This window comes from Saccostrea echinata, unplaced genomic scaffold, assembly GCF_033153115.1.
Source record: "Saccostrea echinata isolate AGI-Se365-2 ecotype Australia unplaced genomic scaffold, CSIRO_AGI_Sech_v1 ptg000009l, whole genome shotgun sequence".
NCBI lineage: Eukaryota > Metazoa > Mollusca > Bivalvia > Ostreida > Ostreidae > Saccostrea > Saccostrea echinata.
The window spans coordinates 987,537-1,059,625 of record NW_026889758.1 but is presented as its reverse complement, the minus strand read 5'-3'; the positions used below and the strand labels follow the sequence as shown (position 1 = coordinate 1,059,625).

Sequence of the window (72,089 nt, the reverse complement as noted above, 5' to 3'; positions counted from 1 at the left end):
GATCAAGGGCGCTCTTGATGTCAGTAGCATTTGATCTCAGTCTTTGGTTTCACGGAAATATTAAATATGAGAATCGAGGATTAATCAACGACTAAGCATCTTGCAAAACAGTCAACATCTGCCACCGGAGGAGAAAATATAAAATAGACATGATTATTTTGTTCTAATTGTCTTTTTTCAAGCATCCACGGAGGTTACACCGCTGTTTGGGATTGTTGGAAAATTTACTTGTATGCATGTTTATATTGTTACTATAAGAAAGTTGTTAGATAAGGTTTTCTTAAAGCTTACTACTTGACAAGCATAGTTGCACCAAGGAAAATTGTAGCTACTCACAAATAAGTTGATGTTACGTGGTTTCAAATAATATCGATTTAAGTCAGTATTTCGTAAATTCTATGGCACTGATTGCAAATGAAACATACCATTGGGACTTATTTTGACTGATGTGTTTCATAGCAATTGTTAAGCTTTTGCTTTTAATTAATTTATTTATGAATTTATTCATATTTTAAACTACAGATTTATAAATCGTGTTTGATTGGTATGTGCTTTATATTTTCACATCATATATCACATTTGATAATTGAACAAAATTATGTTTCCTACAGACTGAGATAAAAAAAATATATTTTACAAACCGACCCCCCCCTTCCCCAAAAAAATCATTTGGAAAATAACCTGACAGATATAATGTTATATACACAATATATATATATATATATATATATATATATATATATATATATATATATATATATATATATATATATATATATATATAACATACATACATACATACATACATACATACATACATACATACATATTTTTAAATTATATGTTTACATTTACCATGCTATCATGTGTGTGTGTTTTAAAGATTTTGTCTTCTATTTCAGAAAAACAGGAACAAGACAACGTGACATTTGTCGCAATGACTTACTACTGAACAATTAAAGCATCAGTTATTAGTTATTACACTGACTATAATGAATACTAACGACTCCAAACACGAAATAGATGGTAATGTGATTTATGCGGAAAAAGAAGTAAAATCCCTTGGTGTTACATGTACTATAGATTTTGAACTTAAGTTCAGCTCTCATATTTCAAATATTTGTAACAACAACTGTATGTTCTTGAAAGAATAGGGATACACCTGACCAAATTAGGAAAACTTACAATTTATCATACAATCTTTATGTCGATCAAACTGCAACTACTACCCATTAGTTTGGCATTTCTGTGGTGAACGAAAAAAAAAAATTACAACAAAGAGCATTGCGTTTCGTCTATTACGACTATAACAGTTCATGTAGTTATCATCTGGAACAATCCAAATTATCATGTCTCAAACTCAGGCGTATCAGAACAATGGTTATAGAGTGGTTTAAGATTTTAAACAAACAAAGCCCATCTTGCACGATTTTATCCATATTCAGGAAACGCCATATTCTTTTAGATATGCAAAAACTGTTGTTTTACCAGAAACAAGATCAACAACATTTGGTTTGAAGTCTTTGAGATATGCATCTGCAAAGCTCTGGAATTCTCTACCAGAAATTTTACGTTTAAACCAATTCAAATCGAACATAAGTAGTTGGTATGGAAATTGTTGTAATTGCTGCGCTTGTCGCTAATTTTTGTTTTTAGATACTATAGTAAACAGGTTTTATTTTGGTATGTCGGTATTATTGTGATAAATAATGTGTCATGTCATTTGATATGCATCATTGAGGTATATTGATATTTTAGTAGTGTGATATTTAAAAGTACTGTTTCTTGTTTATTTGATTGTTGTGTTTATAAGTAATATTATAAATGACAAAGGTGTTGTAATCCTTTCTATTTCCATTTGAAGACTACACCCTGTATTTCTTATAAATATACATCGACTATTGCTTCCAAACTTTTTAATTACAAGAAAACTTTACAGAGCCTGGATATAGAGCATCTGAAACATAATCCTTCATCGTGTTCATGTTCTTCTTCACCCTTTCTGTAGTCCTGCTGACACGTTATTACTGGTGACATAAATATTGTTAATAATGAGGACCTTAAATCACTTATTTTAATATGGCCAAAATGTAGGGAATCCCGATTTTTCAACTGGAATCCTCATTTCATAAATATTATGAATTCTGTGGAAGATTACGCCAGGCGATGGGTCAGACATGATAAAGAAGACCTTGACACTTTGTCAGAATGGATTAAATGCATCAGTTGTATGTTAAAATCTCGCATTAAGCGATTGAGGGGCAATATGAAAACCATCTATCCTTCTGTGTTCAATGATTCAGAAGTGAAAAAAAGAATCGCCTTGATCGTTTCTAAAAATTCATTTGAGAATATTAATATAAAAATTACAGTATTGTAATATACATTTAAGTTTGATCATTGTGCGTTTTCTTCACCTTTTCCATTATAGAAAGATAGAACATAAAAGACAAACATAAAATAAAAACCGTTTAATTGCAAAATGACCAAAAAGAGTTATCTTAACATTCTTATTAATGTTATTATATCCTCAAGTCGTCCTTGCCATGGTTGGAAACAAGCACTCTGGAAAAATAACATTTAGCCAAGGGTTCGTACAAGGATAGGCAGTATATATAAACAAAACACTACAGAATAGGTATAAGAGATTCAAGTCATAGAATATTTGTAAACAATAAAATAAAAGATACCGGGTCCCCAAACAGGAAGAACTTTCATTAAGAATTTTTTTTTCAGATAGAAGTGTAAGTGTCATAAGATGTCAAGTGTTTGGAAGACAATTGAACCTTTTCAATCAAAAATATGAACCTAATTGCTAAATCTACCATATGCCTCGGATGGAATCATGCGTGATGGCCGCAATCGATCACGATAGATAAATCTATTGCTTTTAATAATGTCACAGGTGGTGAAAAATGAAGTCTCAACCGGTACTTGAACCCAGGCCTCTGGCGTACCGTGTCAGCGCTCTAACCACTGAGCTACTGAGACCCAATATATTGACTGACTTTCACACACCTGTGAACCCGGTGACATATTCCCCTTCTTCGTATGATTCGTCCTCGAATTCTATGAGTTAAAGAAATACGTGAAGCATGTTCCAAGGGAATAGTTGGTTTTGTACGTTGGGCGCCAAATGTCACAGGTGTGAGAAATCAAGTCTCAGCCGGGACTCGAACCAAGGGCCTCTGGTGTGCAGTGCCAGCGCTCTTACCACTGAGCTATTGAGACCCGATATATTGACTGACTTTAACACACATGAGAACCCGGTGACAATAATGCTTGAGTTTTTTTTTTTTTTTTGTCAAACATTCACATTCCACATGTATTTTCCTTATATAGTGTATGAAAAGCTTCGACATAATTAACCATTAACTTCTCATTTTTTGAATGTCGTCGGTCTTATAACAGCACCTGGCCGTGCCGACAAATTGAATATCGCGCGTCAGCGGTGTGATAATTTGTGAGTACGACCGACAACATAAAAAATAAGATATTTAAACCGAGACAGGCTACTGACGATAATATGATGTTACAGGGATGTCAACAACATTGTTAAAGGCAGCGTTTCGTAAATTCTATTATCATTTTAATGACCTTGTTAGCAAATATAATCTAATGTTGGGTCGTAGTGTGGCTGATGTGTTTCATACCACTTGCTAAGCCCTTCTTTTATACTGAATTGAACTACAGAATGTTCCATCTACCTCATCAATACATAGGGCTCTCGGCAAGTGTGACCGGAAACAGGGGATGCTTTCCCCTCCTCGGCACCTAATTCCAGCTGTGGAATTTCCAAGGGTCCGTGATTTATGCCCTCTTCGCAGTTTTGCATTGTTTATAGATGTTTTTAAGATCAATCACTGTTCGTTATCTTAATCTTTTTTCATCAAAATACACGGCCCTATTTCAGAAAAAGGATATATGTGGAGTTTTCTTTTTAAGAAATGAGAAAAATTATTTATGCATTTTGAAAATTTTAACTTTTGAAAACCTTTACATATTAAGGATTTCATCATCAATCTTAAAATAAATTGTTCCTGTGCAGCACAGATAAGGGTACAAACTGGAGGCGGAGCCTTTTTTTTTTTTACTGGAAATACTAACTATGACATCATGTAAAACTAACACTTCTTAACAATACTGCAAAATTAAACGATAATATAGTATTTATTTTAAGTCGGGTAAGACAACAAGAAACATTAACTCTGAAGAGCTATTTCCCCACTACATAATATTATTAAATATATTGTTGCACAGTACTCCTGAAGTTTCTCTTTCACTGCTATTAAATTTTATTGAGGAGTAAAGAAAGAGGCTTGGTAGAACATTTACTGGAACTTGCTGTGTATCTTTGTTTGTAAGGATTTTTATGAAGTTTCTGAATCCAGTATAAATATGGTAATTCAAATTCATTTTGGTTGTTGGGAATATTAGATATATTCAAAAGTGACATATGATTTTGAAGCATTTCCTCCTTAGAAAGGGAGCAATGGGTATACGTTGAATTGCCACTTGTAGAATTAAATCCCAGTTCTTCTAGAATACAATTAAAATAATGAGCCTTACAAACAAAGACAATGTTGTTACCTGCCTTGTCAGCTGGGACCAATGCATACTGATCGTGTAGAAAAAGTTTAAATTTCCGTGCGTGGATGTTCGAATTTCAGGGTTCACCTCTCTCTCTCTCTCTCTCTCTCTCTCTCTCTCTCTCTCTCTCACACACACACACACACACACACACACACACACACACTCAAATAAAAAATTTCCACTTAAGGAGGAATTCTTGTGTGGTTTCTGACTACATGAAATATTCGAAGTATATTTGCTTATTTGTTTTATATATTTAGATGTAAGGGATTTAAACGATCGCATTTTTTTTCTTTCCTCGTCATAAATGTACAACTTTAAATAGATAAGGTAAACTGAGTTTAAAATCTAGCAGGAACTATATTTTTGGCGGAACGACGGCGTATGAAAATATCCCCTTTTCTGCGTCTCAAAATCACTATAGAGGAATGAATTTAGTTAAAATTTTAAACAATTAAAGACTTGAAAAATTTTTCAAATGTAAGTAAATTTAATGATAATGAACTAAAGTTTTAAAATATTTAAAATAAATGTACTTTTCCAAGCAAACTACAATTTTGTTAGTTGTTAATAGCTACAGATTTAACAAAAAATTCTTTAAAAGTGTTTTTCTCTCTCAGTAAATGGTCAAAACTTTTTGTTTTTGTATCACTTTGTATCTTTATATGACTACTTTAGCATATGTGAAAATAAGAAAAAATTGAATATATAAGTATGTAAAAATAACTAATGTATCCTAAACATGTAAGAAAAATAAAGGAAAATCGGATAAGCTAATATCTATTTTAATTAAATATATTTATGTCAATTTGGTAGTATCGTCTGATAGACCCTATGTGGTAATATCTTTTTATGCAAAAAGAAAAAAAAAGATCTTTTGATATAGAATAGGCATTGCATGAGTGGCAACAGTAATTGTTTATTCTTAATGTCATGGAAAAAGAATAATGACTTTGACCTGACCTTGTCTCAAAATAAAACGGTCAAATTTAGTCTAATTGATACCATCACTTAGTGAAAATGTCTTCTTGAATCTATGAAAATTTCATTAATTTTTAAATACAAGAAATATGAGAAGAATCCCTCCTTAAATGTTTTGACACAGAAAAGAAAATATTAAACAACCCGAAATCCTATTTTGTGGGAGGGGGTTGCCGCTTTCTGTCATGTTTATGATTCTTGTTACAAATTAAGAAGTGTCTATGTTTGGTTGGGGGCCATAAACTCCGTGTATCAGTCTGTGTGAACCATGAAACAGAATTTCTATGATAATTTCACTTCAATATTTGCTAATTATTTAAAACATCGGAAAAAACCATCTTAGCTTTCACAGGTCACCTGTCCAGGTAGCTGCAGAACTGTAGCTCTCTGCTTGAGAAAATTCGGACAGACAAATCAGAGAGCTACAGATCAAAGCGTTGTAAAAACCTTCGATTTACGCCGCCGCTTTTTTGTCGCTCGCTTCGGGTATTATTTCTTGTATTTAATGCTTTCCCCCACTTTAAATACAGTATCCGATAATTAACCATATATTTTACTACTATTCCTGATACCTTATTTACCTTTCAACGGTTCCAAACGGTCGTATGTGGTTTTTGAATATTAGTAAAAAAAAATGCATTCCGACGTCGACGTTTCTGTCATCCTTAAATAACATGCCCGAGTTTTATTTATTTCATTTCTTTTTTACAAACGTATTGTATTCTTTGTAGACATTATACATGATACCTGAACCTCCTGAATTTTTATATTTACATTTTCTCGTCAATTATATGTTTTTTGAAAGACATTTTTTTCGCACGACCCCCAACATGGACGTCGGAATGGGATTTTTTTTTTAAACCGACATTCCAAAACCATTAGGGGCTTATTGGGACCGTTGAAAGGTATCGAGAATAGAAGTAAAATATATGGTTAATTATCGGATACTATTTTTAAAGCGGGGGAAAGTATAATATACAAGAGATAATACCCGAAGCGAGCGACAAAAAAGCGGCGGCGTAAATCGAAGGTTTTTACAACGCTTGGATCTGTAGCTCTCTGTTTTGTCTGTCCGAATTTTCTCAAGCAGAGAGCTACAGTTCTGCAGCTACTGTCCAGAATATGTGAACGGAATATAGATCAAGGGCACTATTGACGTCAGTAGCATTTGATCTCAGTCTTTGGTTTCACGGAAATATTAAATATGAGAATCAAAAATTAATCAACGACTAAGCATCTTGCAAAACAGCTAACATCTGCCACCGGAGGAGAAGATATTAAATACATATGATTATCCTGTTCTAATTGTCTTTTTCAAGCATTCACAGAGGTTACACCGCTGTTTGGGACTATTGAAAAATTTACTGGTAAGTGTATTTATACACTAAGAGGTTTTTAGATAAGGTTTGTCTTAGAGATTTTTAATCGCAATTACTGCTTGACAAGCATAATTGCACCAAGGAAATTGTAAATACCCACAAATAAGTGGATGTAACATGGTTTAAAATAATCTCGATGAAAGGCAGCATTTCGCAAATTCGATGACATTGAATGCAAATGCAGCGTATCGTTGCATTGTATTTTGACTGATGTGTTTCATACAATTAGTTACATTAGGTCCTTGCTTTAATACTAAATTTAACCTTGAATTCATTCATGTTTTCACCTACAGATTTAAATCTAAAACTTGAAGATGAAATCCCTCTTTCTGATCGTGTTGTGTGTGTGTTTGATTGGTATGTACTTTATATTTTCACATCATATATCACATTCCATAATTGAAAGAACTTATGTTTCCTACAGACTGAGATAGAAAAAAATATTTTACAATTGAAAAAAAAAAAGGAAAATAACCTGATAGATGTAACGTTATATACACAATATATGTATAATTCTTGAAATAACCCATAATGTGATACATAAGGCATGACATATTAAAAACCAATGCACGAATATGGATATTTTCTAGCCTCTGCACAAGTTGTCATGGCAGGACATGGTTGTTATTGTGTGTATCACAACGACCAAACGTGTAGTAATTATTGCCAGAGCGAACTCAGCTGTAGAGGAGGATACTGCGGCTCGGGCTGGTGTGTTTGCAAGTGTGTTGGTTGCAAAAAGTAACTGGAAAGGTAAAACACTCATAATAAAAAGAGAATGAATATTGTCTTTCCTTATGATCCATATCAAATTAAATTGAAATAAGCTTAGAATGCTCCGTATATTATTTAGATATGTGAACTGAATTTAGAAGATTATTTCAAAGTATATTTCAAGTAACGTTATTTCTGATAATTTGGCTTCTAAGAAAAGTTTTTGAATTTTTTTTTTTTTTTACATTATCGATGGTAGCATGTTTCTCTCTCTCATTTTTTAAGTTTATCTTCTTTTCAGGAAGAAGAGGAACAAGACTACGTGATAATTGTCGCAATGAATTAATAAACCATAAAAACATTGCTGTGATGTCATTCCTTTGTTTTTGCCTTCTAAAAATTTACCTGTGGCAATCCGATATTAGTGAGCAGTCTGATATTAGTTGTAATATCAGAATCTCTCAGTACTGATATCCTTCAAAATTGGACAGTTACTGAACAAAGGAAATTCAATTGTGATTAGTAAGAAAATACCAATGTTTGATCTTAATTGTGTATATAATTTTTTAAAAAAAAAAGAATATTATTTAGTGATCATACAGAATTGGAAAATTAAAAAAAACTGAATCTGAAATAGGAAGGGGAAAATAAAAGATTCATACACGATCTCCCTGAACTTGTAATAAACATGTTTGACTTAAGTGATGTTTTCATCCAGTGTTAAGAATTCAGAAATTCTCTTATTCTGGGTTGAAACCAATGAATATTTATACAGCAGAGTTGACTGGTAAATCTCACATTTTAATCATAGAAGCGTTCTACTTCAGGTTATATAAAAAAAATATCCATTAGAAATGTAATCCTTTCTAACACAGGCACGTATAGATTTTTCCAAAGTAAATCTTTCGAAAATTCTGCCCCACCCCCTTTACGCAAACATACACATATACACACTTTTTCTTTTTAGAAAAGTGTATCCAAAAGTAGAAAAAGGTTCAACCCCCCCCCCTTTCTTATATAAGATTTTCGGGGGGGGGGGGGTTGTTGTTGTTGTTTGTCGATTTATTTTTGGAGGCCCATTTAAAAAAGCGTTGCTTCGGGCCTGTAAAGTTATTTGCAATGCCATTAAATAAAAAATGATATACCTTCAGCATCAGCTTCATTTTCTCTTTTTTCATTTCAAATCAAAGTTCTAATCTGTATTTTCCTTTCCTTGCACTAGACGTTCTGTATCATAATCCAAATGCGCTGCTTCAAGCTCTATGCATACAACTGGGGAAATTTCAGTCCTCTCTCCATTACCAAACAAATTATATTACTTCAAATACCCATAATTGTGCAACTGATTCAAAAATACTGAATACTTTTCATTCAAGCATGCGTTCTTGAAAGAAACTCTATTCGGCATATATATTTATTACTTAAAGCATTTGTTAGTTATTATCCTGACTTTAATGAATATTAAAGACTCACAACACGAATTATGAAGCATACCTATCTGCTTATATCATGTTATGTGGTTTACATGTCAATTCAAAAATGATAGCACTGATAGTTGGGGTCAATTACTGTAAAATAAAATGTATCATTATCTTAGAAAATATCACACCTCTACTAATGCTCTTGTTATTTAAATGCAAGACACGTGGTCTTCGTTGACCCATTTAAAGGGTATAGGATAGAATCAAATCAATCTACGATGCGTTATTAAATGGACCGCCAATAAAAATGGTTTATAAGGCTTTTTACAATAAGTAATCAGTGTTTCGAGACGTCCGGTGCATAAAAATCGGTAGGTGCAGCGTTATTTTCAAAGAACAAGCCATGTAAACAAGCGAGTTGAGCAGACGCCATTACGGAGCCTGCATACCTTTACTTTTTTTTTTACATATCAATAAGGTACATACATATTTATAAACCAAGACCCAAGTACCTGTGATAGTTACGCTAGTTTAAGAAAGTAAGACAGTGTACGATTTACTACATGGTCCTAATTAATTAGCGATAATTAATCCGTTGAATTACATAAATGTTCATTACACCAGACTACATGCGACAGACCGGTCGTATTTCATAGCGGTCCGGATTTCTTTCTTTACAGCTGGTTATAAATTTCAAATTAAGGACCCTCTCTACACTAAACGAAAATGTTTTTTGGACATCGAGAAAATTATATTGTATAAAGGTGTAAATATTGAGCTTATTTATATCATTTTCAACATAGGGTGCCTGGCTTTTACTCTCAGGAAAAATGTTCAAAGTCAACAATGTTTTGATGAACAGAAATCACTGTTGTTAACCTAAGTGGAGAAAAGGCATTCAGATGAGGTGTTCAATTAATTTATTTTGGCCTATCAGAATGTAAAGAATGCTTGAATTGATTAGAAATTGATTGATAAACGGTAGATTTCAATTTATTTTATTTCAGATCTAAGGGCAGATTACTCTAACTACATAAAAATACCACAAAATCAGAACCCTTTAGTGTGTAGTGCATAGAGGGTTCTTAAACATGTAACATTGTAAATATATAGTGTTTGGTAGTTTAGTAGTAGTGCTACATATAGTTTGGTTTTTTTGTTTCTCTATTTCCTTTATTTTTATGACTTCTAAGCTTTTTTCTTTGTCCTGAGGAAGGGGTAGGGCGTCCCGAAAATTTGACAATTTTTAATTGTTCGTGTCATTGGTCATTTTGAGCACGGCGAGTAAAACAGGTGCACGTATTCATCTATCCATTCCCAAATGACATTTTTAGTACCACATATGCACCAATAATGTGCTTAAACAGATTAACAAGTTCTTTTTATTTCTATTATTTTCTGGAGGGTTAGTGTTAGGGTAGAAGTTATATTAGGGTCATTAATTCTACTTATTGATTGTATATATGATATTTATGGAGCAATTGAAGTTTTACCTTTGAAATATGACATTTAAAATATCCATTATCTGAATTAGATTTGAGAACGCTTTTTATTTTCTTTAACAAGAGACAAGTTGAAGAAAGCTCTTTGTCATTATTTCAAATAGTGTATACATACTTTAGAAGATATGTTGGAAAAATGATAACTTTCCGAGGTCTGTAAATTGAGGTTCTTAAAATATCTTTCATACACTTCTTATATTTATTGACTTCCTATGTTTGACAAGGAAAACTAACTGCATACAGCGTAGAGGAAAACATACTGAAATCCATTATCGAGATTTTAAACAATTCAATGAAAAAAGTTTCTAAGAGATTTAGAAAATGCAAATTTTAACACTATTCTTGAACTAAAAAACCCAAAGGAAATATAGAATAAATTTTATGAAATGATGAAATTATTTAATGATATTCTTAACAAGCATGCCATAGTAAAAACTAAAAGAGTCAAGACTGAAATTCGACCTAAATGGCTTACACAGGAAATAAATGATGTTAGACTTTTACGTGATACATACCATCTACAAAGAAATTCAGAAAATTACAAATTTTGGAGAAATAAAATCACACAATTAATAGATCAAGCCAAATCAAAGTATTACAAATCAGCAATTGAGGATAGCTCAAGTTCTAAAGAAATGTGGAATTATTTAAACCATTTGGAATCCGATTCCAAAAATTTTACACCTAACCATATTACACAAAATGGTTTGGATTTTGAAAATTTACAGGATATTGTTGATATCTTTAACAAACACTTTACGGAAATCTCCTGTAAGTTATTAGCAAATATATCAGTACAAAGTTATGATTTAGAATTATTAAGTCAATTTACAGAAACTAAACTAGGGGAAAAAAATTTCAGTATAAATCAAAGAAGTGAATTTGAAGTATGTTGAATACACTTGATGTAAACAAGTCAGAGGCATTGACTTTATTGGACCTCGTCTACTAAAACTTTCTGCAAATGTTATATGCAAATCTATTACACATCTTTTAAAACATGATTGTGACGGAAACCTTTTGTTTGTGTTGTTCATTCTATAGCATAATGTTGAGCTAACTCCCCAAACAATCCATTAAGTCACCTGTAAGTGTCCATTCTTTTTGGAAAATTGTCTATTCTTTTTAAGAATGGACAGTTTTTAAAAAAGAATGGACAGTTAAAACAAACAGAATGGAGAGTTACAGGTAAACTTTGGAATGTGCCCAAGAGGAAACAAAAACAAATACATTAAATACGATTTAATTTACAGGTAAATAACAAAAAGAACACGGAGATCCAGGTTAATCCAGAACACAATGTCTGCACAGCATCTGCTCGATTTTATACTTTTGAATCCATGAATAATACCCATTATTTCAATACATGTATTCGAAACTGAATTTTCACAAAACTTGAATTTAAATGACATAATTTCACATTTGATTTAAATTTCGAAAACATCATTCCCTTGAGAAGAATCCATTTTAAGAATAATGAAGTACGGTTAATATTAAATCCACCACAAAGAAAACAGTTTGCACCATGAGCACTATACTGCTTCCCTAGAAAATAATTAGAATTGAAACATTTCCAGATTTGAATTGAAATACATTTTCAGGTCGAAGTTTGGCTCATGGCTAATCCAAGACTCAGAACACAATTTGCATATCACCATTACTCTGCTGCAGTCAACATCTCCTCAAAAATTGAATTCAAATAAACCATTTCCAGATTTGATTCTGTATCTGTATCTGTCGAAGAAGAAATTCATTTTTAGGTCAAAGTTTGACTACTATTTTCTTTTACTATTCCCTGTTCCCAGGTCCAACTTTCACTGATTTTGTGCATCTTTTAGTTCAATAGATTTTGCTTCTGTCATATACTCTCTCCATCGGAGGAAAACATGCGTACCTTTTCAACGTAAACTATAAACTGATTTTGAAGCAACGCATCCTTGTATAAATATTAGTATCCCCCAAAATCCACCTGTGACTGTCCATTCTTTTGACAAAAACCTTTAATTTGTTATTTGCATTTGAAAACACAATGACTATTCAACAAATTGCTGTTCATCCCAGCTTACCTGTGACTGTCCATTCTGTAAACAATGAACTTGTCATTGTATGTCTGCTACCTGTAATATCTGATACCAGAATTGTACATTTTTTATTTAATTCTTAGAACAAAGGAAATCATGTTTTAAGTAGGAGAAAGGCCTCAAACTGTCCATTCTGTGAGAGAAAGAACTAATCTCGGGCCTACGGCCCTCGATTAGTTCTTTCTCTCACAGAATGGACAGTTTTCGGCCTTTCTCCTTTACATAAATGCTAGCATCACTAATGATGTATTTCCATCCCATTTAAAACAAGCAAAAGTCACTCCTATTTTCAAAAATGGCGACCACGCAGATCCAGGAAACTACATACCCATTTCCATTCTTCCAACATTATCAAAATAAGTTGAAATACACATAGCCAATCAAATACGTAACTTTACCTCTAGCTCGATTTTTTATTTAAATCACAATCTGGATTTCGAGAATTTCATTCATGTCAAACGGCTCTAACAAAACTAACAGACAATTGGTTACAAGCTATGGACCAAGGAAATCTAGTAGGCATAACTTTCCTTGATTTTAGCAAGGCATTTGATTTGGTTAATCATGATATCCTTATAAATAAACTTCAATCATATCACTTTGACGAAATGGCTATTAAATGGTTTCATTCTTATTTAACCTCAAGGTCTCAGTATGTAAAAATAGGTACATATTCCTTTGATTTCTTGCCCGTCACAGTAGGAGTGCCCTAGGGATCTATCTTAGGTCCCCTATTATTTTCATTGTATATAAATGATCTCCCTTTACATGTAAATAGAACAGATATTAATATGTTTGCTGATGATGCAACCGGACATACATATCATAAAAATGTAGAAGGTATTGAGAATGCCCTTAACTTTGATTTGTGTGAGATTGAAAATTGGTGTTCCAAAAATCAAATGGTGTTGGATACCAATAAGACAAAATGTATGCTTAAGGGAACTCAACATAGAAAATCAAAGATAAATTCTCTTGAACTAAATTTATATGCTTCAAACAAATTAATTGAAAATGTTGAATCTGAAAAAAAAACTTTTGGGAGTACATATTTATCATTCATTGCGCTATAATTACCATATTGACTCACTTTGTAAATCTTGACGTGTAAATTATATACCTTACGCAGAATTAAAAAAATTCTCCCATTGCACACAAGAAAACTATTCCATAATGCATACATTCTGCCTTCTTTAAATTATTGTCTAACTATTTGGGGTAATGCGCTAGGCGCTGGCATAGAGTTTATAAATTGCAAAAAAGGGCAGCCCGGGCTATATTAGATGTGGCTTATGATGCCTCTTCACTACCATTATTTGAAAAACTTGGCTGACCATATATGAGTTAATTGATTTTCATAAATATGTATTACTGTACAAAACACTTCATTGTATGGCACCTGATTATTTAAGAGACTCTTTCGAATTTATTTCTTCTAATAATTATGTTTTACGATCTGAAACCAACTATGACCTTCGACTACCGAAATATCGAACAAATCAATTTAAAAACTCTTTTCATTATTCCGGTGTTCATTTATGGAACAAATTACCTTTGCATATACGTTTATCACCAACTGTACACACATTTCGTAAAAATGTAGAAAAATTTATTATAACTTGCCGCAACACTGTTTAAGAAACAGAATTCCATGTCCTAAAATTTTATATGATACTTGTATTTCTACGTCATATATCCCGGTGAGTTTGAGATAAAAGATACCACAGAGTCTGACACATCTGTTTCATATTTGGATATTTTACTTGAAAAAGACGTTAATGGTAATCTAATAACCAAGCTTTATGATAAACGTGATGACTTTAACTTTTCAATAACTTCCCTTACTTATGCAGCAATATACCTTCATCACCTGCATACGGGATATATATCTCTCAGTTGATTCGATACGCAAGAGCATGCTCTACGCATGTACAATTTCTAAAACGAGGTAAGTTATTGACAAATAAGTTGATGACACAAGAATATCAGCTGTCTCGTTTAAAGTCATCATTTCGTAAGTTCTATAGTCGATAAAATGACCTTGTCAGCAAATACAATTTATCATTGAGTCAAATGCTGACTGACGTTTTTCATACTAATCGTTAGGCCATTATTATTTACACACTGAATTGTCGACGGATTTTTCCGTTATTTCCCGATCATGACAAGGAGCACACGGCGGGTGTGACCGGTCGGCACGGGATGCTCACTCCTCCATGGCACCTGATCCCACCTCTGATGTTTGGAGGTCCGTGTTTGCTCTGCTCCTATTTTGTATTGTTTAATGGACTTTTGAGCTTGAATACTGTTCGTTATCTCCATATTTTTCATTGTATTATATAATTATTGTGCAATGTTTTCATAACTGTATCATTGTTAATATGTTTAGAGGACCCCGAGGAAGACTACTGCATTGCACTTTAAATTAAGTATTATTATATTATGGTATTATTATCCTCATTAACATTTTCGTGAGGGAGCTTATCATTACTTTTATATATTTCATTGATTGTGCCAAGTTATGTATGTTGTTTAAAATTAAAAATGCCGCATGAAGAATAGTACTTTGTAATAAACTGGCTACATTCTCTATAATTTAAGCATTGTTTTTATTATCATACCTCAACATTGTTAAAAAAGCAAGGAAATTTTTGATTATTTATTTTGTTTCAAACGCTCTTGTCATTTTTTCCTCTTTACATAGAGATAAATGAATGGCAAGTAAATGACATTTTGCAGCAATTTGATATTTATTTTCAAATTTACCATTTCAAATGCTCATCTGATTTAACTATAAGGTCGCCTTTTTCTCAAATTCATATGTGAATGGCATATTTGGCATAATTTCAAATAATTTCCATACCCAAACAAACCAAATATAGCGACGAAATTCAAGTCTCGTAATTTCTTGTACAAGGGATGTAAAGGTATGCAAAGTAACCATGGTATCTTATGACGTAAACTGTTTACCTTATCTCTTTGAGGAATTTACGTTCTTTAAGTATTTAGTTTACAAAGAAACGGAGTTTCAATGCAGCCTATTTCTAGCAATTAATTCAATTCCCTCTGTTGCTTGAAAAACTTAGCTAGCTTATTTCTTAACCTTATTGTTCTATAATAACGAACAATTTTTGAAAACATTTTAGGTGATTGATTTTGTAGTTTTTCAGCACCGATTAGGGATGTTTATCCTAATGTACTGAAAATAGATATTTAAAATATCATTGGGCCATTGTATTTACTAAGTTAAATATGTACTTTAGACTTTAATTGTACATATTATATACTTTGATTTTTTTTTGTCAGAGTACATAGTCACAAAGGCTTTTAAAATCAAAGATGTGAATTGGTAAATATTGAATGCCTGTTTAATTCTGTGGATCAACAGCAGTTAGAATGACAAATGTGTGTTACAACGTGTCATGGATATGCTGCCATTAGTTTTCCCATTTTTACAAGATTTACATGTAGGTCCATTTGAGCCATTGTAAGAATTAGAATTTATTATCAGAATACTGGATCTGCCATGAGCTTTTAGTTGGCACTAGACTGGAAGTTGACTTTTTTTTTAGCATGACATGACACTCTTCCTGCATTCTATGCTTTAATATCATAAAAGCCTGCAATCATTTTAGTATTCATGCATGACTCCTTTCATTACCATACATGTACCTTCATACAATTTCATCAATGAAAATTGTATGTTTTAAACTTATTAGCTTAACAAGTTAAGTAAGATTTTCTTTATATTTCATAATATTTTTTGAATGTTTATGTTTTAACTATCCCAATGTTAAATTGCTTTGGATTATATAAAATGCAGCAATTTCAATTTTACTTCCTCAATGTGACATTTAAACTATTCATTATTCTGTTGTATTTTGATTTCGTATTTCAGTTATAATGTTAATTTGATATTTGGTATCAATTCAAATCATGTATATTGAAATACAATGGGCATCCGAAAGCGTGCTGAAAAATACAGGGACAGGTTTTAACACCTAAAATTCCTGCTGTAAGGATGGCCGAGTAGCCATGGTAATTTGTGACGTAACTTGTTTACTGCATCTCCCTTAAAATCGAACCTTTAGCATTCGTGACAAGTGAAAAGGAGAAGTTGAGGTTTCAAGAATTGATGTGCATCTATGTGATTTATATATACAGTAGGTATATATTTTTAAGAATAGGATTTACTTGGAAAATAAAAAAAGTTAAGGTTTTGCAAATTTTTAATTGAGGTTATTATTTCATTTAAGGTTAAAATACTGATGTCATTAAATGAAAATGCTGGTTTGTTTAGATTGCCATATCCTTGTAGATAATCAGAGAGTATGATTGTTGATGATGAAAAACAATGCATGTCATTATACCAAGGAAGTTATGTATAATCTTTCTGGTTACAGCCTGAACAGTCTTACATACAATCTTACAGCGCTCACTCCGTGATCAGAAGGTCGTGGGTTCGAGCCCCGGCCGCGACTGACCTAAGTCGATAAAAAATAGGTAGCAACTGTTCCTTCGCCAAGCGCTCTGCACTTTGAAGTGAGAGCTGCGGGTCCTTGATGAGACCTTAAAAACCTAGGCCCCGTGTCACGGCAGGCGTTGGCACGATAAAGATCCCTCACTGCTCAATGGCCCTGAATGCTGAAGGTCTAAAGAATGATTGCACTTAGTGTACAAAACGTGACCCCGGTAAAATGCGCAAAAATAAAGTATAGAAAATAGCCCCATGAGATGAATAATGCGGTTCTTCTATGCCTAAATCACAACTTTGCGAAATTACAGGAATTAAAAGCCCATAGAAATAAAGAACAAAGCTGTGTTTTGTAAGAGGGGTCACTGCAATTCACGAATCTCCATTGATATTCTAAGTTATTCCGATTTTTAAAGCCGTGATACAAGGTGAGCGCATTGTTGCCCAAATTCCTCAAAAGGACAGTAGGTGTATAACTGTTGGGAATTCATTATATTTAAAGGAGAATTTTGGGCAAGCTTTAAGCCTGCGCTCGGGGTGAACTTTTTGAAAATAGGTACAAAACACTGACGGTTTCCTTCACTATTCACGGGTATTTACATGTCATTGACCTCAATTCAGACATTCAGACCGTCACATTTTCAATTGATCAACATCGAATTAAAGATTTTTTTTTTCTGTCCAGTATTCTTAGTAGTGCTAAATATTGCTAAAATATTCATTATTTTGTAAGTAAATTCAACATTTTTGAATATTTCCAAACCGGTATTTTTTCTGTAATTTTGCTTATTTTTCTCTGTAATTTTGCTTACTAGTATTTTTAAGGTCTTCCGTTTCAGACGGAAGACCTTATAGTGATTCTACTGTTTTTTCTTCTTATTAAGGTCTTCCGTTTCAGACGGAAGACCTTATAGTGATTCTACTGTTTTTTCTTCTTCTTCTTCTTATTTTTTTTTCCTTTTCTTTTTTTCACGATTTCTGAGAGATGGCTGGACGGATTTTCTTGAAATTTTCAGGGATAATAGAGAATGAAAATACCTACAAATGTATCTTTCATTTTTTTCAAAATTCACTTCCGGTCGTCAGATATGTCCGATTTCCGTTTTTTTTAGAAATATTTTGTCCGAGTCATATATCAGAAACGGTAAGAGATTAAGACACCAAACTTATATGAGTAATAGATCTTGAGGAGTAGGCAAATCCATTTGGGTTAAGAGCGTCAGCCGTCACTTCCGGTCGTCACAGGAAGTGATTAAAGAAATCGAAAATTTCAACTTTTCTCTTTTGATTTTTTTCTTTCATCACATTGTTGCATCTTATTTGTAGATTCGAAACATGTTGGTCCCACCGGAAACAAAAACGTCAACTTCCGGCTATAAGCGAAAAACTGCATAATTGGAGTATTTTACATTCCCATAAATATTTTTTGTAGATAGAGTATTTGAACTGATTTTTATATATGTTATCAAGACTGCAAATGTCTAGAGTAACTTCAAATATCTTTGTAAAATTCACTTACGGTCGCGCGTTTAGATGTCCGCAAAATGAGAACTTGTCCGAGTGAGATCTCAATAACGGTAAGAGATTTAGACACCAAACTTATAAGAGTATTAGACCTTGAGGAGTAGACAAAACCATTTGGGTTAAAAGCGTCAGTTGTCACTTCCGGTCGTCACAGGAAGTGATCAAAGAAATCAAAAATTTCAACTCTTCTCTTTTGGAATAACACTTGCATCATATCATTGTATCTTTTTCACAGTTACGATGTGTTGGTCCCGCCGGAAACAAAAAACGACAACTTCCGGTTATGAGAGAAAAACTACATAATAGGGGTTTTGAATATTCCCATACATATCGCTTAAAGGTAGAGTTCTTTAAATGATTTTTATATATGTTATTGAGACTTCAGATGTCTAGAGTGATCTGAAATATCTTAGTAAAATTCACTTCCGGTCGCGTGTTTCCTTGTCCTCAAAATGAAAAGTTATTTCAGCGAGATCTCGGAAACGGCATGAGATTAAGACACCAAACTTATAAGAGTAATAAACCTTGGTGAGAAGGCAAAACACATAGGGTTAAAAGCATCAGCCGTCACTTCCGGTCGTCACAGGAAGTGATCGAAAAAATCGAAAATTTCAACTTTTCTTTTTTAAAATTAAAACTTTCATCACTTTATTGCCTCTATTTCGCTGTTTTGAAATATGTAAGATTCCGCCGGAAACAGAAACTTTAAACTTCCGGTTTTTAGAGATAAACTACGTTATTTCGTGGTTGAACGTTCTCATATATATCACTTATAGATAAGTATTTGAAATGTTTTTTACATATGCCGTAGATACTGCAAAAGTCTAGAAAAAATTCAGAGATTTTTATTCAGTTCACTTCCGGTCGTGTGTTTTCCTGTCCTCAAAATTAGAATTTGTTCTCACAATTGTTCGGCAACAGTAAATTACTGTTGTCTTAAACTTCCAGGACTTATAGTCAGTCATCAGTTCATTTGCATCGTGTAGATTTCGTGTGTCGTCATTACTTCCGGTCGTGACAGGAAGCGAAGCAAAAAAGTAATTTTTTAAGTTATTTTGTTTCTACATAAGTTTTAGGCTAATACCGACGCTGGAAAAGACATGTTCTTGCAAACAGGAAGTAGTATAACGGAAGACCTTCTCATTACTATTGTAATGAGTTTCTAGTTCTTTTTGTCTTTTTCTCCCCACCCCTTCTTTTTGGTACATTTTCTACATTTTTGCTTTGTTTATTTATATCAATTATGTATTTACGTTGACCTTGATGTAGGGAGAGGTCTTAAATAGGCTGACCCTTCTACTAAATTCCGTTTACTTTTCTTAACAAAATATTCTTTAAATTACAACATACATTTATATTGATTTCAAAAGAGTTCTATATATGCTTTTCAAAGGAGTTTTTTTGGTGTGTATAAAATTCCTCTTTTGGTAAAACCCAGGCCCATAGGAAGCAATTTCAGTTTTTGGGGCACAGCCATACATTTTCAGTTGGGGGCACTATCCACTACCAAAAATTCCTTGACAAGCAAAAAAAAGGGGGGGCGGGGCATCAGACGTAATTATTGAAGGGGCACAAGTGTATGGTAGCTATGTTTTCCTAAGTGCTCTATATATCGGCAAAATTATGGGGGGGGGGGCGTGCCCCCTCCCCCCGGTTCCTACGCCCATGAAACCGATGACAGTGGCATTCGATGGATATTAATATTGTTCAGGTATTAGGTCCACATTTGAAGACAGAAGAAATGATTCTACCATTCATAAGAAATATTTGAAAGATGAGGGTAATGGAATTTTAAATCGGGCAAAATGTAATGATATTGTAATTTTATAGTCCTTGGACTTAGGGGTTCGCTTGGGGGCTCAATGAGTTTCCAAGGCATAGTCTACATCTTAGCAATAGCATCATTCCTCAAAATTTTTTGACTGTAAAAATGGTTTATCTAGTGTTGATTTTCCACGTATACGCCACGGACGTTTCTTAAATTGCGATCGCAACTTACCCTATTTAAAATAAAAAAATATTTTCGAGACAAAAGTAACCTGTCATTCACCTGTTGTTTTTTAAGTAAGTTGCTAGATTTTGTTTATTTACTATATGACTTCAAGGATCTACCAGAACCTACCAAAAATTGGGGAAAAAATCTGGATTTGGGGGGGGGGGGTGGAGTACATGTACATCTTCAAGATCTTTCCCCGCACCTCTCTTTCCAAAAAAACTGGCTTAATCCTTGAGAAGTTTAAACATGTTCTTTGTGTTCACTTTTGTGTATATTTTTTTAAATTATATCCCAGAAGCCATTATATAACTGACTATTACATGTTTTCAATCGATCGATGAAATGCCCCGCCTACTCCGAATATTAAGGAGACACAATTAAAACCCACCTCGGACATGCGCAACATTCCGGAATTAACACCCAATAGTGGGCATTTTTAATTACTTTTAATAAAACTAAAGAGACGTTTTCAAAGTAAATTTTTGCAAGTAATATACCACACAGATAAAATATGGGTTAGGTGTAAAATAATTAAGATTTGAGTTAATTAGATGATCTTAGAGTGGTCCGAAAAAGGGACCAAGGCACTATGCTTAAGTGGAAACATTCTTTGAAGCCCTTCACCAGTATATGGTGAGGTCTCTATATAGGTGAAAAAATTCTCGAATGAGACGTAAAACAACATACAATCAATCATACAATCTTCTTGCCTGTAAGCTTTCAACAAATGTCAATTTACTATAATAAAAAATTACAATACCGAAATAAACTCTTCTGGTTTCTAATTCGAGAAATTTATAATTTTTTTTTCTTATAATAATTTCAGTTATATATGATAAGAAAGCTAATATATTTGGTCATTTATTTATTAGGTACAACGTATGGTCGTTAAATTTTGCATTGGGGGGGGGGGGGTATGCATTGAAAAGTATGTTATGACTGCTCTTTCTTTTTACTTTAAAAAGATGTGAAATTTTGCTTTGTCTATTCCGATGAAATCGATTTAATCACTGTGCAAAACAAAACTTTTTAATAATGTTTTACAAAACGTTTCAATGCTTAAACCACATAAAATTATAATTTTCTCTATTAAATTACTTACATTATGTCAATACGTCATAATGCATTTTGCTTAAGCATGTCTATATATTAGCGCGTTTTAAAAACACAATTATACATATGAACATACATTTGTGGTATCTCTCCGTTATATAAACATGCAGAGAGTGCATATCTTCATACCTGTTTGAAGGTTTATTTAAGGTCATAAGTTATTACGTGATCTAAGCACATGGCGGAAGCTTTTTTTTTAAGAAGAAAATGGTCATTTTACTCTTTATTTAAAGTATGTTAAGTTTGGATTTCTATTTTTCCATGTAGCTTGCACACAGGGTTATTCTGTGCCATAAACTGTTTTATACTGGTCCTAAATTATATATTAAATAAACTTTCATGAATTCTATCATAATATATGATAAATTTAGCAAATATATTGCTAAAATGCAGAAAAAAATAGGCTAAATTTAAGCTTAAAATTGGCACTATTTTAGTAATATCTAGAAATTAACATCACAGACCCCACTTTTAATATTCTTCTCTGAATATATAAGATACTTTTAACCATTCTTCTTAAATTCAGTAAAATGTCATTACTTACAAATGATTTTTTTGCTTGTTAAATTTTAAATGCCAGAAAAATGGATTTATTTGAGTGCAGAAAGGTCAAAATTGAACATGCAAAGTAACTTCTTCTTTTTTTTTTTTTTTTTTTTTTTTTTTTTTTTTTTTTGCTGTCACAGATTTTAATGTGTCTATTCAAGATGAAATAATACTACGTTTGTTCCCATGATTTATTTGAATAAAAAATATTGGAGGAAAAACTTTAAAAATAAGATACAGTGCAAAAAGGTCAAACTAAATGCTCTGTAGCGCCAAAAGAAGCGCATTGGCCCCCACTTTTTGTTTGGATTTTAATTAAGTTATGTGTAAAAATTCTAAAAATATACTTGATAAAAAATTCTCATTACTTTTGATGACTGGATCCAACCTCCTTAAGGGTTCTTTTTCAAAGGATACAGGGTCTTAATTTAGACATGTAAAAAATAAAATTCTTCTCTGGTTCTACTTGAGCTTACGATAAATACTTGCAATCAGTATTTTATACAACGATGATTATTATTATTCATGGGGATACTTGTCCTTGGTTCTTTTCTTTATACAGCGCGATGCAAGCAGAAAATCTTCGGAATCGGGTACTATAAGGCATATATACAGGCTCCCTGCACCTGGTTCCCGATACCAAGTTCCTATATTGCAATGAGTACTCGTTGCCTCACCCCTATTTAGGATTACTACGTATAACTAAATGTGAAAGGTAAAGATAACAAACAGTGATCGATCTCAAAAAATCCACAAACAATACAAATATGTGAAAGGGCATAAAACACGGACCCCTGGGAATTCCAGATGTGGGATCAGGTGCCTAAGAGAAGTAAGCATCTTCTGTTGACCGGTCAAACCCGCCGTAAGCCCTATGTATTTAACAGATAGACGGAACTATCCGTAGTCAATTCAGTAAAAACAATGGCCTAACAATTGGTATTAAACAAGACCCACTGATAGGTTATATTTGCTAACAATGTCATTATATCGACCATAAAATGCTGACTTCAAATGAGGTTGTTGAAATCACTATGATATCAACTTATCAGTGAGAAGCCTGCCTCGCTTTGAAAATGCATAGTACTCAGAGCAACCTCATGAATAGCGAATAGGTTTGGATACATTAAGACCATAAGCAGGTGAAAGTGGAATAATACTACATAAATAAGGTAAGCTGACGATGGAAAAGCTAAATTCATCTCGTTTGTCATAGAATTTAGTTGATAATTGGCCTTGATCGTCTATAGTCCGTAAAACATCTAAGTATGAAACGGATGTGGCAGACTGTGATATCTTTTATTTCTTGATAAAATATTCTCTTTATTTCAAGGTATCAATTCGACATACGAAAGAAAATAACGTGCATATTGAATCAACTGAGAGATATAAACCCTGAATACAAAAAGTGATGAAGGTATATTGTTGCATAAGTAAGGGAAGTTGATGATTGTAAAGTTAAAGTCATCACGTTTATCATAAAGCTTGGTTGTTAGATTACCATTAACGTCTTTTTCTATTAAAATATCCAAATATGAAACAGATCTGTCAGACTCTGTGGTATCTCTTATTTCAAGGTCACTGAGATATATCGTATCGACATAAGAATGGAAACAACCATTGTTAATTGACAATACGTCATCGAAATATCTAAATGTCGAGTTGAAGGCTACAGCAAAGTGCTTTTTTTTTCACGTATAAGATTTTGAACAAATTGTGCTTCATATGAATACAAAACTAAGTTTGCTAATAACGGGGCGCAATTGGTACCAATGAGAATTACAATAGAATGTTGGAAGACATTATCTCCAAAAACAACATAGATATTGTCAATCAGAAACTCAAGCATCTTTTTAATTTCAACTTCAGAGTACTTGTGTGTACAATCAGAATGTTTTTTGACAAAATAATTTTGCAAATGACCAATGACAAGGTAAGTAAATTTACGAGTTCCATTTTTATTAAAAAACAACTATCAATGATATCAAAAAGACTGGACTTTAATTTATCGAGGGGAATGGTTGTAAATAAAGTTGAAAAGTCGTAAGATTTTATGTTGTAGATTTTGGTAAAAATTTTGTGATTTCAAATTTTCCAAAAGTTTAAGTATCCACATCTGATTGACACCACTTCTCGAATATTTTGTTGCACAGTAGTCCTGAAGCTTCTCCTTCACTACTGGTAATATTTTAGTGAGGAGTAAAGAAAGAGGCTTGGTAGAACATTTACAGGAACCCGCAATATATCTTTGCTTGTAAAGATTTTTATGAAGTTTCGGAATCCAATATAGATATGGTAATTCAAATTCATGTTGGTTGTTGGGAATATTAAAAATATTCAAAACTGACAAATGATTTTGAAGAATTTCCTCCCTAGAAAGGGACCTCTGGGTATAGGTCGGATTACCACATGTTGAATTAATTCCCAGTTCCTCTTGAATACAATTTAAATAATAAGTCTTATAAACAAAGACAATATTAATACCTGCTTTGTCAGAAGGGACCAGTACATACTGATCGTGTAATCTATTTAATTCTTTTTCACTTCTTTATTATTGAACACAGAAGGATAGTTGGTTTTCATTTTACCCCTAATTCGCTTAATGCGAGATTTTTACATATATCCGATACATTTGATCCATTCTAACAACGTGTTAAGGTCTTCTTTTGCTATAATATACATTTATATTTGTAGGAAATACATTTTGAAATAGAAGACGTGTGATCGGAAAAGGAATCTTCAAATATATCTCTAATAGAAACTTGACATTCTTTCAATTTTTTGTATGAACTATTGGTTTTATACCAAAACTCGGAACCTGAGGACTGCACATATTACATATGTAAAACATCCCTGAGGATTATCCGAGGGACACTGAATGAACTCTTTGAGTCTGTGTCATTTCGTTATTCCGTGTAATCATGAAGGAATAGGTCACGAACGACAAGAATCCTCGGGGACAGACTGTCCACCGGCAGAGATACATGTTCAGTTGTTAAAATGAAATGTATGGAGATAACGAACAATATTCAAACTCAAAAGTCCGTTAAACAATACAAATTTTGGAGCAGAGCAGAATAAAAAGACAGGTCAGCTAATAAAGGAGCACAATTAATGCCTTTCGGAATTCCAAAAGTTTGTTGGAAAACGTGGTCTCCGAAGACTACATAAATGTTGTCAATAAGGGACTATGGCATCCTTTTAATATCAACTTCAGAGTACTTGTGTGTACAGTAAGAGTGGTTTTTAACGTGTTTTTTTTTGGCTGATGACCAATCACAAAATGTGAAAATTTCCGAGTTCCGTTTTTATTTAAGAAGCAGTTGTCTATGATATCAAAAAGTCTAGATTTTAAAATTTATCGTGAGGAATTGTTGTCTAAAGTGTAGAAAAGACGTATGTTTTGATGTTTTAGACTTTTGAAAAAAATTGGTGATTTTTAAAGTCTGAAGTTTCTCCTTCACAGCAGTTAATATCTCTGTAAGGAGCAAAGATAAGGGCCTGGTAGAGCATTTGCTGGACCCAGCAATGTATCTTTGTTTGTAAGGATTTTTATGAAGATTAGGAATCCATATTAAGAATTCTTTTCTAGTACCCAGTCAAAGTAACGTAATCAAGTATTTACAACAATAGTCTTATGTACATTGTTTCTCTGCCACAGTATTTCACTATAATTAGTCATTCCAAATGTCTTCCTCAACTCTGTCCATACATTCATCATCTCACTGGTATTTTCTCAAAACTCTGACTGTCTTCTGGTGGCTACTTGTGTCAGTCTGAGTGCTTACATCCAACTTTCGCTACAGCAAGGGCAGTGATTCAAAACCATGGGCGCCTCATGATCCTTACCATCATCTACTCCAACTTTTGATTCAAGTTGGTCAGGTACTTTGTCGTTGCAATAATCTGCTTTGTGCTTGAATCCAGGTAGACTTGGCGAAGTTTTCTTCCTGACATCTCTACTGTTTTCAAGTTCTACCTCATATATAAGATCACCTGGATCACCTTGCCATTTTGATTCACCATCATCATCTTATATAACTATAGTAAACAAGCTCTGAGCATTTATTTCTTCATCTGGCGAACTAGAAGTATTGAAGAGTATGTTTTCTGGTGTCTCATTACAAGGAATGTTTAGCAAAAGTCACACTGGTTACATTTGAATTGTCGTTTACCCATGTCAGGAGGTGCAAGTAATTGCCCAGGACATATCTTTTGATTTTTAAGTGCACTCGTTGTTGTCTCATTCAGACTTTCTCCGAAACACCCCGAGTGACCCTCAAGAAGGTGATCATGTTCAGTTCCTTCAACATACATTTTCCAGAAGAAATATCTATCAAACATTTGATGTATTTCATGAAATCTAAACCTAAGATGCTATTGGTGCTGATGTCGCCGACAACTGCCTCAAAAATGAATTCATGATTTCCCAATATAAAGTCCAATGTGCACTTACCCTGAACTTGCAATGTCGTTCCATCGGATAGTATTATTTTCTGGGTTACGGGCATTAGCTCAACAACTTTAGTGCTTAGCATGCTCAACAGCTTTAGTGCTTGGCATGTTCTCAAATATTTTACTTGACAAAACTGTCAGTGTAGCATCCGTGTCAACCAACAACGTACAAGGCACTTTATTTACAGTGGCCTTTTTAAATAACCCAGACAGAATGTCAACTCGTGGTTTAGTAATTGAACCCGTATTCAACTTTATATTCTTTGGCCTAGCCTCGTTTTTCTGTTTTTGTTCTAATGCCTCCTTTGCGGATGGCGTGCATACATTGGTTCTTTTATAATTGACCTCTGTTCTCCTTTTGACAAAACAGTCTTTAGCTCTGTGGCCTCACTTACCACAGTTATGACACTTAAAAGGGAACTTCATCTGCTCTTAGTTGTCTACTGGTACTGGTCTCTTTGCGCTCTGAAAAAGTGGCTATTTTGTTCTCAAGGTCTCTTAGTGAGAACCTAAGTTCATCTCGTAATTGTTTTAAATCTTCCCGTACCTTTCAATCAGCTTCTGATGGCCTATCTTATTCACTATGTGTTATTCTGACAAAACTAACGTGATGTCTTCTCCGGCGTTCAGCTCTACAGAAGGCTTCAATCTCCATGGCAAGCCGAACTGCGTCATTTAAAGATGATTTGGGCCGCGACTGTTGGATTCTCAGGCCCATATCTACGTCAGTTAAGGCGTCGACGAAATTGTCTTTAGCAATCATCTCTCTGACCTCAAGTTGTGCCGTAGGATACGCTAAATGTACTAGTTGTCGAATACTTTCCCCTAGTTCTGGCAATGTCTCCTTTGGCCTCTGGTGCTTTTCCTTTAACATGACTCGGTAAAGGTCCGTCTTATTTGTCTGTGCAAATCTTGCCTCTAACGCTTCACACAAATCTCTTTACGCCCAAGCATTATATGTTTTCATGTTCCCAGGTACCGTTTGTGCTTGGCCTATTAATGATGTTGCCAGGTACAAGCCCTTGTGTCTTTCATTCTACATGTTGATGCTACTGCAATCCTCAAAATGAGCTTTGGAATCGATCCAGGACCCAGTACTGTAACGAGCAGTATGTTTTAAAACTTCTACCGGGGGTCATGCCTTGTCAATTCAGGGTTTTGGGGGCTGATTTCAATATAACAATTTTCATTCATAAATGATTCACAAACAATTGAAAACAAAGGCCAGCAAATATATATGAATAATATGGCCTAACCTTATCTAGGTTAATAATCACGACGACAATATGGAATAGGGAATCAAATAGTAACAAATGATTGAGTCAATTGCAGTGGGTAGACTACAGCCTTACACTGGCCAACCTCGCACTGACGCTTGTACTGTAGTCTTATTCAGGACACAGTCAGTACAAGTGACAGCCCTTTAGTTGTTGTACACACATCTAGCCTTATTCAGGCAGACACACTGCGCACAACCGCCTGGTTGCCAGACAGGTCAACAAGACGAATCACAGGTGGCTAACCTCCGTTGCTGGTTAGCCTCTGAGTCGCTTGCCACTCCAAAACACAACAGCCTTTTTAAGGTCTTCCGTTTCCAACGGAAGACCTTCTACTGATTCTGATGGTTAAGATTATTATTCTTTTTTTTTTCTTCTTTTTCCTAGACGCCAACTTTGAGACCTCATATCTCGCTCATTTCTCAACGGATTTTGCTCAAATTTGCAGAGTTTATAGACGTTACAATACTCTATCAGAATGCTGTCAAACAGTTCAAAAAGTCACTTCCGCTTTTGAGTTATTGCCCTTTAAATGAAAATTTATTAGGCTTCATTTCCAGACAAAGGCTCCGAGACTACAAAAGCTGGAGCAGAAATTCTACCGAATTTAGATAACAGAAGGATTGAAGTTGTGCACATCGGTTTTTGTTTTTCGATATCTGTATTCAAAATGGCGCTAATTAGGGGTCAAAATTTAGAACGCCTAAAAGAGCGAAAATTTAGACATATTTTCCTTTGTATCTTTAAAACTAAAAATATTTTGATAAGACATGTAGAATAAAAGTTGTGCACAATTTCCATGCCTTTCATTTGACACCACTAAAATGGGGCTGGCCCCTCAAATTAGGGATCTGGAGCCCTTTAAAGTTTTTGCTTTATAACTCAAAAACGGTAAATATTTCGAAATGGCTGTCGTTAAAAAAGTTGTTCTTTAACATCTTATTGATTTCATGAAAATGTTATTTTGTTCGAGTCTTGTGTTTTAAATGCGCCAGAAGCTTGACCCATTTACAGGTAACTGTTTTCATTCAGCAAGTAAACGAGAGCTCTTCATGCGTGTAACTAAAATAAACTTATTATAAATAATAAATCTGGCTACATTAGATGCTAATATTCTTTAGAATAAGGTTCTTGAAGTGTTTTGTGCTTTATTTCCAAGTTATTTTTTGACAACTTTTCGTTTTATTTCATTTTTTTCAAAGTCGAATAAACCAGTCTACTAAAAACAGGGGAAAAAAGATAACCTTTTCTTCTTATCATATAAAAATAAACAATATACTGAGAAAATAAAACATAACTTTGAAGCATAGACTATTTACAGCCATTAAGTGTGCGCCTTTTACATTCACCTTGTGTGTTTGCAATTATGTAACACCTCCCTCGATAGCGCGTAGCAAAGGAGGTCACCGGGGATCGATCGGCGTGTGTGATCCAGCGACCTAGTCATATAAAAAACAAATCATAGAATGGCCATTCCAAATTCATTTTGTAAACTAAGTCATGAGTGGATAAATATGTTGAATTTTTCAGATTATTTCATAATATCTTTGATAAAATCGCTAATGTATTTTATTTAATATTTTATTCGCTGAATTACAGGAAAGTTGCATAGTTATTTTTATAAACAATTTATTTCTCGATATCGAGTTAATTGTCTGTTTTATTCATAATAAAATTCAAAATATGTAACCTTAATTAATTCCTACTAGTAATGGAACTTTTGAAACTTAAATGTACATGTATGTAATCTAATATATGTTCTTTTGTCGACGCCCTTAAAATGTACAACTGTATATATACAAAGCGCCCCAAATATATGCATATCGAGCGTATGGAAATACAAAATCCCACATTCACACGCGCCTCCAAAATATGTAGAATGAGACATACATGTGTAACTGTATTTGAATATTACAAATTTATTAGACACCTAACCTTGAACAAATTATTTTTTTCTACTAAACTTGTTATTGTATGCGAACAAAATGAAAAACATGTAATTATTTATAGGTTCCCATTATTTTTTCTGAAAATCAGAACACATTTATCAGCTCTCTTAAGGTTTTACGGATACATACAATGTACACGCATGCAAGTACAGAACATGCACGTTTTATAAGTGCATATGCAAGAGCGCCCCAAATATATGCATATCGAGCGTTTGAAATTCAGAAAAATTCTAAATCCCAAGTCTTTTTTTCCCATTATCTTTTCAATAAAGTATCAGTTAAACTGAAATGATTTTATTGATTTACAGCATATATTAAAGTCAATTATAGGTCCGCTGAGTTGATCATGAGTTGTTTTCATAACGGGTAGTCCTTCTGGCCAGTCATCGTCACGGTTTGTAACATCGTAATTACACAGGTAAATACTAAGATGTTCCATAAGAAATGAATTACCGGGAGATGTCTCGTTTTCTCTGATCATATATTAATTGACAGCGTTTATGAACAGCTGTTAAATCACAGGCCTTTGTAAACCGGTAAATCACAAAAAAGAAAAATCCGAGACAAAAAACAGAAAATATAAATGTCTCTGGAAATAACATTGCCTTTAGATAACTAAAATAAATTAATGTCCGCCGATTTTTGAATTAATCTGAACATTCATTGATGTGTACCTGTACAAGCAGTGTGTATATTTTTATGAAGCCTTCGTCCAAACGAACAATATCATAAATCTTGAATGAATTAACTAACCCCTCAGTACACACACATTCGCCTACACCTGAAGTGTAATCAAAATCGGATCTTTTTTACGGCCCGAAATTCTGATAGTCGCAGTATTTCTAATCTGATTGACTAATACATGTACAGTACATGCAACGCGGATCCCGTATTTCCCGCGCCCCGTCGCGGTATAAACACAACGCTGGATTTGGCCAGGTGAGACTGGTAAACCGCGTTCCCTCCGCGGGAAATTCATCACCTACCTGTCCCCGCCGCGGTTAAATCATCGATCAACTAGTATCGTAAACAAACGGGAGTTATCTCCCCGAACAGGAATTTTGCGAAATTCCCTCTTAAAAAAAACAAATTAAAATCCCGCAGTGTATGTATATTTATGAAAGTATTTTCTTGTATTTCGCAAAAGGTGAAAATAATGAATGAACAAAAAAAAATGTAAAGCAGAATATATTTAATCGTTTTTTTTTTAAATTTTATTTATTATTATTAATTTTGTTAAGTTATATATCAATACTAAAGCGACATCTTTTTTAAAATAGTATCAAGAAAACTATTTATAAGCTGAGTCATTTGAGAGTTTAACGTGACAAATTTTAATGTCGGAAATATAAGTTCTAATAACTTCTCTTTTCAAATTATATGCGAACTGCAATGTTACATACACGTGCTAAACAATAGTCAGTGCGAGTTCCGATTAACAGTTTTCAGCATTCCTATGAGGAAGAAAATATATGTATATACTGTTCATGTTTTTTTTTTTTTACCAAATTTAGAACAATATAATTCATTTAAATAATTTCACTTTACTGTATTAATGTGCAAGCATTTCCCTGAAATTGTCGAATGACCGGAAAGCTGTAACATTCGATGGTGAGCGTTTGCATTGAGTAGGCGCGTGAACGTTATAAAAGATATCAATAAAATATAACAATTTTTTTCCCTCGATATTTACTTCTTTTGTAAACAGTGGTTTTTAATTTAAACATTTCTCCAATTACAGAAGATGGAATGTGCATGGTGATGAACTTCACAAAACAATTAAAACGGGGGGGGGGGGGGTATATCACTAAAACTTATTATTCTCAATAATACTCAAGAAAAAAAATCAATGCCAAGTTTACTTGAATATATTCTGTTTCTTTGTGTATTAAGTATTAGTCGCGATCATTTTCTGTGTATAGGGATTAGCAGAGCAAGAGCAGGAAACGGCATGCCCTAGGGGTTTCACACCTGTCCTAGAGTACCTGTGGTAAATTTCTCTGCATGTGCAAGGCGTTGTCTAGCCATACAACACACGAGTCCCTTCAACGTTTCATTATTTCATTATTTCTTCATTTTCAAATGTAACTACAACCATGAAAGTTACGCGAGTCAATATATATATTTTTTTTACCCTGAGTGTATGTTAAAAGGAAAAAGATCAATCATACTTTTAAAACAAATTAATAGAGTTTAAATGAAATAAAATAGATCAAATCAAATTATGTTTTATTACTTTTTTTTAAATGCCGACGGGCTTGGTATTTATGTTTCTGTTTAATATATATGTACATGTACATGTGCATATATTATGCAAGTAGAATGTAAAATAAAAAAAAAACGTACAGAATGTTACGGCACGTGCAACGTTTTTCCTTCGGTCAGTTTATTGATTTATCGAGTCCATCGATTAAAACAAAATATTCATGATAGAATTTCAATGCAATGAATTGCTTCTGGATTATTTTTTTCAAGTTTCAATATGTCGTTTCTGTGAACAGATAATATACTGTAGCCGATTTATCAGTTTATTGTCCAGTTGTGGACTTTGACTAATTCTACGATCAAGTTTCTGAAAAACACCGAAATAGTGACAGCTACAGACACTCTTTAAGGTCTTCCGTTTAAATAGCACGATTAAAGACAAAAAATATCTACCGAAACAAGATCATCGTCGCAAGAAACGGGTTTTGTGTCCATTCTATTTCTACAAACCCGTGGCTGCCTCCTACCAAATTCTCTCGTTCTCGCGACTGAATCATTGAATATTTATTAAGTGACGCCAGATTTACCCTGACCAATGAAATCACTCTGTAGCAATTTTTGGTACGCTTAAATGGCGGTGCCCATAATGAAATCATGTTTGCAAAGCGTGGCAGATTTATTGAAAAAAAAAAATACGATAGATCCTGAAGAACAGACGTGAGTAACGTATATTCTAAAATACTTACAAGGTTTTACATTAAAATACAGGGTTTCGAATGTAGACGTTGTGTGAGAACGCTGAATAGCGTTACTCGTTAAGAAAGGAAATTCGAACCGAAGTTGATGTACAGCTCGTGGTTATGGTTACATCCAAATACAAGATAGACTGATCATTTTCATTGGTTCTGACTTGAAGCGTCAGATGTTATTCCATTGGTTGAATGTATGTTATTAACATTCATGAGAACGAGAGAAATTTGAAGGAGGCAGCCACGGGTTTGTGGAAATAGAATGGACACAAAACCCGTGGCTTGCGACGATGAAACAAGATATAATAACATATTTTGGTGACATGTGGTAGGTACATGTATATGATATTTTAGGCCTGATATCCAAGAGGGGTCCAGTGTTAACAAATGGCAGTGACTTACCTTCTCTATTTCATAATACCGCGGGTATGATTTTTTAATAAAACGTTAATTCTACGTTATTTTTATGGATTTTTCATATGGAGTACATTGTAAATGTGTACTAGAAGATTAATTTATGGAAAAAGACGAATAAAAATATTCTTGGACCCCGGGGTGTATATTGGGGGGGGGGGGTCCTGTCCACAAGCACCTGTGCAGCATTCAAGCTTAAAAGACCATTCAAACAATACAAATCAGGAACAGTGCAAATCTTTTGAAATCAGAGGTAGAATCAAGTGCCATGGATCTGTCATGTTGTAAATTTTGAACTTACCGGTTGTCAGTATTTACTGCCACCCGGTAAATTCAAAATTTATAGCATGAGAGATCCTTTTCACGCTAGCACTTACCCCGACACGAGACCTTATACGGTCTCATCTTAAGGACCGATCTCCACGTTTTACTACTTATCCAAACTGGGCATAAAACATTCTCAATGAATTTTTTAATCATTATGTTGAACCTAACAAATTATTCCGACTCGCTGTATGATCTGAAAAACATGGCTGAACTTATCCATTCAGAAACTCACAGACTGGGATTGCTTTTAACCAGTGTGTGTTATGGCCTTGATGCAAGGTCATTTGGTCGAGTCAAGGTCACTGACAGAGAAACTGTAATTTCGCTACCGTATTTGTACTAGTGAAACATTGCTGGTATCATGCAGAGTGTGACATGGCCTTGACTCAAGTTCAAGGTCACTAAGGATAAGATGTTTTGACTGTATGTATGGACTAAAAGAACATGACGTGTCACTGTGAACTTTTCAAGTCGGTAACACACAGATTGGGTTTTATGATGAGAGTGTGTCATGGTTTGACGCAAGGCATTTGGAATGTTCAAGGTCACGTACATTCCTTTACAGTTTTTCCTAGCGAAATATTGTAAGTTGCTTCCCCTTACAAGATTGCTTACATGTATAACTTTAGAATGTGGCATGACCTTGACTCAAGGTCACTTCTTCCTTCCGCAGCTCCAACGGAAGACCTATTCGTTGCTTTGCAACGAGCTCGCTCTAGTTCTAACTATTCTTATAGACTAGTGTTGTCAACGAGTACCCGGTTAACCGTCGAACTATGCGAGTATCGGTTAGTAAAACTGCAATTCGGTTACTCGGATAAAGTACATTTTACGTAGTAAATGCGTAGAAAATAAATGTTATATTGTTCATAAATATATACTTACACATTTCCCTAATTTTGTTTACCGTTAGATTTTGATCTAGTGGTTCACAAATAGGATGGGTTTTTTTTTAAATTAGTTTTCACAGTTTATGTAATTGATACCCTTGATTGCCAGGGTTTTTACAAGGTTTGAAGACTTGAGTTATAATTACCTCATTTAGACCATTTAGAACATAATTTTACAACATATAAAGCTTGAAAGTATTTTAAAAGAACAGCAGATTCGAAATCTGTAAAATGTAAATTATTTGAAATGGATTTATCCTATACATGTGGGACTACAAATATATAAAATCAATTAAGATTAAAACATTATTCGGAAGTCAGCGAATCACAAATCAACCTGTAATGACGGGGTATGTTGATTCTTGATCGCGAAGTATATCAGGGGCTAAAATGGAAAACGTAACGAGAGCCGTTGGTGATTGACGACTATATATCTATTTGTCCTCTTTGTGTGTCTAAATTATTTTCTAAAACAGAAAACAAACGGCCCTTTTCAAGTTACATCCAAAATCAAAATTCTTTAAGATATTGCGTGTTTGTTTGAGTTTGTAATTGTAAATAAAGTTCATATACAGTATATTTATGTTACTTGTTACAGGGTCTCTGTCCTTCGCAAGACTCCATGTAACACTTGTGGGTTTGACATTGAGCTAACACCTAACGTGCTCCTCCAGTGTACTCGCGGAGTTGAGATTCAAGGTGTATAGGTATATTCAGATTCAGCCAGTGACACCCCTGAGTACATTAACTTCTGTGTGGTATAAACATCGCTTCTTCCCCAAATGTCTTTGTTTCCAGGAATATGGAAATCACAGCATTGGGCTTTATGTTCCTTGTATCCATCCGTAAATCCTTTCACATGTTTTTCTCTTGTGGTGGGGCTTATGTCAACTTCACCCGTCAACTCATCTATGCTGTCGTCATTAGTCTTTTGCCTTAAGTCTACGCAGAATGAGTTACAAGAGAAGGCTTACTAACATTAAATGTGCTTCGCATAGACTTTAACTTTTCCAAAGTCCAAAGTATCTCTTAATTGTCGATTTCTTCAAGGTCCGCCCAGAGTTCTGATTCATGATCACTCATCATTTTTTTTATATACTAGGTTATCTAACAAAAACACTCGGTACTCAACTATGATAAATCTTACTGTGGTGCATGTATCTATTACATTGCACACAGAACTCGGTACCTTGTATTTGAACAAAAATACTATCTGCTTTCAATAGAATCTGGTTCACACAGTTAAATCAAATTTATTCATTAAATTCTAACAATTTTTTTTACCCTATCCCTTGACTAGCTGCCACCAAAATGTAACGTGTAACTAACGGGTTCTTTTTTAAGGGATACAAGGTCTTAATTCAGACAAGTATAAATGTAATTTTCGTCTGGCTTTACTTGAGCTAACAATTAATACATGTAATCAATATTATATACAACGATGATTATTTATTATTATTCATAGAGTTACTTGTCCTTGGTTCTTTTCTTTATACAGTGGGATGCAAGCAGAAATTCTTCGTTAGCGAGTACTATAAATTATAATAATTATATGACTGGCTCCCTGCATCTAGCCTTAATTCTCTTTCACCTTTTTAATACTTCGGTACCAATGTTACCTTCTCTCTTCCAATTTACTTCATGTTTCTTCTACGGGTTTCAGAATGATTCACTCTGCCAATGCAGTCTTTTATATAGCCAAGGGCTATACGTATACAAACAGGGGTAAAAAAAAAGATCTCAAACTATTCCATTAGTCCGAGTCATATCAGTGTTTTAAATAGACCCATGGTATCATTCTTTACCCATTACAATATTTGGCATACTTGAGTCTCATAAAACTGCTTGTTAAAAAAGTGTTAAAAAAAAAAACATTTGAGTGTACAATTTATTGAATAATCTAAATTTACAAACAATGCCTTTTGAATTCCTTTGAAGATTTTAAATTTTAAATACAGGTTGAACAATAAGTTAAATCTTGATGAAGAAATGCGCTGATAAGTGGGACCTAGGTAGTCTATAGTCCTTTTCTGGAAGCCTTTGTTCTTCATTAATTCTGAATGGTATGGTATTTTATTTTAATTATTAACATTTTCTCTCACCACAAGTTTGCTGGAAAATACCAATACATCCACCGCCACAAACATTTCTCTAAAAGTGTCCTAGTCTAACGATGATTTTTCACAAGGTATGTAGGCAGTCGCCAGTGTCAACGTCATAATAAATATAAAATACATGGTTACTGTCTTGAAATATAAGCGATATTTGGGCGAGGGTAAGAAAACGTGATAGAGGGCGAGGCTTGCCGAGCCCTCTATCACGTTTTCGACCCGAGCCCAAATATCGCTTATATTTCAAGACAGTTATCACGTATTTTGTTTATCCTGCAACTTTTTTCAAATAATAAATTGGTAAAAAAGTAAAATTCAAAGTATTTTGCGTGTTCGTTATATTATTGCGCTGAGCTCGCATCACCGCTAGGTTGAAGCGTGAAACATTTATCCTTCCGCATAATAACGTAAGTCTACACAGATTGTAAAAAATGTAGATCTAGTAAAACAAAGCACAAAGATAAAATTGATGATTGACTAAGATATCTATTAAATAAAATATCATCAAAATTTTACTTGAATTAGCAATAATCGACGAATGTAATTTTGAAGTAGATTGTAAACAAATGACGTAAATTTGTAACAGTGTCAAAACCGCATGAAAACAAAGTGGCGAAAGTTAAATTATTGTGAATTTATGATTGATGTCCAGTGTAAATGTTTAAATTCTGGATGTGAAGTGTCGCCCCAAAGAACATGGAATTCATCTGGCTGAATGAAGAGGCTTCCGACACTTGTAGATCTAAATTGAAATTTTCAGTTGCATTGTTTTGTATAAATTGTGGATTACTCGTACATGTAGGATTAGGCCTGGGATCAACTGAAGTGCTGCTCAAAATGTGTGAGTATTTTCTCTGTTGATTTTCGGTAATAGAGCTGTAGTTTAAGACAGATTGTACATTTTTATGTCCACTTATTTGCATTATATCTGTCGGTGGGACATTCTCATCACGGAGCTTTTGAATAAGATGCTTTCTCGCGCTGTGGTTTGTTAGTTTTTTCCCTGTAAAGTTGGCTTTAACAGCCATTTCTTTCATGAAGGATGCGAGCTTTTTCTCCCCAACTTTTTGTTTTAAATACCATTTATTACTTCTGGGGTCGTCTAGAGGAATAGTGCGTTTTGAAAGATAGAAAGGGTCTTCATCCGAAGAAAATCCAAGAGGTCTTTTGGCCGAGTACAGTTTGTAAGATTGAACAGGATCTCTTATATCCCCAGAAGAAAACATTTTGGGTTTGACCTGGCGTATGTCAACAATATTGTCGCCTGTTCGTGTTTTGGTTTGCCTTTCATTATACTCTAAATATTCTGTCCCATCTGATGATACTTTGAGTTTAATATCCCCCCAGCGTAAATTATAGTGTTCGGTCACTCCTCGTAGTCCGAAATGAATAGAGTTGTTGAACCAGAGAGTATACATGAGGGACTCGGGGGTTTCATTACCAAGGATTTTCTTTTCATATAATATGTTTATTTCTTCGTCTGAAATTGCCTCAGCTTTGCTTGGTTTATTGCCTTTGCCTTGTTTTTTCAGATTTTTTTGTTTTGCTTTTAGGGCGTCGCGAGTCAAACGAAAGGAATCGTCTTGACTATCCATGATTTTATGCCCATATTTTTGTCGTCCTAGTTTTCTGTCCAAACTACTTATTATAGATCTGAGAGAACTTGGTTCGTATTCTTGACCGTCAGTTTTTCTTACTGACAACACAAACATTGCTAAAAGCTGATCCAATTCGTCACACGGAATTTCATTCAAATCGCGGTTTTCATTTTTCATTTTGAGGAATTTTCTGACAAGATTCACATCTTTTAGAGTTTTCTTAATTGTGTTTGAGTTTTCTTGATTAGTTATGAAAGTTTCAACATCGTTAAATTTCAAATCAATAAACTGAGGGTCATTGTTGACTCGGACTTCAGTTTGTACGGTAGGCCTTGCTGATTCTGAAATTTCTGCAGACGGATTTTGTTCCAAGTCATTCAAAATATCAGATAAATTTTCATCGAAAGAAATATCAAGGATGGGAATTAATTCGGGTGATACAGGAGGGGCCAAACCTTCGTCATGCGTGTCGCTTAAAGTGTTTTGATCCACCTCTTCATCATTGCTTACGTCAAACTGGAGGTCAAAGGCGTCAGCGTCCATTTTGTCGCTAAGTAAACAAAGTAGTCCGGCATTGAAAGGTCAATAGGTCAGCACGAGGCTTTATTAGGGCATTGACCGAATAAAGCTTTGGTTTATTAGGTTACCTTTATTAGGTCAATGCAAGGGGTAGTTGCAGGATAAATATACATAACAGAAATCGTAGATACAACATATTACACATTGAAAAATAAACTTTTGTATATGTAAAGAATGCCAAAAAAATCAAAAAAGAAATTGTATTGTGACCTTTATTCAAAATGATATCAGAAGCAAAGGATTTAACAGTTACCAGAAGATACACTAGAATAATGCTGTTTAAAAAAAAAAAAAATGTATAGTAGGCCATCTCCAGAAATCGAAACCCCACCACCCAATTGCTAACGCAATTTTCATTTTTGAAAAGTATCAGGTCATGCTTCTATGAAATTCAAAAATGAATTATGTAAACATTACTTAAATGAACCACTTAATTTCGAGAGTTGAACCAATCTACTTATGTACTGTGTAACGCTGACTACAGAGACATTTATGTCAACTGTGCCGTTGAAAATTCATTTGAATTAAATTTTAAATTCTAAAATTTAACTCCATTAAGTTATCCATTAGACATTTTCTAAACACATCACTATTTAAACTTATTTTTAGATTTTAAAAAAAAGCTAGTTGTGGCGTTAGGATAGTGTGTTATTTCCGATTCCACCTTTATTGTGTAGATGTTTTACTTATTTGATATTTTCCAGTTTCGATATACATCGGTTCTTATTTAAAAAAATGGAAAGGGGAGCTATCTTTGGTCGTTGATTATTTTTTAATGCATACTTATTCTAAGATGTATTTAACAAGATATTTTATGTCACATTTAGGTTATTGGTATATAGACAATGGCGGAGTTTTCTCCAAATTCTAGCAATAGTAGAAGTTTCGATTATCCCCAAGGACCTTCGAGATTAAGGCGTACATTCTCAACATCTAGTCCTTGTCGCTACTGTGGATCAGGGAATAATTGTGAAAATGATTGCAGTAGAACACGAATGAATGAATTAATTCAATTGATTCGGGAAGATATACTATTTGAAAGCCCAACTTACCCCATTCGATTGAAAATGTGCAAAGATAAAATTAGACAACTTCATTTAGAAATATTTGAAGATGCACAAATTTTAGAACCAAGCGAAACCTCATCGAGTTCATCATTCGAAAGTGTCTCAGGACATTTTCACGACACAAGTGACCAGACATCTGAAATTAGAAGACAGACTGATCTTTCTGATGATCCGAAAAATCGAAGACGTTTGTCACCTGTTAGGGAAAAAGAGGTAGGAAGGCATGCCCAAGGATTAGCTCAACATGAAAACCCAAGGCAGATTTATTACGAACACGAACGTCAACCACATTCCTACAAAAAATATCAGCAGCGTCACCAAGACGAAGATCTGCCTTACTATCAGACTGAAAACGAATATAAATCACGACGCATTATTAAAGAAACACAGCCATATTACTCTGAGATCTGGCATACGAATCCTGAGAGACGTGATACAACCTCCATGTCTGGGAAATACCAATATAACCTGGAAAAAAATGAATCGAATGATCTGCCAGTCTTGCTAAGACTTGGAAAATCCAAACCTATTAAGGATATGTGTGCAACAAAGGATTCAGTTTATATTTGTGATGGCTCAAATTTTTATACAGAACTAACAAATGGACTACAAAAAGAAATGCCGTTGGCTGCAAACGCAAATTTCATAGCCATGTCACCCAAAGCTGTATATTTCGCCAACTGTCAGATGAATACGGTAATGAAATTTGAAAATGGCGAAACCTCTCTTTTATATAGCTCACAGGAATGGGCACTTACTGGCTTGACAAATCGTGATAATAATATTTACATTTGTATGTATAATAAATGGAAAATGCAGGGAAGGATTGTCATGATTAGCAAAGAAGGAACCAAATTGGTAGAGGAAAAAGAAATTGAGTATGACAGACATGACAATAAAATTTTTGAGCACCCAAAATTCATAGCTCTGAACAGCAAAGATGAAATGTGTGTGTCAGATATATTTCGGAAGTGCGTGGTCGTTCTCAATAATAATGGTATAATTCGCCTGAAATATGCCGGACCATTTTCCGGAAAGACTGATGAATTTCAACCAGAAGGTCTTTCTTGCGATGATTTTGACAATCTCTATGTCGCAGACAATAATAACAACAGTATAGATATTGTCAATCCTTCTGGGCATTGGATGAGGTCGATAGTAAACATACCTTCACCAGTCTGTGTAACTGTCAATGACAAAAAAATATGCATCACAATGGATGAAGAATGTTATGTTGGCTGCATCCTTGTTTATCCGATATAATTTTATATGAAATACTAGTGCCTCGTGTAATAAATTTATTATAATGAGGACATCTAGACTGGCATAACTTTTAAGCTTAGGGTATTTATATTATATTATTAGTTATAAGATCATAGAATATATTCACGTTTCAATTTAGACTGGATTTTAGAATCATTTTAATTCGTGGGAGTAAATGTTTTGGGCAACCAAAATTTTACCTCTTCGGCGTTATTTAGAGAATTACATATTTATACAAAAGATTTATTGAAGCGTTAAGTTGACTGGCGAAAATAATTTGGGATGTAAATTCGAGGGTAAGTGTGTCCCACCAAGTACCTGACCACTGATCCACCACGAATTATGATGATTCTACAGTATCCTCAATAAGCGTTCAAACAAAGATATGTTTTCTTCGTGTAAACTATCTAACGAGAAAAAGTCAATGAAACTAGTATTATACTGAAACGCAAAAGAAACGCAACAAGCATTAATCTACAAATATTTGAATTTTTTATCTAATGATTTTCAAAAATGAATACAGTAATGTAAAACTCGATTTAAAAACATCAAAGATTTGATAAAAATGTTAAATGATTATCTTTTAACTTCAGAAAGTAACACATAAATGTTAAAACACCCCCCACCCCGGCCATTCAATTACAGCGTGCAAGACTGCCATGTGCAACAGTTGCAGCTTGATTTCTACGATGCAATAGGTTCATCAATCTCGAGATCTGAGCGGAAGAAATATTCCTTGCCATCTTTAAATGCCTGTTTTTCAGATGATGAGGTCGAATTTTCTCTAGCCAAGCGCAGTGAAGTAACCCTTGGACTTCCGGTCCATGGACTGTCATTTATGCTAGTGATACATAAGAGCCTGTTGAGGCGTGATGTGGTGTATATTTGCATCTGCAACTCTCCATCACCTTTATTTTGAGATTTCCCAGCTAGAGCAATAGAAATGCGCACTTAAGTCATTTTTAGGAAGCCTTGGCATCGCTTACGGAAAAGAAAGGAGAATTTATTTTTCGAAACATTGCTGCATTACTTATGAGGAACAGATACAAATCCTTAAAACCCAATATTATTGCCAAATGTTTTGTTAAACATGCAATTTTTGATTTCTGTTAAGCGGACTCAAACTTAACTTCCGGTAATGGTATGAAAATCATTCAACCGTTAAATTACCGATATTTACAAAGTTGAAGATCCTTACTTTTAAGATACAAAATTATATCTTATATATATAATATTTCCCCATAAATTAGGATGTTGCGTTTCTTTTGCGTTTCAGTATATATTTGTAGTATGTAACTGTAGTGATTGATAACATCATTTAAATTATATATTATTATAGATAATGAACTATCCTAGATGATACTATAATAATGTTCAAACAGAATCTGAAAATAAACTTTATATCTATGCTGTATGTTCTTTAGCTCATCTAAGCCAAATGTTCAAGTGAACTTTTCTGATAGAAATTGCCCGTTGACTGTCGTTATTGTCATCGTCGTTGTCGTAAACTTTTCACGTTTTCATCCTACTCTCCAGAACCACTGGGCCAATTTTAACCAATCTTGGCACAAAGTATCTTTGGGTAAAGGGAATTCAAGTTTGTTCAAGTGAAGGGCCACCCCCTCTTCCTAGGGGAGATAATTAAGAAATAGTGAAAAATTGGTGGTATCTTTTAAAAATCTTCTCTCAAGAACCACTTTGCAATAAAAGTTAAAACTTATATGAAACCTTCTTTACATAGACTTGATTCAAATTTATTCAAATCATTGACCTCCAGGGGTAAGCTGAGGCAACAATGGGGGATCAAAGTTTTACATAGGCAAACATGAGGAAAATCTTGGAAAATCTTCTTCTCAAGAATAGCAAAATCTTACTGAGTCATATTAATTTGGAAGCATCCTCAGGTTTTGTAGATTTAGGTTTGTTCAAATAATGACCCCAAGGGGTAGGTTAGGGCCAAATTGGGGGATCAAATTTTTACATAGACATAGATGGCAAAAAATCTTAAAAAGTTTTCTTTTCAAGAACAGTAAAGCCATGATAATTAGTCATATTATTATAGAAGCATCCTCAGGTGGTGTAGATTTAAGGTTGTTCATATTAGACTGGGTGGGTCCACAAGGGATTAAACTTTTGCGTAGGAATATTTAGGAAAAAATCTTGACTAAACAGTAAAGTTTTGTGAAGTCATTATGATATGAAAGCAAGTTTGTTCAACCTCAGGTAGTGTAGATTTAGGTTTGCTCAAATCATGAATCCTTGAGGTAGGGTTGGGCCACAATTGGGATCAAGGTTTTACATAGGAATACGTGCATATAGGAAAATTCTTTAAAGAATATTCATCTCAAGGACAGTTTAGCCATTATTAAACATATTTAAACAGAAGTATCCTTAGGTAGTGTAGATTCAAGTTTGTTCAAATGATGACCCCTGTGGGTAGGGTGGGTCCACAATTGGGGATCAACGTTTTACATGGGAAAAAATAGGGAAAAATTTTCTTCTCAAGAACGGCAAAGCAATGATATTCAGTCATATTATTATGGAAGCATCCTCAGGTAGTGTAGATTCAGATTTGTTCAAATCATGACCCCTGGGGATTGGATGGGGCCACCTAATGGGATGAAAGGCTTTTTCCCCCATAGATTTTATTTTTGCTTTCACATATACAGAATATACATATATTAATTAACAATCAGTACATACTTTCATTTCTGCTTCCTATTATTTTATATAACATATTTTCTTTGTAGTAAATATATGTTACATTAACAGTGAATATATTTCAAAATCAAACTGATATTATATGAAATGCTGTACATTTATATGAATTTTCACTGTGAAAGCTTTACATACAGGAATAAAAAAGAACGGAAAAAGGGGTGAAAGATGGTAAGTGGAAAAAAAAGTGTGGGGCAGTATTAAGTACATGTATTTAAACATACTTGTACATCTGTGTAAATAAATACATTATAATACATCACAAATAGTTTTCCAGTATTTTTCATATTTTGAAAATTTACATTTCTTAAAAGTAAAACTTTTTTCAACTAATATTCTATCTAGAATATATTTTTCTAGCATTGATATGCTTAGTTTAAGCACATTTTAAAACCTACAAACAAATTGTTTAACAGTAAATATTTACATATTTTGTAGTCTAAACATGCTTTTAGTGTTGATTTTGCCAAAAATAATATCCTTTCTATCAAGATTAATGGAGAAATGAAATCAATTTTTTTAAAACTACTCCTCAATATGACACCATGTTTTTCTTACACAAAAACACTTCAAAAATAAATGTTTAATCGTTTCAACATCTTGTTTACAAAAGGACATGCCATCTGATTCATTTAGTTTTAGTTTATAGAGGTATTCATTTGTTGCAATAATCCTGTGCAAAATCTGAAACTGCTTCTCCTGAAATTTTGCTTCTTGTGTAACTTTAAAAGGAAGTTCAAATATTTTGTTCAAGTCCATATCCCAAAAAAAATATTCTATTATTTTTCCATTTTTCTAGTGCCTTAATTGCTTCCTTTTTCTTCTTAATGAGTATACTGTACATATCTTTACAGCCTTTTGTGTTTTTATAAAAATATATAATGAATTGGGGATAAATGGTCCATTTTCTTCTCTTTGTTCAATATCTGTATTTTCAATATTTTTAGTACAGCTACTTTTAAACCTGCATATTCTACAAAATTTGTTTTTACATTTAGATTTGTGAGGTACTCAAGGCTTACATTTTCCTTCAGAGTCAAATAGATCTCTTACAAAAACAAACCTGTCTCAAAATAACTTTTCAAAAATAAAGATGAGTTGTTCATTTTAATTCTTGGATTAAACCATATATATGTTCATGAAGAATTTGCATACTATTTTGACTACCAGAGTCATTGATTTTTACCCAGTTAAGTAAAACCTCTTTCCAAACCTTGTTACTTATTTTATTACACATATTAACAGTCTAAACCTCTCTCCCATAGATATTCAATTTTCATTCCTAATTCTAATTCAAGAAGTTTTAGCCATTTTGTGTTTGAGTAAATCAGTCTTCGGATCCATGTTGATTTTAATGCACATAGAAACTCCATATATTCAATCATTTTCAACCCCCATTTCTATAACCTTTAATCACAACATTTTTCTTAACCTTATGAATTTTACTTCCCCATAAAAACTAGTAACGGTCTTTCTCAAATCCTTCTAGGAATTCCTTATAAGGGTTCGGAATAGTCAGTATCAAATAGTTCATCTTTGGTATATAATCAAGGATTTAATCACTGTTAATCTACCAGCTGGAGTAAGTTTTCTTAACTGCCATTGTTTTATTAACCGCTTTACTTCATTTAATTTTGAGGGGGTAATTCAGTTCAATCATTTCTTCTAAATTGATAGAAAAATTTATACTAAGAGGAACAAAAGTAGAATAATTTCAACATAGCTTTCATCTCGAGTGATGAAAAACTTCTTCAGATTTTTTTTAATTGCCAATCCAAACCATTTTAGTTTTCGTGAAATTAATTTTCAGACGAGATACAAGTGCAAAATAGTCAAGTTCTCTTAATATACCATCCATAGACTGTGGTGATCCATCAGATATAATTGAAGTATCATCAGCATATTGTGAAAGTTTATATTCTTCCCCATCAATTATAATTCCCTTTATGTCTTTATTATTTCGAATCAGAATCCCAAGAACTTCAGCACAAATTAGAAAAAGGTATGGGGAAATTGGGTCCCCCTGTCTACATCCCCTCTTAGGGAACAGTTAGTCAGAAGAAATTCCATTTTGTATGACACGATTAAATTCCATTATAAAAAGTTTGAATCGAATTTTTAGTTGACTTCCCAAAATTAAAAAAGTCTAATGTTTGGTATATAAACTACCATGATATAGTGTCAAAAGCTTTTTCAAAATCAATTAACATTAATAAGCCTGGAATCTGCTTTTGTTCCGTGTAATGCATTAAATCATAAACCAGTCTAATATTTTCACCTATGAATCTTCCCTTTAAAAAGCCTGTTTGGTCCTTATTTATTATTTTATTCAATACGGTTTTCAATCGTTCAGCAATACAGCCTGAGGCTATTTTATAAAATATTCAACAAACTGATTGGGCTAACCTTAAAAAAAGAATTGTTAAAATTATGGAAAAGTACTTTCAGTCGGGATGAAACCAATACACTCAATTCCTTTCCTGTTCGTTTTTTTTTCCAGTTTGTTATAGTTACCATGTTTGTTATATCTATTAACGGAATATGTCTGCAATGTAATTACAACAAATATTTATCCATACCATATTTTCATACCATACACTAGATTAAAATTGAAATTATGCACATAGATCCGCCCTGTGTTGAGTGATAAGGTAGAAAATTAATCAAAGCACGATCCATGCTGCACGATTTCTACACAGGAAATCAAGACTTTAAAAAAAAATCAAAAAATACGATGTATAAACTAGCAAATTCCGGAAAATATCAATCACGAACTTAAATAATTATATACATGCAGCATGAATATAACCCTATGAAAAACTACCAAAATAAATATTTTAGGCAATGCAAATTTACCATGAAAGTAAAAAAAAATGTACACAACTCTGAGTTACTATTAATATATATTTAACCCGTGACTGTTCATAATTTTGATTTTAGTGTCTGGACTGGCATATTTCTTGCTGCACTTAAACCAACTTCATTGATATGTGTGAAACGTCTGGGTCCGATTTTACTACCACACCACCGCGAGACGACCACCAGTGCGTTATTTATATCATTATCAGCGAGTGCTTTGAGTAACATTCTCCCGGCTCCGTGTTCGCCGTGATCTTCAGATCCCTCATGCATTGTTCCATCAATAGTGGAAAACCGGAATGCATATATATTGTGACTTGCACTGGCAGTGTTTTCTGTACGCATAACTTCCACAAGCGATCACCTGACCTGTTTATAGGAGTCTACTGGCGTTAAGTGGGCAGCAAACCGGTTTCCATTGTCTTCTGTGGTCTTCCCCGTACTGATTGCGATCTTCACCTCTTCTCCACTGATGATCTCATCGGCCATAGGTCGGCTACCAATTTTATCTCTATACACAGATTTGCTTTGTGTGAAAATGAGCTTTTGACCCTTCAACACGGTCTCTATGTTACGGTCTGCGTATTGTTTCTGTACATCATATAGGTGTTTCCTTTTTTCTCCGATTTCTTCCGGTTGATGTTGGGACACTCTTATTGGTGACTGCTTATCCTTAAGAATTTTGATGTGCCTCATTACAGTATCTTTGTGTGATTTGTTCGCAAATTGACCTAGGATATTTTCGTTGTTTATCGTACTCACCCATTCTGAACAATTTATAGATCTATAGGTTATCCACAGTCTACACAAAATATTTTTAATGCATTAATTTGTACTAGTATAATATACCTGCTTAAGTGATACACATCACATTTGTACTGCTGAATTGAATGAGCATCTGTTACTGTTCAATGTAAGCGTGAATTTTTATTTTCGCTTGTGACGTTACACTTGCTTGGGTTCTTCGTTTGTGACCTTGAAATGAAAGTAATAACTCAACCGTTTGTCCTATTGTCCGTGATATGGTATTATAATTAAATTCAGTGTAATCTTCTTTAAGAAATCCATTAGAATAAATAACATCTTACCCTTATAACACACAAAGCCTTGTCACGGCGCGGTAGAACACACAATAGGAATTGTATACGCTTTCAATACACTAGGAAAACCAAAATGCTTATTTTTTTACTCAATTTAATTAAAACAATTACCCTATTAAATATTATCAATATTCAGGGCTAGATCATTTTGTTGGGTTTTTTTATCTTCTATCTTGAATGTTACAAATGAAGTCTGAAACCAGGGCAAAAAAAATTACACTGACCCAGTACAATATTTTCCATCTTGGTGTGGCAATCAGCTTTTAATGTTACTCACCAAATCAGAAATGAGAATTTAATAAAGCGTTAATAACTTGCAACTTTGAGCCCTGTTATACAAAGGCATACATGAAACATTGCTCAATGTGGATAATCAAACCATATGTACCACCTCAGAAGTTAGTCATTGTCAAAACCGATATTTTCCTGGTCAAAATCAAACCCTATTTACCATCTCAGAAGTCCATAACTGCATTTAAAGCAATTTTATTCAAATCCATGAATATTGACCTGTACATTTCATAGTATTCTTAATCAAACTGACATTAAATGATCTTCCTCCTATTTATATATTTGATTAAATAATTTCACGACTGTAGCGTTTAACATCTAAATAGAAAAGGAAACTCAACATACAACTTGTGATTTTAAAAAGTAACCCTTTTCATCGTTATGGTGTTTGAAAAAAAAGAAGACATTTTGAAACAAAAAGACGTTCAGTCTCTACCTTTCCTTTATGTGCTACTGACTTTTCTTTCCATCATTTTCACAGCAATTAATGCTTTGAAAATTTCTTGACGCTCATACGTCTTTAAGAAATTGTATTGATCTGTGTAAAAAAGTACAGGTTCTTCTTGCAATGCTGGGTCAAACATAACAGACCTTGGTTTTTTCCTTCGCCTGATTTTTTCGTAGCTCGCTGGTTTGATTTTCAGATAAGTGAACATTATCTGCAAAATTTAAAATTCAACATGTTACATAACAGTGTGAGCTACTACTAATTTATATTAACACACATACACTTGTTCTTTCTTGAATTTTCCTTTATGCAGTACCAACCAAACACAACCTAACAGCTGAGCGAACCCTGAGTTCACTTTGGGTTCACTCGGGGTCTGCTGTGGAAAGATTTGCGTTTGCTTTGGGTTCGCTAGAGGTCAGCTCTGCATTTGCTTAGGGTCAGCTCTTGGTCCACTTCAGCGAACCAGGCGTTCGCTTCTTAGGTTTGCTTTATGCACTTATGAGTGAAGCAGACCCCTGCTTTATTCTTACCGCCTGTTAGCCCCATCCCTTGTATATTCCAAATACAGTAGCTGAAAAGGTTTATTGTTGTTCAGTGGCACTCGGAGCATGTTTACACATATATATAATTTGACTCTCAGTTGTGGCCCCATGCTTGATCCAGGGGTCATGATCCCCTCTGTGAGTAAAGAAGAAGATTTTCTCAAAAGGTAAAAATGTCATTTCAATATATGACATTAGCCCCACCCTGGAGTTTGAACTCTGAACCTAGGGGTGAATTTCACAATTTTAGTAAAGGGCTTTTTGCTTATCATAATCATGCCGACACTTTGACTGCTTGATGTCCATGAGTAAACACGAAAATTTTTGAAGACTGCATAAATTTTGATGATTTTTGCCACACCCCTCACACCCCATGGATGCAGAGACCATGAGATTCACAATTTTTATTTCCCTTAATTTACCCATAGATGCTGCATACCATAACAGGTTGAAATTTATTCAGTCATTCCAGAGAAGAAGTGGAAAATGTTCAAAAGTTTACGACTGATGCACGATGCCCACTGGAAGACAATGGAAGAAAACAGATAGCAATACATCACCTGAGTAACGCAGGTAACCCCAAAAAAATATTTAAAGTTTCAGAGATAAAAAAAAAAGACAAAAAGCTAGACAGCAATGAGTTTTAAGAATATAAATTTTCACTACATGTTGGAATATGGATGGTTCAATAACAGTTTGAGAACTTATAACCTTATTGTATTTGAAAAGAATTTTAAAGGTTTTTCCCAGTAAATATATACATGTATTGTGATTGTTGCAGGTGACCTATAAAGTTCAGTTTATTTTTGGCTCCTGCCAGCTAAAAATTGATATGTACCATGTAAAAGTATCAATCATCAAGTTACCACAAATATATTTCATACCTCTTCCTACTTACATTGGTCTTTTGAATGACCATCCCCAGGAGTCCTTGATTCAACACAGATTTTTCCATGTATGAAAGCAGTTCACCAACATGCTGGGCAAACACATTTGATGGGATACCAATGTTAAATTTCATGCTAGAAGTTGCTTCCTCAGTTACAGTTGCAAGTTTTGTTGTGGAGCGTAGCTTTTTCTTAATTGGGGAATATTTTGTTTCATCATCAGGACATTTTCTCTTCACCTGGCAAGAGATAATTAAATTTTACTAGGAAAAACCTAATATTCAAGATATACAACTCCAGATAGAAATTCAAGGTTGTGCAAGTAATAAAATAACATCTGTAAGACATTTTCCTTGTAATATTGTAATATATCAACTTCATTGTTTCCATGACAATCTATATTACTTGATTAACTATAGTGAGAATTGAAATATTTCTGTGGATTCACAAATTTGCCTTGATCCAAGAATTTATCAATATGTAAATACAAGACAAGCAGAAATTTGTTATATCACACTATGCAGTATTACAGTACAAAGAACACCTACAAATGTACACACTGCATAATTTTACTCATTAAGCTCTGAGGAAGAAGAATTCAAGTTAAACAAAAGAAACAGCCCAAAATAATTATAACCAGGAACCAGAAGTCTCTGAGGAGACTGTAGCTCTACTGGTTTGTGAAATAATAAAGGAAGAGAAAAGTATAGCACTGGACATGAAACACTTTTCTTTTTAAATACAGAATCATGTATCCTGATTTTTTAAAAAAAAATTTAATTTTTTTTTTTCCAAGTTTTGTTGAAACCAGATCAAAACTAGAGGAGTAGGTGCACTATGAAAAATGTTCATTTATTCTTTTTTTTTAAATATTATGGCAATACTGAATATTAAAGTGTCCATATGTGACCGTGAACTTGCAAAAATGACCTGAATTTAAAAAAATGACAGATTCTCTGCTCTGGGTCAAAATCAAGACACACCCTCAAGTCATGAGCAATCATTGTGTCAAGTGTCAACTTCCAATTAGCCTCAGTTAGAGAGTTATGGAACCTGACATGAAAAATACACTTTTCTGCCAGTGACCTTGAACTTGTAGGAATGACCTTAGGTCAAGGTCAGTGCATAACCTCAGTTCATAAGCAACGTTTGTGATGAGTATGAGCTTCTAATGTTCTCCATGACAAGACAGGGCTCAACATTACGGCACGTCCGACCGACTCTGACTAGTAAAAGTTCAGTGTGGTCTAGTTTATATCGCGTCAAGGTAGCCTGACTGGTCGTGTAAAAATATCCCTCAGTACATTTCTGAATAGTTGATTTTATTTGTATTATCGATGTGTTAAATCAGGTTTCACTTTCATTTTTCGATCCCAATGAAAATTATTCACGATATAAAATATTCCTGAAAATGAAAATGAAAGAAAACTCTACTTTTTTACTGCATTAAAATAGTTTTTACCGATTTTGTTTTTATATCACTAGTGTTATTTTACATATATCATTATTTCGCCAATGTTTTCGCTATTTAGATTTTCTCTCAACAATTTTAAAAGGACTAACTCTGCTATGGAGTTATCCTTCCTGCTAGGTCATGTTTACGACATCTGCGGTGTATGATTTCAGGTCTTTAGAATCGATTAGAAATATATCTCCCTTTCTGATATATTTTGTATTCGATATGAATTAATTTAGAATATTTTTGTTCACAAAAAAATCAAATTAAATAAAAAAAAATATTGACCAACTAATAGCCATCAATTTGTTTACATTGACGATGTCATTGTTCGACTATGGTTTCTCCGGTGGAGGAAAAAACGAAGAGGGTACATCAAAGAAACCAAAGGGAAGAACAGAAACCAAAGAAAATATGAAAAAGAAAAGCGAAAAAGAGAATTTTATTCCAAGTGGAAAGATGACCACAAATGGGTAGACTGCGACGAGACTGAAAACTTGATGTTTTGTATCCCTTGTAGGAAATATAAACCAGAAGTCTCTGATGAGACTGTAGCTCTACTGGTCTGTACATATACATGTAACAAAGAAAAAGTAGCACTTGGATTCGAAACTTTGCAACATGCATCAATAAATAGAATTATATATCTTCATATAGTCTACTTGTGTGCCAAGTTAAATTGAAATCAAATAAAAACTGAAGGAGGAGTAGCGTTTTAAAAGAAATTCACAGAAATTTCTATTTTTAGTAACCAAGGCAACATCGTTCATCAAAATAAAAAAACTGATGCTCTGAATTATGTATCATAGTGTAGTCTACTTGTGTGCCAAGTTATATTGAAACCAGACCAAAACTGTAGGAGGAATTTCATTTTGAAGGAATTTCACAGAAATTTCTATTTTTAGTAACCATGGCAACATCGTTCATAGAAGTCAAAAACCGATGCACTAAATTATGTATCTTAGTGTAGTCTACTCGTGTGCCAAGTTATATTGAAACCAGACCAAAACTGTAGGAAGAGTAGCATTTTAAAGGAATTTCACAGAAATTTCTATTTTTAGTAACCATGGCAACACCGCTCATCCAAATCAAAAACCGATGCACTAAATTATGAATCTTAATAGAGTCTACTTGTATGCCAAATCACATTGAAATCAGACCAAAACTGTAGTAGGAGTAGCGTTTAAAAGGAATTTCACAGAAATTTCTATTTTTAGTAACCATGGCAACACCGCTCATCCAAATCAAAAACCGATGCACTAGATTATGTATCTTAGTGTAGTCTACTTGTTTGCCAAGTTATATTGAAATCAGACCAAAACTGTATGAGGAGTAGGGTTTTAAAGGAATTTCAAAGAAATTTCTATTTTTAGTAACCATGGCAACACCGCTCATCCAAATCAAAAACCGATGCACTAAATTATGTATCTTAGTGTAGTCTACTTGTGTGCCAAGTTATATTGAAATCAGACCAAAACTGTATGAGGAGTAGGGTTTTAAAGGAATTTCACAGAAATTTCTATTTTTAGTAACCATGGCAACACCGCTCATCCAAATCAAAAACCGATGCACTAGATTATGTACCTTAGTGTAGTCTACTTGTGTGCTAAGTTATATTGAAATCAGACCAAAACTGTAGTAGGAGTAGCGTTTAAAAGGAATTTCACAGAAATTTCTATTTTTAGTAACCATGGCAACATCGTTCATAGAAGTCAAAAACCGATGCACTAAATTATGTATCTTAGTGTAGTCTACTCGTGTGCCAAGTTATATTGAAACCAGACCAAAACTGTAGGAAGAGTAGCATTTTAAAGGAATTTCACAGAAATTTCTATTTTTAGTAACCATGGCAACACCGCTCATCCAAATCAAAAACCGATGCACTAGATTATGAATCTTAATAGAGTCTACTTGTATGCCAAATCACATTGAAATCAGACCAAAACTGTAGTAGGAGTAGCGTTTAAAAGGAATTTCACAGAAATTTCTATTTTTAGTAACCATGGCAACACCGCTCATCCAAATCAAAAACCGATGCACTAGATTATGTATCTTAGTGTAGTCTACTTGTGTGCTAAGTTATATTGAAATCAGACCAAAACTGTATGAGGAGTAGGGTTTTAAAGGAATTTCACAGAAATTTCTATTTTTAGTAACCATGGCAACACCGCTCATCCAAATCAAAAACCGATGCGCTAGATTATGTATCTTAGTGTAGTCTACTTGTTTGCCAAGTTATATTGAAATCAGACCAAAACTGTATGAGGAGTAGGGTTTTAAAGGAATTTCAAAGAAATTTCTATTTTTAGTAACCATGGCAACACCGCTCATCCAAATCAAAAACCGATGCACTAGATTATGTACCTTAGTGTAGTCTACTTGTGTGCTAAGTTATATTGAAATCAGACCAAAACTGTAGTAGGAGTAGCGTTTAAAAGGAATTTCACAGAAATTTCTATTTTTAGTAACCATGGCAACACCGCTCATCCAAATCAAAAACCGATGCACTAGATTATGTATCATAGTGTAGTCTACTTGTGTGCTAAGTTATATTGAAATCAGACCAAAACTGTATGAGGAGTAGGGTTTTAAAGGAATTTCACAGAAATTTCTATTTTTAGTAACCATGGCAACACCGCTCATCCAAATCAAAAACCGATGCACTAGATTATGTATCTTAGTGTAGTCTACTTGTTTGCCAAGTTATATTGAAATCAGACCAAAACTGTATGAGGAGTAGGGTTTTAAAGGAATTTCAAAGAAATTTCTATTTTTAGTAACCATGGCAACACTGCTCATCCAAATCAAAAACCGATGCACTAAATTATGTATCTTAGTGTAGTCTACTTGTGTGCTAAGTTATATTGAAATCAGACCAAAACTGTATGAGGAGTAGCGTTTTAAAGGAATTTCACAGAAATTTCTATTTTTAGTAACCATGGCAACACCGCTCATCCAAATCAAAAACCGATGCACTAGATTATGTATCTTAGTGTAGTCTACTTGTGTGCCAAGTTATACTGAAATCAGACCAAAACTGTATGAGGAGTAGGGTTTTAAAGGAATTTCACAGAAATTTCTATTTTTAGTAACCATGGCAACACCGCTCATCCAAATCAAAAACCAATGCACTAGATTATGTATCTTAGTGTAGTCTACCTGTGTGCCAAGTTATATTGAAATCAGACCAAAACTGTAGAAGGAGTAGCATTTTGAAAAATTGTTTACAGACAGACGGACAGACAGACAGACAGACAGACAGACAGACAGACGGACGGACGCCGGACACCTTACTATCGCATAAGCTCTTCTGGTCTCTGACCAGTAGAGCTAAAAAGAGGGTCGTTTTGTATTAAGACGAATAATTTTCGGGTAGATGCTATAAAACAACATGAGGCAAGCAAGTCTCATATTGCATCACAAAGAAAATATGATATTGAATGTTTAAAAGAGAAATCAAAAACAGTTGTTTGCGCTTACGCTGGTGAAGTAGACACAAAAGCTAGCGAATCAGCCGCATGCTTAAGTGATGAAGTAGCTGCATTAAGGCCACCCCTTGTTGGGGCACATGATATAGCTGTACAAAGATTGAATGAAAATCAGAAAGAAAAAATTGTCCATGCCTTTAATACTGACTATTTCATTGCCAAGAATGAGCTTCCGTTTACCCTTTACCCAAAGATACTAGAACTTCAGGCTAAAAACGGAGTAGAATTACCCTCCAGTTATCAGACTGATATGGCATGTAGACGTTTCATGGAGTATATCTATAATGATATCCAGCAGCAAAATCTCAAAGGTCTAAAAGATGCTAGAGTTCTATCCATCATGTTTGATGGTGCTACAGATACTTCTGTATGTGAAAATGAAATAATTTATGCTCGTTATGTAGATCAAGGTGTGGCAAAAAATGTATACATTAGCATAGAGGGAGTAGAGCATGCACATCCAGAAGGTGTTTTAGCTGCTATTGAATCAGCCATGAATAGTGTTGAAGAAGGGTGGAACTGGAAAGAACGTTTAATTGCTACTGGCTCGGATGGTGCTAGTGTGAATCTTGGGAAAAAACACAGTGTGACGAAGCTTCTGAAAGATGAAGTACCTCATTTATTTGCTATGCATTGTGTGTGTCATAGGCTCGAATTGGGAGCTCTGGATGCAATGAAAGACAGAGATTCGAAACTTTTGCCGATCTTAAATCTGTACTGCTGAGTCTACATAAACACTATCATTACAGCTCAAAAGCTTTAAGAGAACTCCAGATGCTAGCAGAAGCTATGGAGGCAAAAATGATAAAGCCAGTTAACCTGGACGGTGCTAGATGGATGCCACATTTAAGCAATTGTCTTATCCTGTGGAGGCTCTAGAGACTGCTACTCTGCAACTTGTAGCACTGCAGCAAAGGCCTGGAGAAAAGTTGCAGTTCTTTCTTGATAATATTGATGAGGGAAACAGATTCAAAGGTGTTAACTTTCTTGCTCCAACTTCTACACCTGATCCGTTAAAAAGGAAACAGTATGGCCTTCTTCAATCTGTTATTGACCATATTAACAAACGAGTAGGAGATATAGATTCAGACCACTTATTGAAGGATATGCAAGTTTTCTATCCTACTAACCTACCTGAAACAGATGCTGCAAGAGCAATTTATGGAGAACAGGAGATAAATGCCTTATGTGAGTACTATACTGTCGTCTTGAACAGGATGAACTGCAATGTTCAGCAACTAAAGCAGGTGGAATGGCCAGGTCTGAAAGTTCACATGAGACGTCAAAACATTGGAATCGGAGTACATGAGTTTTATCAGAGATTGTTTTGTGATCCAAACCTGAAAGACACATTCAGAAACATACTTATGCTTGCTGAAATAGTCATGTGTATTCCCATGTCCAGCTCCATCTGTGAACGTGGATTCTCTGCCATGGCAAGGATAAAATCTGATTGGAGGGCAAGTCTGAGTTCTGAAATGTTGAACTACTTGATGGCCATATCTATCGCAGGTCCAGAATCTAAGGATTACAATGCCAGTAGAGCTGCAGTACTGTGGTAGCATGGAGGACAAAGGGCAAGACGTGCTGAATTTAATTAACTCTGAACTTGCTCTGTTAAGCATCTTCTGATCATTGATGATTATGATATTATGTTTTCTAGTCAAATCAAAACTTTTATTTGCTTAAACAAAGAAGTTTTTTTCTACACTAAATAAAAGAGGTTTAAAAACAGTTGTGTCATTTATCAATACTTGGTCTAAGCATTCAAGATAACTGTCTTTTTAAGTAATTTTTATTTCCGCTTCATCAGATTATAAATGTGCAGCAATCAAAATAATAGGTGTTACTGTATAAATTATTGATGATTTATTTTGGCAATCTCAAAAGTATATCTTATTTACACTGAAACAAGATTACTTTCTTTAAAAATGTCTAATATATTGAATTCATGTAATTATTTTAGCAAAAAAACTAATGTATCATTCAGTGATTCACAGATATAAGGTCAGGTCCAGTGAAGTTGAGGTCAGGTCTAGTAAAATTTTCAATAACTAGTCCGACTGGTCTAGTTTGTTTTAAAGTTAATGTTGAGCCCTGGGATGCTTGGATGTCAACATCACTGATCATGACCTTGCTGCTCTTCAGAAAATTTTTACTTTTTTCCCCCTATATAGTATCATGTTAAGCTTTAACTCCTTATTGAAACCCTACCCTATCCCTGGGGGCCATGATTTGAATAAATTTGAATCTCCAATATCTTATGATCCTTGCATTTTAACTCACTAACTCTTCTGGCCAGATGGTTCTTGAAAAGAAGATTTTTAAAGATTTTTCCTATATATTCCTGTGTAAAATTTTGAATGCTTATTGTGGCCCCACCCTACACCTGGGGGCCATGATTTGAACAAATTTGAATCTACACTACCTGAGGATGCTTCCACATAAATATGAGTATTCATGCCTTTGCTGTTCTTAAGAAGAAGATTTTTATAGAATTTTTCCTATATATTCTAATGTAAAACTTTGATCGCCAATTGTGGCCCCACCTAGCTACCCTCGGGAGTCATGATTTGAACAAACTTTTATCTGGGCTATGTAATGAAGCTTTCACATAAATTTCAACTCTTCTGCTCCATTGGTTCTTGAGAAGAAGATTTTTAAAGATTTTTTTCTATATATTCCTATGTAAAACTATGATCGCCCATTGTGGCCCAACCCTACCCCCGGGGGTCATGATTTGAACAAACTTGATTCTTCACTACCTGAAGATGCTTCCAGAATAATATGACTATTCATGCCATTGTTATTCTTAAGAAAAAGATTTTTATAAAATTTTACCTATATATTCTTATGTAAAACTTTGATATCCCATGGTGGTCTCATCCTACTCCAGGGGGGTCATGATTTGAACAAACTTTTATCTGGGCTATGTAATGAAGCTTTCACATAAATTTCAACTCTTCTGCTCCATTAGTTCTTGAGGAGAAGATTTTAAAAAAAAATTTTCTATATATTCTTATGTAAAACTTTGATCGCCCATTGTGGCCCCACCTTACCCCCGGGGGTCATGATTTGAACAAATTTGAATCTACACTATGTAATGAAGCTTTCACATAAGTTTCAAGTCTTCTGCTTCATTGGTTCTTGAGAAGAAGATTTTTAAAAGATGCCATTAAATTTTCACTAATTCTTTATTATCTCCCCTTGGAAGGAGGCATGGCCCTTCATTTGAACAAACTTGAATCCCCTACACCCAAGGATAATTTGTGGCAAGTTTAGTTGAAATTGGCCCAGTGGTTCTGGAGAAGAAGTCGAAAATGTGAAAAGTTTACAGACGGACAGACAGACGGACGCCTGACAAAATGTGATCAGAAAAGTTCACTTGAGCCTTTGGCTCAGGTGAGCTAAAAACTACACTTTAATATTTGGCAAGTAATGTCATAGAAAATAATTGCTTGTATGAACATTTTTTATCATTCACGGTTTTAGACATAATCATGATAACATAAGTTTAATCAATAACTGGAAGATAGGCAAATATGAACATGACAAATAAACGGTTTTTTTTCTGCATAAAAATACATAGTATACAGAATTTGTATGCATGTACGACTTCATAGAATTTTTTTTTAAAAAGGATGTGCATATTCCTCAAACACTAGACAGGCATTGGAGTTTCACGAAATCATTTTTTTTTCGGATTTCCATACTCATCAAACTTTGGCCGGTATAGGTGATCCGAATGCATACGAGGTATGAGCCACACAAGGGGCTCTGAGTGCAGATTGTGTACCTGCCTATTAAGTGGAACCTATACCGGACAAAGTTTGCAGGGTATGGATATCTGGAAAAATTCTATAAAACCCCTATGCCTGTCGCATATCTGAGAATCTCTGAAATTAGACAGAATAAAGGTAGAGCTTTATATTTTTAACAACTGATAGAATACTCTTTCTCCTACTATCGCATTCCAAATACGTTATGATATCTTCCCTTGGGGTCCAGCACAGGGGGGTGAGAATCTCCGTTTTGGTCATTACTCATTTTTACGCTATGGCTGTGAAAAGGATATGAAATAATAATCAGCCAGGAATTTTTCGGAGAGCAATTACAGATTAAGATAATGTGATTTTTTCAATCCATGTTAGTCACAGTCCTTTTGACCTCCTCCCCAATACTTTTCACAATATATATAACAAAACAGAGTTTTGATAAAAATCAACATATATGTAGCTATTAAATGTCAGGGCGATTATTAAAATTTCAATATCTATATAAAAAAAATTAAATTTCTAACCTACCTTACAGACAAATAGTATTTCTTCTGGTTCATCACATTTTTGGCCAATAATATCAGCTTTTGAAAATATTTCTTGGCCGAATAATGTTGCATGCCCTCTTGGAAATTGTGGTTGATATCTAAATAAATTTTCAAATGCTATGGATGAGAATTAATCAATCAGTCATAATGTATCAAATACGTTGTCCGCATGCATGTGCCTTTTGACTTAGATGAGCTAAAGGTGGACTGAAGTCTGTGTTCTCTTTCATTAATGATTTAGATATCACTGAGATGATGCCCATTTCAAGCAAGATTTCAACAAGGAAAATAAAAATACAGATGTGTCAAGTTTAACTTACAATCTATTTAGAAGTCACTGCACATCTTTCATCAAAGGATATTATATGGGTGAAATGCAAGTAATGCTGAGCAAAGAGATAAGTAATTTTGTTCAATTCGAATAATTCAAAAAATGATCAGTTTTGAGTTTGTCCAACGAGTATGAAACTACAAACACTCCAGTATGGATAAAGTGCTTGTGAGATTGGGTTCTGAGGAGAGAAAGTATAATATACAGTTGAACTTCAGTATCTCGAATTTCGATATCTCAAATACCATGGGTATGTCAAAGTGATTTGGAAGTCCCAACCACCCTTTCTTTTTGTATTTTAATCTCGGTATCTCGAATCCTCAGATATCTCGAATTTTTTTCTGGTCCCTATGAGTTCAAGAAAACGAGGTTGACTGTATGTCTAAATGCCAGGTATATTATTATTAACAAATATCTATTTTGACCTTGAATTTGAGTTAATATTTGATTCAAGGTCACTGCACATACTTTACCTAAAGATATTCTATACAGGGGCGTCAGAAGGTATTTAACATTGGGGAGGCAAATTGATACTGAAATAAGGGAGAAGTGTTCGGACCTGGTTTGACTTGAAATTCAGATTTTGACAAATATTTCGATATTTATTTCTCTTTCTCATCAACATAATAGCACCATTTGAAATAAAACAAAGTTGTAATCTTTTTAAATGTAGTCTTACTCAAATTAGAAAAATATAATATATTTTTCAATTAAATTTGCAAAAGTGAGCACAAAAAGGATAGGTGAGGTGACTTATATTGCGAAAGTCGTCGGGAAGGGGGGGGGGGGGTGCGTAGGGGTGCACTCACACCTTCCCTTTTAAAAAATGTTAAAAATATTATTTTGACACAAAATAAATTCATTATGCATCCATTGAAAGTAAGGTTGCTATTTTTGGGGTTTTTTTTGGCTAGCCCCCTCCCTCCCTAGCTGCAGGTCTTCTGTAGCTTACTGGTCTAAAAAAAAATGGGGATGGACAACCAGAGACTCTGGTCATCCAACTCAATTATTTTAAGACCAGTGAGCTGCAGCTAACCCCCCCCCCTTCAAGAAATCTGATGAAAGGCACTGGATATTTAACCTTTGATGCAGTTCGTGATTGAACTATTGTCGAAGTTATGTTTAAGAAAAAAATGAAATGTACAGGTTATTAACTTTTTTAATTTCTCAGTTCCATTCCATGAAATTGAAATGCAGAAATAGGACAATAGTAAAAGATATAAATTGTTTTAGATTTTAACATAATTTTTAGTATCATCATAATATTTTTCTATAATTTTTTTATGATTTACAACCTGTTGCAATCATTAAAGTTACAAAACAATACAATGATTAATTTGACAAAGAAAAATTGTAAATTCACATTGGCTCTCGCATTTACTACAAGAAGAGCTAATTAATACCCTGTTAATTGTCAACACTTGCTAGGTACAGGTATCCATATCCCACTCTGCACATGTACATCTCGCCGCTCAATTCACCACTTGACTACTGTTTGCAGTTTTACCAGGGACCTATATATTAACTATGCTATATATATATTAGTATATATGTCCCTTGTTTTATTCGCTGCAACAATGAGCACCTATCACCATAACCTTTTATGTATTTTCATATATTTTTTCGCAAAATTTTTGGGGAGGCAGCTGCCACCCCTGCAGCCCCTTTAGTGAACGCCCTTGCTATATGAACTAGAGGTACTGTGAGTGAGTTCACAAAATGATACACCCTACTGACACACGTTCAAGCCATAAGCAATCTTTCTGTCAACAATGAGCTTCCAATGATTCTTCCTTACAATGACATGGACTGGAAAGAAATTTTAAACTATTCCTGCTTTCTTCCAGTGACTTGACCTTTTCTTAATGACCTTGAGTCACAGTCATGGCACATCTTCAGGTCATAAGCCATCTTTTCCTACTATTGGCTTCCAGTATTTGTCCTTTACAAAGATATGACCCAGAAAAGAATAACACATTTTTCTGTCAGTGACCTTAAACTTGTCCTAATGACTCCAATACAAGATATGACCATGATAGGAATTATACATTTATCTTCCCATGAACTTTTACTTGTACAAATGACCTTGGGTCAAAGTAATGACACACCCCTTAGGTTGTAAGTAATCTTTGTGTGAAGTATGAACTTCTAATGCTTCTCCATGAATGTTACAAACCAGACACAAATGTACACTTCTTCTGCCAGTGACCTTGAACTTGCCAAATGAATTTGGTTCAAGGTTATGACACACCCTCAGTTCATAAGCAATTTTTGTGTCAAGTATGGGATTCCAATGTTTCTTTGTCAGAAAGTAATGAACCACATACAAACATTGCACTTTTTCCTTCAAATGACCTTGAACTTCCTTAACTGACTTTGAGTCTGTTCAGAGCATACCTTCAGGTGATATGTAATCTTTTTCTTTGTATGAGCTTCCATTGTTTCTCCATTAAAAGATCAGGCCAAAATAAGAATTTCACATTTAATTTCTTTTTTGTCAGTGACCTTGCACTTGTCCAAATGACCTTAGGTCATAGTCATGACACACCTTCAGGTCTTAAGCAATCCCTGTGTTAAGTATGAGCTTACAATGCTTCTATATTACAAATCTATGGTTTGGAAATGATTGCAGTGACAGACAGACAGACAAGCTCTGAAGAACACTTTTGAAGATTTTTTTCTTTATATTCCCATGTAAAACTTTGTTCCTCTATTGTGGCTATACCCTTACCCCCAGGGGCCATGATTTGAACAAACTTGAATTAACAACACATCAGAAAGCTTGCACATGTTTCTTCTTTTTTCCCCCAGTTGTTTCAAACTTTTCAGTAATTCTTCATTATCTCCCCTTGAAAGATGGAGTTGCTCTTCTTTTGAACAAAGTTGAATTCCCTTCACCAAAGGGTGCTTTGTTGCAAGTTTGGTTGAAACTGGCTGAGTGGTTCTGGAGAAGTTTAAAATGTGAAAAGTTTAAAGAAGATCGACATGACGGACAAAAGACAGACAGACAGTCAGACACCAGACACCCTTCATTCAGAAAAGCTCGGTGCACCTTTCACCACAAGGAACCCCAAGGATACCCCAATGACACTCCATTTAACCTTAATAAATCTAAACATGGTTTATATGCATTTGTAAAAATGTCTATGATATAGTGCAATAATAACTCAACTATTTGTACATCAATGTTTCAGTCTGTTCAGAATAGTTTCTTAATCAATAAAATTGCAGAAATCTCAGTGTCAATTGACATATATATATAAAGAAAATTGCAACATTTCACAATATTCAACATTTTTACTGGAAAAAATATTTTTTCTCCAAAAAATAATCAATGTGCTTATCTTCTAAATCTGGGGATAAATGATTCGGAAATCTGTTATAAATGGACAAATAATGTATATGAATGTCTAAAATGTGACAAATTGAATGAAAAATGTTATAATGAAAGGAAAATTAAAATTTAAAAGAAAAGCTGGTATGAAAGAACAAAGTACGTTATTGGCCGTATACGACCGGGAAATTTAAGGATTTTACAACCACGGTACTTTGTCTTTATCTTTTATGTTTCGTTAACAATGGAATCAAAGCTAATGTCAACATGTATGAAAATGACGTGATATGTAATAGTGACGTCATAAAACCATGCCAAACACCGGCTGCTCGGCGAAATCCATTTATTTTTCATATGATATCAGTAAACTTTGATTAAATCAAATATTTTCACATGCATTAACCACTTTCATATTTGGCACATAAAATTGTTAATTAAAAATATCCCTCTAGTATTAAATTTGTGTCGGTTATTGAGTGTGAACAGCATTTATTTTCATAAACAATAAAGTCTGGAGATGAAATATGCAATGTAATTGTTCATGCTTTTACACAATATATATGTTGGAAACGAATGCCAAACAGCTGATGTGAACACAGACAACATTTATAGAGGGTGAATCCAAATCTGTAAAGTATTTAGATGCCTTTGTAGTATATTTTATTTGTCTATATTTATAAGAAATGCCGTGTCGGAAATCTCATGGTTGGTCCAGAGTGCGCTATGTAAAGAGTGACCCATTCCTCAATGTATGAACTTGTTCAATGTTATAATAAATGATAGATGATTAAATATTTAAAATAAATTGTTTTCATGTAATCACGCATTCACAAGCACGCAGACAGTAAATTACGTGCAGCTATCACCACAGGCACCTGAGGTATGGAAATCGTACACCCCACCCCACTTAGCTGTATTTTTATTATATCGCATATGGCCAATCTCTAAAGTTTAAAAAATCACAGGATGACATACATGTATAGACGTGATTGACGAGGAAATTTCATATTTTGATAATTAAGTTTTTTTTTTTTGGGGGGGGGGGGGGGAGGGGTATGTAGATGTACGTTTTACATACCTCAGGTGCCTGTGACTATCACCAGCACTGTGTGATAATGGTTGTTGAAGAATGTCATGTTATATGTACAGTCTGTGTGTGTATATAATTCATATAACACATGAAAGTTGATTATCTTGTTTCTTTTTCAATTTGCTACGATTACAACTCTTACAAACTTGAAACTATCATTTAGTTTACCAAGATTCTAGGTCCGCAATTTTTTGATCATGTTTTAAGTAAATAAAGCTGTAAGCCCTTATGAACTTGAATATGTTATCAAGTATTGTATTACTTATGGTCCTAACACATAGTAAACAGGAAGAAAATATGATATTTTCTAGATATATTAATTTACACTACATAAATGTTAACATTTTAAAAAAATCCAGTGCGAGTTCACATCACGTAGACTTTTTTTGTTTTATGCAAATAATTGACATGTGTGTAAAATCGACTCTCGGGATATTTATTTATTCAACAGATAAAAAAAAGAACAAAGCTAAGGGAAAAAGTAATAAAAAGAAAAAAAAAAGAAAAGAAAAAGATGAAAATAAACAAACTTAACACGAGTAAACACTGATAGTGTCGATGATACGAAACGGTTTAATGAAACATTGTGTCGAGTTGAATACCAATCCCGATTGTCTATTTTGCATACTTATCGAAATAATTACATTTTGAACAAAATCATTTAGTCATATAATAAAATTTTAAATATAAAGACTGAATCAGTAATTCGGATTGCACTAATCTATCATTTAGAAAAATGTGAAGGAAAGTTAGAGTCATACACGTATCGTGCGAAAGGCAGTGCAAAAGCACATGTGCCTATGTCCATATAGCTTAGCTGCTCTCCCAAAGTATTCCAGTTACATGTAAATACAATCATTTCTAGTGGCTCGGCATAACGCTAAATCAAGAGAGAGCTGTCCTTTTTTTAAGAATCTCTTAAAGATTTGATCTAATTAAATATTTATTTACAGTACTCAATTTTGCCAAAAGGGGTATATCAATTGTTGATGACCAAAAGCTATCGATTCATTTGGAGTTTGTTTTGTTTTACTCTAGAGATACTTGAAAATTAAGGACGTCTAGTACTCGTAATGCAGCATAAATGGAATGTAAGCTATTTTTTAGGCAATCTCTGCTTTATACATGCATTACATTAAGAACCTACTAGGTAAATATGGCTAAAGTATATACGCACATGAGCATTTACGAGAAGATGGTACACATGATATTCTTGTTGCAGAAGACATACAAAACATTAATGAGGCCGTGTGTCGTCCAAAAAATACGAGAGCTGTCCGGTAAAGTCGTGGACAAAGCGTGTTACATAAAAAATGATTTGCACACTAGGCTGAAATTTTCAGCAAGTGTTTATCTATCATATTTGAATATAACATTACTTTGCCAAAATATAAATAAAAATAAGATTTTTATTATGCTTGAATGTGCATAGGGTATGGTCCTACGGCGCAGGACCAAAAAAATCAGGCTTTCATCAGAGAATATGCGAGTAATAAGTCAAAAACAAGAGCATTGAACACATCAGGGTGATCATATTTTAAGTCACTAACAATTATGTCGTCATTTTGAAAAGTTCTGGGTATTTGCGTACTTTTTGATTGTTTGCCGAGGATTTGAAATAAACTAGTGATAAGCGCAAAAGACGAAAAATGACGACGTTTGATGATGTTGCGGCGAACCGGAGAGCACTTCAGCTGTATGTACATTTGGGACTGACATCTCCGCAGACTTTTAAACGATAACAGAAGAGGGTAAAATATCAGAGTATTACTTGATCCTTGGAATAAAATGGCATTTTAATGGCTTTTTAAGAGGAATTTTTGGCTTCGAGTCCCAAGATAAACTAAAACATACGAATAAACAGCTACTAGCAGTAATGAACGATGCTAATAATGCAGATAGCTGAAAAACTGTTCGCGAGATCGCCTGTTTAGTTGAATATGGTAAAAGTACCTCGATAACATACTAAAGCAAAACTTCAGAAGATCCCATGTGTGTGCGAGACTAGTCCCTCGCCTGCTTAAGGAGGGAAATTCTTGTTTTAGTGTAAGCATTTTTAACAACATTTTTTAAAGCAGATTATCAAAACAGAGGAAACATGACGTTGCAAAAGGCATCTTGACGCTATCTTCCGTGCGCCGTAAGGCAATACCTCATATAATATAAATTGCCATATTTTATTTATTTGAGCATATATTTATCTGAAATTTGCTATATATATTGATTAATAATGTACCAATGAGGGTATCCTTGGGGTTCCTTGTGATTCCTTGTGGTAAAAAGATGTGCCAGAAAAAAGCTCAATTGAGCCTTTTGTTTAAGTGAGCTAAAAAGAAGTCTCAAATGATGACAGAATGATGGAATGACAGATGGAAAAAGCTAGCACCATAATGCCCCTACTGTTTCATGGTGTGACACAAAAAGAAACTACAATCTCCAACAATACTTGTGAAGATGTGAGCACATAGATATTGTACTCTGCTTTCTGAAAAATCCTCAACAAATTATTTCAATTTTCAAATAAGAACATGTTCTTAAATTATCTCAATAACTGAAATTAAAGAACAAGTCTGTACATAGTTTTATAGTGACATGTTCTGTTAAATATTTAACATTATGGAAAGCATATCTAATAAAGACAGGTTATTTTATAAGTCAGCTGGCAATCAATGTCCAAAATACATGGGTGGAAGTGGTAGTAGAAATTTTATTGAAACCCCTTGATCTTTTTTAAATACACTATTGCATCCCCCCCCCTTTTTCCCAATTTCAAGTGCCACATTTCCCTGAAATGCACAAACTGAGAGTTTCAGACATAACTTTAATCTCTACATTTAATCATTTATAAAGTTTCTATCCTGATCGAGGGATTTTAATAAGGTATCATGTTTTTTCATCTGTCTTTTAGTTTATATTATAAATGTCACAAATTTATCAACTGTCAGATGAGCAAAAAATGACTTACTTTGTTCTAAATTCGAATAATTTGAGTAAACTCTCAAAGAGATGGTTGTACTCTATTTCAAATGGTTCCTCATTCTCTCTATTCCTTGGTGACTGTATTTGCTTGATGAAATCAAACAGACGAAACCTAAATTCTTCAAGATTGTCACTGAAACTTAAAAAATGATTTTTTTTTAAAAAACTTGGCAACACATTTTAAACAAGTATCTAAAAGCATTGCATATGCAATACTGCATCCCCTACTGGCAGGAGTCCAAGGGCTGTAATTCCATCAAAAATCATCAAACAGAACAAAATGTGAAGTAATCTTTCACTCTTCAAGGTAGACTTACATACCAAATATCAGCTCAATATTTGCAAGCATTTTAAAAAAATCAAGAAAACCTGTAAATATGTTAAATTTTTTAAGTCCAAGGGCCTTAATTCTGTCAAAAATCAATGAAGCAGAACTAAATTCAAATTCAATCCATATCTCATCAAGGTAGACTAAGGTATCAAAATTAAGTTCAAAATCTGCAAATTAGTGTCCAATATAAAAAAAGACGGGAGAACTTGAATCTATACTAAATGAGTATGGTTAAATTCAATTTTAACAACGAACTATTTATTTCTAGAGAAGAAAATTTAGAGATATAACATACACACTGTGTAAACTTTGGACTCCTAGGTAACCTCAACTTTCTTGCCCAAGGGTCCATTAGTTTGATCTCATTTTATGCTTGCATATAAGTTCAACAATTTTATAAATTTCACAATCTGTGGCTTTGTAGTACTTGAGAAATATATTTTAAAAGATTTTTCCATTAAAATTTCTATGTAAAACTTTTGCCCCTTTTGTAGCCCCATCTCCATCCCAAGGCTTATGGTATGAACCAGTTTGAATGGTAACTAATAAGAATGCCTGACAGTATTTAGCCTTGTAATTCTTGAGAAGAAGAGGCCATCGGCCACAAGTTCACCTGAGTCATCTTGGCCTTGCTGTTTTTCTAAAGAAAATTTTTAAAAGATTTTTTTCCTTTATATTTCTATGAAAAACTTTGACACCATAGTGTGGCCCTACCCTACCCCCTGAGGTCATGAATATGAATAAATAGGAATCTTCACAACACCAGGATGCTTGCATATTAATATGACTAATGCCCCGGTAGTTCTAGAAAAAAGATTTTTTCCTATATATTCCTATAAAAAAAATTTATGCGCTATTGTATCCCCCACACTAGCCCCCAAGGGCCTGATTCAAACTATCTTGATCTGCACTTTCTAAGGATGCTAATATAACATTCATAATCCACCTGTTCTTGAAAAGAAGATTTGTAAGACCCTCTTATACACTGCACACTAAAGAGTTCTAATTCTTAATCACTAAGAGTGATCTGCCCTTAGATTTAAATTAAAGAAAATTGAAATCTACAGTGTATTCCTCAATTTGTAATCAATTCAAGCAATCCTAACATTTAATCAGGTCAAGAAAATTAATTGAACACTTCATTTACATGTATTTTCACCATTTAAGTAAGCAACAGTGATTTCTATTAATCAATATTTCATTGTCTTTGAACATTTTTCCTGGGGGTAAATTTCTGGTTCCCTATGTTGAAAATGAAAAAGATAAACTTAATATTTACACCTTGATATGATATAATTGTATTCAAAATCAACCTTTGTAAGGCTAAACAAGAGGCCCATGGCCACAACGCTCACATGAGTAGCCTTGGGCCTGCTGTTTTTCATCAGAAGATTTTTGAAAGATTTTCATTGCTATTTCCTCCCATGAAAAATCTTGACCCTATATTTTGGCCCCACCCTAGCTCCAAGGGGTCATGACTTAACCAAACTTAAACATGTTAAATCCAAACAACATGGAGATTCTTTAATATCAATATGACTAACATAGCTTTGCTGTTCCGGAGAAGATTTTTTTCCCAGTATACATGCATTATGTGAAATCTGATCCCTGATTTTAGCTTCATCCTAACCCCATGGTCCATAATTAGAAAAATTTAAAACTCACAAAACTTGGAATGTTTGCATATTAATTTGATTTTGTATGACCCTGCTACAGTTGAAAAGAATATTTTTTTAATTGTCTATATATTCCCATGTAAAACTTTGAATTTATATTTTAGACCCATCCTAGCTGCATATAGGCCACAGTTTGAACAAACTTGAATCTGCACTTCCGAATAAGTTTTTGCTGAATTCTGTGAATAGGACAAATTATTATAAGTCAGTTTAATACAGGATATGTCTAATATGGTGGAGCGCCATATATTATGATAGACCGATCATCAACCTATATCAAAGAAATAAAAAACATCACGACAATGTACTCGTACCTGGCTGTAAATCTGACCTACACATACATTAACCAACCACCAGAGGGAAAATGGAATCGCCAATTTACTATAACAATCTTACAGTCTTGATAGTGTCCTCCTTTGTCTATAAGCTTAATAGGGATGGCTGAATGGCCAAGGACCAACCTAGGGGCGACTTGGGCGAAATAGTCGCCCTGAGGCTTCAAACTTCGCTGTATTTTCAAGAGAGAGAGAAGTTTCAGTCACCCTACTTTTTTCATTTGCTATCATAAAATCATCTTAATTAAATTAATTTGAGAGGAAAATGTATCTTGGAGTTATAAAAGTTAGTGATGCAAAACATCTGGTAAATGACCACCGGTGTTTTGTAATTAGTTATTAAATCAGTTTCAAGTTATTTAAGACACCTAAATGCTGTATACTGATCATAAAAACAAATACAGTTATCATGACAGTTGTCAATTTGATGAGCTAACTGTATATATATGCATTATGGATATAAATAGATCAGGGTTAGACTAATACCCCCTAACACACCCAACTTTTTTTTTTTAATCTTATTTATTCTCTCAATAGCATAGAACAAATCAACAATCAAGAAAACATTTTCATTTATTTGTTTAAATTGTTAAGTACGTGACTTAATGTTACTATACATTAACATTTAAGAAAACAGTTGTTTTCCACACAAAAAATTATGTCCATTAATCCTTTTTTAAGTCAATCATGAAATCAATGAAACCAAATAATGTTCATCCATTTGATATGCTGCATATTGACTTTTCTGTAGCCAAATTTGAATTAGAATTTAATTACAAAATTTAATCTCTTCTCACATAAAATCTTTAAGTTTTCGAAAGTGTCCAAAAATTGGAAGGGGGGGGGGGGGTTAAAGTTAATCGTAGGAGTATCAAGTCTCCCTGATTTTCAAAACTTCTCCCTAATTTGCCTTGAGGGAGAAGTGAAGTCTCTCTAAATTTTGGGTCTAGGTTGGTCCCTGATGGCCCCATCCTCAATGCAAAACTGGTTTCTTTATATCAACTAAATGGTGTTATTTCCCTAAAAGTTATGATTAATTCACCAGAAAAACCAAAATGTGATGAGTTGTTTTTTATATGTTGATTTTCCAAATTTTTTCCTGATCTTTTCAATAACAGAAACTTCTACTCCTTTAAACAATGAACATTTTATCAAACAATTATCAGATACAATAAGTATACATCAAGTTTTGCCCTTCATTTTGTAAATATACTTACCATTTAAGTTCAGCACAGGGTGCTGAATAAAACCACTCTTTTCCAAATCTACTAAAAGGCATATCTTCTTTGTAAGGTATCTCCTCTAATGACTTGAAATCAAACCCATGAAAATCGCATACATTACCAATCGTAGCAATTCTAGCTAATTCAGCTTTATTCAGTTCGACTAAATGCCATTCTTCCAAAATCAATTTGAACGGACTTGTTTGCACTTTTTTTATTCCAAATTTATCGATCAGATCAACTGACCAAAGACAAGTATTCTTTGGCAGCTCGTTTTCATCCAAACTACCAAGTGAGGACTGAGAAAATTCAGACATACTGCTGGCTGAATCATAGCGGGACATACTAAAACAAGTCCCACGGGGAAAATAAGTCCCACATGAGTCCCACAGAAAAATAATAAGTCCCCCCAGGAAATCATCTTCGCAAGCCAAGGGTTTTCGGTCCGCTCCCGAAAACCCTTGGCTTGCGAAGATGCCAGGAAATATGATATTTTAGTAATGTTTAAGAATATATCTTTATAGATTATCTTTGTTAAAATATATATTGAATAAAAAATCATCAAAAAAGTGTTTAGAAGCATATTCTGATCGGTTAAAAAACAAAGAACGATAACTCTTACATCCGCACATAACTTGAGTGCAATTTCCAAGTCCCACCAATAATGACAACAATTTAGTAGTTTTTGAAAACAAATATTTATAGATATTATTATTATTTAATAGTAATTATACTCTAACATGTTTAATACTGATTTTTTCCATATAAATTATAACTTTCCCTCAAGAAATACAAACAGAATATCAGTATACAGTCATACTTCTCTGGTTCAAAAACCTAATAGATTAATCATATCGAAGAACATATATTCTGTATTGAAAGAAAATATTATAAGATTTTATGAAAATTCCATTCTCTATGTCTCCGATTTATATGCTTCCTGTAGCCTTTCTAATGACTTGTCAAAATTTAAAAACAGCATCTATAGTCGATTTTGATCCTGATCGAATTATAAATAAATAATTTTACAATATTCATGGTCGTAGGAAAATTTACAGTGAAAAAGAAAATGAATTTTATCCTCAATCACACCAGTATTGCAAGCATTACAACATCTTTCCTTTCTTGATGTGGAAATATATCTACCACTTTCTATTGCAAGTTTACGTGCACTTAATCTAATTCTACTAAGAGAGGATCTCTCAGATCTTTTTCTGAGTAAATCAACATATGAACTTCTTTTTCTTGTGAATAATTTTTTATAAAATTCAAGTTTTTCTGAACCAAACATTTTTGATGTTTGCTCTTGAGTGCACTGGTCAATGACTCTTTTTTATAATATTATATATATTTTGTGAAAAATCAAATTTACCTATTAGCATGATTTGAAATTAGAAGTGATAAATAGCTGTCAAAAGTGATATATTTCAATGATATCACAATGCTTTTTTTTTTAACACTAAACT

At 33.8% G+C, this 72,089-nt stretch overlaps 3 protein-coding genes and 1 pseudogene across 3 annotated transcripts; 1 reads left to right on the top strand and 3 right to left on the bottom strand.

Annotated features, from left to right (window-relative positions):
- Positions 1 to 37,336: 37,336 nt before the first annotated feature.
- On the bottom strand, positions 37,337 to 38,842 carry LOC133184045 (uncharacterized protein KIAA1958 homolog). Its single transcript, XM_061318915.1, has one exon. The coding sequence runs from the start codon at positions 38,840 to 38,842 to the stop codon at positions 37,337 to 37,339; it is 1,506 nt and encodes a 501-aa protein (XP_061174899.1).
- An 881-nt stretch (positions 38,843 to 39,723) lies between these two features.
- Positions 39,724 to 41,208, top strand: LOC133184044 (uncharacterized). The gene has a single exon (XM_061318914.1). The coding sequence runs from the start codon at positions 39,724 to 39,726 to the stop codon at positions 41,206 to 41,208; it is 1,485 nt and encodes a 494-aa protein (XP_061174898.1).
- A 5,640-nt stretch (positions 41,209 to 46,848) lies between these two features.
- Positions 46,849 to 47,481, bottom strand: LOC133184043 (protein IMPACT-like; annotated as a pseudogene).
- A 527-nt stretch (positions 47,482 to 48,008) lies between these two features.
- LOC133183141 (uncharacterized) lies at positions 48,009 to 70,961 on the bottom strand. Its single transcript, XM_061318095.1, has 5 exons — positions 70,618 to 70,961; positions 67,045 to 67,197; positions 59,305 to 59,422; positions 50,068 to 50,295; positions 48,009 to 48,835 (listed from the first exon to the last, which is right to left on the bottom strand). Exons 1-5 carry the CDS (start codon positions 70,938 to 70,940, stop codon positions 48,620 to 48,622), a joined length of 1,038 nt encoding a protein of 345 aa, XP_061174079.1. The 5' UTR covers positions 70,941 to 70,961; the 3' UTR covers positions 48,009 to 48,619.
- Positions 70,962 to 72,089: the final 1,128 nt, after the last annotated feature.

What these genes read in the sequence shown, in the direction of transcription:
- LOC133183141 (XM_061318095.1), bottom strand. Translation starts at nt 70,940, where the DNA reads ATGTCTGAATTTTCTCAGTCCTCACTTGGTAGTTTGGATGAAAACGAG. An exon ending in CCCTGTGCTGAACTTAAATG is followed by an intron (nt 67,198 to 70,617) that starts GTAAGTATATTT and finishes TCATTTTTTAAG; the next exon opens with TTTCAGTGACAATCTTGAAG. An exon ending in AAATACTATTTGTCTGTAAG is followed by an intron (nt 50,296 to 59,304) that starts GTAGGTTAGAAA and finishes ATCTCTTGCCAG; the next exon opens with GTGAAGAGAAAATGTCCTGA.
- LOC133184044 (XM_061318914.1), top strand. Translation starts at nt 39,724, where the DNA reads ATGGCGGAGTTTTCTCCAAATTCTAGCAATAGTAGAAGTTTCGATTAT.
- LOC133184045 (XM_061318915.1), bottom strand. Translation starts at nt 38,842, where the DNA reads ATGGACGCTGACGCCTTTGACCTCCAGTTTGACGTAAGCAATGATGAA.